The sequence below is a fragment of the Thamnophis elegans genome, chromosome 1 (assembly GCF_009769535.1).
Source record: "Thamnophis elegans isolate rThaEle1 chromosome 1, rThaEle1.pri, whole genome shotgun sequence".
NCBI lineage: Eukaryota > Metazoa > Chordata > Lepidosauria > Squamata > Colubridae > Thamnophis > Thamnophis elegans.
Window position 1 is genome coordinate 29,312,326 of NC_045541.1, and position 72,089 is coordinate 29,384,414.

Sequence of the window (72,089 nt, forward strand, 5' to 3'; positions counted from 1 at the left end):
CCAGCACAAGTCCGAAAGACCAGCCCAGATTGGATGCTGCAACAAGACCATATCCTTCCTGGTTTTTCAATGTCCACTGCAGTGAGGCTTCTCAGAATGTGTGTCATGATCTACTCAGTGGCCATAAGCAAATCAAAGGGTTACTGCTTTTGCAGACTTAAACATAAAGAGGAGAGTGTCACTACTAAAACTTGGGTTCACTCTGACTGGCCTGGGCCAACAATGTGGAAGTGTATCTGGTAGGATTCTGGCACAATTTTGTAGGGATCTTACCCTGGTGATCCATCTGAGACACACAGACGCACACAAAATTCCCACAACAACCTGAGGCTATATCACTGGTGAGGTGGGAGAAAGCCTGAAGCATGGTCTTGTAGGGCTCCCAACAGTCTTGCAGTGATCCAGCAGCAAGTGCATGACAAAAGCATGATGTTTGCTGGAACATTTCCAGCTTTTGATGGTGGTAGTGGCAGCAGGCCTGAATTGGGAGAATTAATTAGTACATTCTAGTACTCTTTATCTTTGAATCATAATCATCTGGTTTGGGTCCCATCATGGTATCTAGGTGCAATTTAACTTGCTAGGACAAAGTTTCCAGTTGTCATCCTTCTGATTTGCAAGCCTGATTCCATGAAATAATTTACAATGACGTGTAATTAGCTGAGTACAAAGAGAGTTTCCAGCAGCAATAATGTGTTCCAACTAGCCTCTGACAAACATCAAGTATCTTATGCAAATTCTTCAGAATTATTGTCAGTATCAAGGCAACTGAGAGAACTGCTGCAAAAATTAAAGCACAATGTGCCAAACTAATAATTTATTCCACCTTCCTCATTCTATATGGCCAAAGAGGAAGAATACAAAAGTAAGATTCAAATAAGAACGGATTTTATGGAATAGAAGTCAGCAAAAATAGTCCTTTTAGACATCCAGGTGACCAGGTGGCTGGTATGTTTAAAAATAATGAGAAAGGATACGATCAAGAAAGTAAAATACAGAAGGTATTTTAGCGCAAAGATCACCTACAGTTAGCACATGCTAGGAATATGGAATAAATCCTAATTTTTGTAGTAAGTGAGGAAATAGAAAAGTTAAGAACCACCAAGGATTAAAACCCCACCCACCCCATGAAAGTAATTTGAATGTAGCACATTTGCTACAAGGAAAATAAATAATCAGCTGGCACACTTGGCATTGGTGGTTGCTGCTACCAGGAACATTCCTAGAAGTGGGAAACTTCTAGAAATAAAGCTGCAGGTGCTTCTGCTGAGATCAGTGGTAAAGTCTGATTGAAGACTGCAGTGAGATAAAGAATATATTTTGATATGGTTGGGATCTTCTTGAGCTAAGCATGCAAAGGCACTTCCTTCACAGATATTTTTTTGAACAAAATTATCCAAAGAAGTACAGAGAATGCTGTACTTGAAACCACCATTTTCGGAGGACAAATCTACAGTTAAAACTTCATATTTTGCCACTTTAAAGAATGGACATGTACAAGAATAACTAGTTCATTCACTTTTGATTGAGTAACTTGAAGGTAGCCTTATGTGATCTAGGTTACATTCATAAATATTGTTCTTGAAATCTAGAAAAGTGGATATTTGTGGCCTGGCTGTGTACTGCCCAAGGTCCCATATAATGCTCAATTTTCAGGAGAAGAACATATCGCTTCTAAATCCCTCGGTTGACTGCTGGACTCAATAGGTTCAGCCAAGGCTTCGTGGTAATGGTGTGTGCGCCCTCTTAGGGCTGACTCTCTCCTTTTGCAAAGTAGGGCTGTTGCCACAACCAGAGATTGTTGGGAGCCGAGAATGGCGGTGAATATTGGATAGCAGAACTGTATGCAATGTAACTATAAATTATTTATCATTTGGATCTATTTAGGACAACCAGTTCAGAGAATATCTAACAAAATGAAATTCAGTGTAGAGAAAAGTAAAGTCCTACACTTAGGCAAGAAAAACCAACAGTACACATATAGATTGGGTGAAACCAGGAGTAATAGCAATAACTGTGGGAGGGATCTTGGAGTCTTAGCGGAAAACCAATTAAATATGAGCTAACAGTGTGCCACGGCGGCAGCCAAAAAAAACCAATGCAATCCTAATTTGCATTAACAGAGGGGTACAATCAAGATCAAGTGAGGTACTAATGCTACTCTGTAAAACCTTAGTAAGACCACACCTAGAATCCTGCATCCAATTTTGGTCACCATACTATAGAAAAGATGTGGAGACTCTAGAAAAAGTGCAGAGAAGAGCAACCAGGATGATTAGGGGACTGGAAGCTAAAACATATGAAGAATGGTTGCAGAAACTGGGCATGGCTAGCCTAGAGAAGGACCAGGGGGACACATGATAGCAGTGTTCCAATATTTGAGGGGCTGCCACAGAGAGGAGGGGGTCAACCTATTTTCCAAAGCACCCAAAGGCCAGACAAGGAATAATGGATGGAAACTGAACAAGGAGTGATTCAACCTGGAAATAAGAAGGAACTTTCTGACAGTGAGAGCAATCAACCAAAGGAACAGCTTGCCTTCAGGAGTTGTGGGAGCTTCATCCCTGGAAGCTTTCAAGAAGAGACAGGACTGCCATATGTCAGAAATGGTGTAAGGTCTCCTACTTGGGCAGGGGGTTGGATTAGATGACTACAAGGTCCCTTCCAACTCTGTTAATTTGGAAAGCCTAATGAGGTAGGGTGGTGGGAACACTTGAGCTCTAATAGCTCCACAGAATTGCCACGCCTACAATTTTCCCTAATTCATTACAATGAAGAAACACATGAATTTCATACACTAGTGACAGAAAAGCTCTGGAAGGATACACACGCAAATCTCAATGCTTTTGCTAAAACAAGAACGAACAATGGCTGAAATATGCCTAGTGATTCCAGTCAACCATAAATCCTTTCCTATTTCAAGATTACTGTGAGTCATATCACACTCAAATGAGAAACTCCATCCCTCCAGATTCTGAGTATCTTCTCTTTTTTTTTTCAGAGTTCACAGAATTTCTCCACAAACCACACAATGCCATTATTTTCCTAATTATTTCATTTGGCTAAAGAAAATCCAGAGTAAAGTTCTTTCTGAGAACTGCTGAAAATTCTTACATGGTTTATCCATGGATTATTTTTTTTAAAAAAAGAAATAGATGCAACGTTTAAGAACCAACAGTCTGTGGTGTCTTTAAGATTACTCACAGCTGCTACACCAAAGTGTGTTAGTTTAAGGACAAAAAGATACTTCCACAAAAGCTGCCAGAGGCTTTGAGCACAAAGCACACAGCCCATTAAAAGTTAATTGCAAGGAAGTGCCACCAAAAGCAGTGGAATGTGACATTCCGCTGAAGGAATTCCCTTTTGATATCTCTGGATCGTTTCCATTAGCACTGTGCTTCCATGTTCCCATGTGACTCTTCACACACTATTATTGTAGGCAGGGGAGAGGAAATGGTTAAAGGGCTGCCACTGAGATCTAGAGCTTGAAGGAGATGAGAAGACACCCCACGGAAAGCCCATATCGAATCCCATACCCTGTTTCCCTGAAAATAAGACTTCCCCGGATAATAAACCCAATCGGGCTGTTGAGTGCTTCAGCAATGCTCCTATTTAATAGAGGGCCCAAGCCACCAAGGAAAGTTCTTCACAAATGTGAGGGGTTTTCAATTAAGGAAAAGTATGTTGGTTGAAGGAAAAATGGCCAGTGATTTGTGTGTGTGTGTGTGGGGGGGGATGACGGCAAGATCTGAAGAAGTCTGGGTGGATATTGTCCCTATTTAATATTCTGCTTTTGTCCAGCATAGTTTATGGATTGAAAAGAATGGAGAAAGACAATTGAATGACAAAACACAACCCAATTTCCTTATAACGCTGCTTCTCTTCAACCCCTGAAAATCTAAGGATTGTCCTACGTTACATATGTTTAGAAATAGAGCTGCCATTGGCTGCGATTTAGAAAAATCTTATATATTGTCCTCTTCTTGAAATGGGGACAGGGGAGCAATTGCAACACAAACTCTGCACCAATGTCACCAAAATGACTACGTGGCATGTCCTCCCTGCATTCCTACATTACAAATACGAATAGTCCCCTAGTGCAGATCAGAGAACAGGGTTCGGGATCAAATGTACTACTCTCAGAAAGGCAATTTGCCTTAATGAAATCTCATTGTGCTGTTCTGCTCCAAAGAGCAAACGGTTCATTTTTTTATCAAGTTATGAGTACTAAGCTACAATAAATAAACAAATACATTACTGAGTAATTCAGGTTTTTTTTTTTTTTTGTTTGCAGTCACATTTATATTTAAAAAGTCATCACCCTCAAATAGGAGCGATATTTTAATACCCTAAATATAAAGAACCCCAAATAATGTTTTTATTATCTTGCACAAGCCCGACAATAAAATAAGAAGTTGTTAAGTTAGAGAGCCCAACATAAATCAACACGTGGGCCGTTTTTGAACTGTATGCTTGTGGATGTGGATATATATATATATCCATATCTAGGGTTGGATGCCAGATATATATATCTGTGTGGATTATATATATGTCTGTGTGGATTATTTTAAAATCTGGATATTTTCTATCAAAGGACCATTCTATTTTTTTTTTTATAAAAGTTTACTTTTTTTACACAAACTGTTTTTGTGCAATGGCCACAGCCAAGAGAGCTTTACCGATAAACAACGATGAAAAATAAAATCAAAACATTAACCAAGGTCTTCCCCCTTACCTCCACTGCTGAGAGAGAAAAAAATAAGAACGCTTCCAGGGAAATCCAATTAAAATAGAATGCATTTTGAAATCTAGAGTGATTCGGTCATAAAATAAATTTAAACCGGTACTGTTTCCATGACGGGAGATTTGATACACTCTTCGTGTAGTCTGCTCTTTTCTGAAAGGCCGAGTGAATTCTCGGTGGGATGTTCTGGGAGGCGAGCGCCACCATTCAAAGCAGATACAAATCCATCTTGCGAAGGACTTTTCAAGTATGCAGGAAAATCCACTTGGGAATGTCTTGGCCGATGTTCAGCATATAAACTGCTACAGGGAACAACGTTATCGCTTTCGGACGAAGAGCAGCAAACGATGACAGACGGGTTTGAAGATGGATACAGGGAGCTGCCATAATTTTCCTCGGAGGGCCGCGCGTAGTCCTCAAACGGTTCCGAAGTTGGGTTATAAGGCACCAGAGAAAGATTCCCGTTCTTAGCAGTCTCTCTTTCAGAGTACGTCTCCCGAATCTGGTTAGGAGTGCCAGGGCTGTGATTCTCTATTTGGTAATACAAGGATGTGGAACTCGGGTAATAGGAAAGTGCCTTTGGCTGGTTTTCATGCATGGCAGTGCTGTCTGAATAGCAGAGGACAGAAGGGAGGGCTTGGCCTGCATCAGCATGAACACCCAACCCTTCAAGACATTCATCTAGTTTTTCTTCCTCCTCCTCCTCCTCCTCATCTTCCTCCTCCTCATCGTCCTCCTCCTCATCGTCCTCTTCCTCCTCATCTTCATCTGTTTCACTGGGCGCTAAACTCTGTGTGCTGGAATCTGTAACTCCACTACAAAAGCTGCTTGCGTCTTCCTCCTCTTCCTCCTCCTCCTCCTCCTCTTCTTCCTCCCCAGCACAATCCAAGTCATCTGCCGACTGCAAATGCATCACTGCAGCCCTGGGTTCAGTCTCTAACTCAAAGTTCTCCGGGACTGAAAATTCCAGGGGGTGAGAGGTGGGACCCATTGCACTGCTGTGAGCATTGAGCTCAGCGTGGCAGCCGTTCAGCGCAGGAACTTGTTGCTCTCTGTTTTTCTCCAATTCAAGTTTCATTATAGTGTGCAAAAAGTGAGTCCGAACCCTGATGGGATTAAATTCAATTCTGCCGGCTGTATTGCTGCATCCTTCTTTAGTGCAACCACATGGGAAAGACATACGGTCCACCTTAGGGGGAAAAAATGATGGATTAGCTATTTGGTTGGGCACTATCAACCCTGACATGCAAGAAACTCTTAGCCACACAAAGAACTTCACCAAATTGCCCTGGAAAGCCTCACGGGGGATTGATATGTGAGATAAATTAATTACCTGCTTTTGCAGAATTTCTTTCTGGCAGGAAAAAAATAATCCAGATAAGAGATGTTGGAAATGGAAACCTGTCTGGCTTTGCAAACTACCCTAAGCCCTGGTTTGTTTGTTTTTAAATGGAGCTATATTTCATACTTCATTAGGAATTATGATTTATAAATGAGAATGGCTTGCACACATCACACCGAGCCAAAAACACACAAACCACATTATGGCTCCCTGCAGATGGTGAATCCAGTTACTGAAGACAAGGTGGCTGTGAGACAAATGACAGCTTGCTCTGGTTAAGCAATGACAAATGTGCCATGGGACTCCCTGTCCTTTTGTTTTGCTCTAGCATCACCGCCCCTTCCTTATTCTGCTGGTCTAATGACTTCTAACGGTTATGCCAACATTTAGGATTAATCCAGGTGACTGCTAAATTGCAGAAATTGGTTCTTTTTCCAAATATTCAGGCTGGTGGGGCATTTCAGTTAACTGTAAAAAAAAAATTACACATTCATGGGTAGGATGAAGTTATGCCCCAGAAGTTAGGGAAGTGGGATCTCCAATTTTCTTCCATTTGATTAGTGGGGATGGAATTTGGATATTTCACTCCAAATAGACCTTGAAGGTATAAACAATAGCCTCATATGAAATCTCATTATGAGTTCTCTTTTTTTAGCCCTCATGCAAAGGCAGGGAGGAAGCAGATTTTATTTCCATTGTGATGTTTATGAGATGGACAATCAAAAGTCTCTTTAACCTTTTTTGAACCTGGAAACAGAATGGAACTCTTCTCCAGAAAGCCTCTGTTCCATCCTGGATTGCCCATGGGATCACAGCACTGTCCAGCCATGCTGGTAATCCAGGAAGCCACACTGCTGAAATGTATGTCAGAAGAACCCTAAGCCTAAAGCCTAACAGAAAAGGAGCCCTAAATCATTAAGTCGAGAGTGTCAAACTCAAGGCCCATGGACTGGATCCAGCCCACAGAGTGCTTAGCTCTGGCCCACACAGTGAAACAGTGGAAACAGTGAAGGAGTGGCCTGTAGTGCCTCTGACAGCCAAAACAGAGCTCGGGGGGGGGCGGCGTGTTGCCCAAGCTCTGCTTTTGGCCACTACAGCCTCCTGCAGCACTTTGGATTTGGATTGGATTTATTCAATTTGTATGCCGCCCTATTCCCGAGAGACTCAGTGAAAATTTGCCAGTGAAAATGGAGCTCAGGCTATGTGTGTGGCCCCCCGAGCTCCATTTTTGCTGGCAGAGGGCTGCAGGAGGCCATTGCGACACGGGTGATGTTGAGTTGGCCACGTCTACCCTGGCAATGCCCACCCAGCCCGAGGTCAAATATAACCCTGATGGGACCCTCAGTGAAACCAAGTTTGACGTCCCTACTTTAAGTTAACCTTCTCCAACCTGCTGCCCCTCAGTTGTGATGGAACATTACTATGCTTATGGAAATACTGAGAGTTTTAGACCCAATATATCAGAAGGCCACGCGGTTGAAGAAAACAGCTCTCTGGGAGGCTGATCGAAAACCAAAATGTGGGCTATCTGTTTTATATCTTCTTTATTGTATTTTGCCATGTATAGCGGCACACAGAATCCCATGTTTCTCCGGATTATGCTGAATTACTCTTTGGATCCCTCAATGGTGGCTATGCTTTCCATTGTTGGGATCTGTGTTTCAGCTACACCAGTGGTGGGATTCAAATTTTTTTACTACCAGTTCCCTGGGTGTCGCTTGGTGGGTGTGGCAGGGGAAGGATACTGTAAAATCCCCATTCTCTCCCTACTCCAGGGGAAGGTTACTGCAAAATCCCCATTTCCTCCCAATCAGCTGAAACTGGGGAGTCAGAGAATAGATGGGGGCAGGGCCAGTCAGAGGTGGTATTTACCGGTTCTCTGAATTACTCAAAATTTCCGCTACCAGTTCTCCAGAACTAGTCAGAACCTGCTGAATACCACTTCTGAGCTATACCTGGAGGGACAAATGACTCACTTGTCTCCTTAGGTTTCAACTACAGCTGAAACTTCCTGTAGAATATAGGGAAGTGCCTCTCTTTAAAACATCTAAATGAATGTGAATGGGGAAGATATCCTTCCTTTTTTAAAAAAAAACTTGGAACCACCCTTTGGTGAAGAATACCTTAAGTGAAGCCCTCTCACCTGGCATTTTATGCCTGCAAGGCAGCAAGTGCAAGTTTCCGGGTCACAAAAGATTCGACAATCGCAACCACAGTCCTCTCTTGAAAGACGGATGGCTCGCAGCTCATGTTTTTCTTCCACATCAATCTTCTTGACTCCGGAGGCTCGCAGGAGCGCCCTTCGTTTCTTTGTTGGCAGAGGTTGCAGAAAGAAGTACTCGTCCACTTCGGTGTTGTCCAGATCTATATCATCATCAGAAATGTCCTCCAGCGTTAAAGTGTTCGCTTCCTCGGATTCCACCGTGCCATTATTAGTCATCTGTAGTAACATTAAAAGATGCGTCACAGCTCCATGGTGAACAGAATGTTCAAAGGAAACCATTTACGTAGCATAAGCTTTTATGTGGAATGTGGTGTGGAATTAGTTTGTTGAGGACTCAACTGTCTTTAAATATCTCTGCTTTGTTTTCATGGCTCTTATTATTGTGAATAACTGAAGATGCTTTGAAGCATTTATAGACATCTTATACCATAGACCAGGCTTGGATAACCAAAATAAATCTTTGGTGTAATAATTCTGTTTAGCAGATCCCAGATGCAATGAATAACACATCTCTGTGGACTGTATGCTCCTGTGCTTGTGCAAAATACTATTTGCCATATTGCACATACATACAATACATATATGTAACATCCATGTTACATATGCATAGAGTGTATAAAATTCTGGGTGCATGCATAAAATCCCATTTGGATTGAATGAGTACTCTGTTTCAAAGCATGCATTTTTATCCCAGTAGTCTTTCTGAATGAGAGGTTTAGGATAAAATTTCTCAAACTTGCCAACTTTTAAGGTATGTGGATTGCAACTCCCAGAATTCCCCAGCCCAATATGCTGGCTGTGAAATTCTGGGGATTGAAGTCTACGTATCTTAAAGTTACCATGTTTGAGAAGCACTGGTTTAGGATAACACATTCACCTTTATTTTTATGGTGCTCTTCATACGATTATGTTCTATCAACTATTCAGGGAATGTCACTATGTTTTCTCCTGCTTCTTTTGAAGGTACATGTATACATGGTTCGGGGCTTACACTGTGAAGCTCCACCTGCCATCCTGCTGATGTTGACCACCCCTTGCAGGTGCCACTGGAATACCCTCTAATATTAGGAAAATGTTCAGACAGATGCTCTGCAAACCCACTTAGCATAAGCAAAGCACGTCTTTTTGCAGTTGTCCTCTTTTGCAAAGTTTGCATAGCTGCTTTGAAACATGTCCCTCTGCCCAGCTGTTTCCCTTTGCTGATAGTCCAAGAGAAAATAGTTTTGTGCATCTCTTTCTGAGGACAGTTTGGAAGCAGCTGTATCAGCATCGTAAAAGAAACACTACTCTAATACTTCAAAGAGAAATACTTTGTGTCAATGAATTTTACGAAACAGCTATTGCAAATATTTTACACAGCCCTAGTTGCTATTTACATAGGACCATGATGGAGAACCTATGGCACACATGCCACAGGTGACACACGGAACCATTTCTGAGGGCACGTGAGGCGTTGCCCTGCCAGGTCCAGCCCGCATGCATGTGCTGGCCAGCTGATTTCGGCCTTGATTTTCAGCCCAAAACTGCCTCCCCCGCGCCCCCTGGAGGCCCTCTGCAGGCCGGAAACGGCCCATTTTCCAATTTCCAGTTTGAGCATTGGGCTGTTTTTCACTCTCCGGAGGCTTTAGGGAAGCCTCCTGAAGCCTCTGGAGGGTGAAAAACTGCCCAATGTGCAAACCAGTAGTTCTAGAATGGACTTCCGGTTTGCGCGTTGAGCTGTTTTTCGCCCTCCGGAGACTTTAGGGAAGCCTTCTGAAGCCTCCGGAGGGTGAAAAATGGCCCAATGGGCAACCCGGAACTCAGTTCCTGAACTTCCGGTTTGTGCGCTGGGCTGTTTTTCACCCTCCAGGGGCTTCAGGAGGCTTCCCTAAAGCCTCTGGAGAGTGAAAAACAGCCCAATGCTCAAACTGGAAATTGGAAAATGGGCCGTTTCCGGCCTGCAGAGGGCCTCCAGGGGGCGCGGGGGAGGCAGTTTTTGCCTTCCCCGGGTTCCTAGAAAACCAAAAGGTTATCCATCACTGGCATAGGATGTCCTTTAAAAAAAGGGAGGAGGGAATGTATCAAGTATCTTGCATACAGCAACACATATCCAGGTAAACAATATCAGACCTATCCATGGCAGGTGTGTTCACTATAGAGAATCACTTTCTAGAGAATCAAAATAAGCTCCTATACAAACCGAAAGATGTGGGTTTCAGTGTTTTGTGCAACTGGATATCCCACAGAGCAAGCACAGTTGGCTGTTGCAATTTTCCCAGCAGCCCGTCATATGATTCAAAGAGAAAACCTTCCTGAATATCAGTTCAAAAATCTCTTTTGTGCAGAACAATCCAACACCTTGCAGCTGGCTTAACTATATCTGCTTCCCGATCAAAGCTGGAACTTTGATGGGGTGGAACGAATTGTCATCGTAGCTGCATAGCAGGAAGAAAACGATCGTCTTAAAGAGCCCAGGTGGAAGCCTATTAAAAAATCTGATGAGTTAATACGAGAGACAGGGTCAATGCCAGCTTGTTGGAGGCGATTGAACTACAGCCATTTCAGAAGTGGAACTGCCACCTTGCCCAGGATATCAAGTGCCAAGCCCAGTGTTAATGTTTTGCGTCCATATGTTGGAATCGGTGGAAAAGGATCCCCCTTCCCCCCTCCTATTTTTTTTTTACCTTGAGTTTTAAGGAGTTCAGCTTTTCCTGCCTGAGATGTTCTCTTAACATCTCTTGATGAAGCCGTTCTTGCTCCATGGCAAACTCCCCCAGGGTATATTGGCGCACATTGTTGTGACGAGTGGACATGCCCAAAGTGCTGCCTCCTTGGCTGGGAACGCTTGTGAAGCCTTGCCTCCTGGTGAAGTAGTATACCGTAACACAATTAAAATGGACATTTTTGGTCCTCTTCCTTTTCTCGCTCTTCAGAATCGAGGATGCTGGAACAGAAACAAGGGACAAGTTTAAACCAAGCCCTGCTTATCCATCTCTTCAACCCTTAACGCTGCCATCCACTAGCTAGGCTAAAACGGTTGGGGTGGGAAGCATGCCAACAATGGGATTGATTCTGCAATGCAAACTCTTGCTGTCAGGCCTGCAGCCATATTTTCTTTTGGATCTTTGGCCTGCCACTCTTTCTAATATTCTACTATGCATTTTCCACTGTGAGAAAATGGGAGGGGGGATTGCAAGGAGTCAGATGCTATGTAGTCATAACAAAATTCTTTCTAGAAAGTCAAGGGTCATCCTTTGTCTCTGCACCTCTGCACCCGACTGGAACTGGATGGGGGGAACTGCAAGCATGGAAGTGGGAGATTGGACCATGTGATGGATTTGTGGGTGTGGGGGCAAGGTCTTGAACTTTCAACTGGGTGGGGAAAACCAGGAAGCTTTCAAATTTGTGTCTTCCTAGATGTGCCAACATGGCTCTCTTAATAAATTGGAACTTTGGGCAATACTTTGCCTTGGATTCTGATTTACTTTTGGATGCTATTTGGAACCCTGACACTTGCCCCTTTTGTACTCATGACACAAAGGTGCGTGTTACGCACCTGAGAGGCAGAACCCGTGTTGTAACATCACAACATAGAAACGGTGACTTGCTCCAGATGCCTCTGGAACCATGTCTAAATGATACAGGGAAAATGCCAGACAAAATGAAGCTCCCTGCTTGGTTGTCTTCTTTAACCACTTGTCCAGAGCTGCAGCTATTGTACTATGCCTCCTAAAAGCAGCATACAAGCTTAATTCGGCATGTCATGTTCATTTTTACGAGTCAAAGTATGTCAGCCTTCCTAGGTAGATCAGACAGGAAACATACCCAGATGTCTATTTTCTACCTTATTGTAAAGCTACATAAACAGAATCTAGCAAGCCTGAAAGTATATATCTCCCACCGTCTCCTTTACAGCTGAAGAAACAAGGGAAGCTCCCTTCAGAGCTTCCTGTCCTGCCTGCAGTCCAGCTGGGGGATATGCTCTGTGTTATCTGATCGTTCCTTAAAAGTTTCTTGGCCTGTTCTCCAAGATCTTTCCCACCTACCATTACTGATAAGTGTCAAATCAATTAACTAGTTAGGATAGCTGATTAAAACAGGGGTGAAGTAATTGCTCTATTCTTACATCAGACTTAACCAAGGGAATCAAGCAGTGGTGGGATGCAACCAGTTTAACAACCAGTTCAGTGAGTGTGTACTCACATGCATGCAGCATTAAAAAAAATCGCCCATTTTAAGCTTCAAAAATTACCTTCTATGTCAGCGCCAGCGAGTAAAACAGCTGACACGCGGCAATCCGTTGTGCCGCGTGAATCAGCTGAGCTAAAAAACAGGGAAATATAGGACAGGAAAGAGCAGGGGGAAACTGCTCACCAGAACTGCCAGTTCACCCAAACCGGTCTGAACCAGCTGAATCCTACCCCTGGAATCAAGGGAAATAGAGACATGGGCTGAGGGAGGGTTGTGAGGTGCATTTTTCCTAATGGTCCACAGCTCATTTTGTCCCCACTTCCCCTCAGAAAAGTGGCAGGCAGTTTTGAAGGACAGCCGAGGAGAACGAGTGTTTTCCAAGCGCTTTGCCAGCTTCCCACAAGCCTCATCAACAGAGAAGCTTGCAGGAAGTTGGAACTCGTCCCTGCTCTCAATGGATTCCTTGACTCAAGGAATTCCTTGACTGCTTGCAGTCATTCTGCTTCTCCATTTAGGTAAGCAAGTATCTCTGAAAGAATGGCCCAATGGGTCACAGTTTTGAAATCAAAGGAAAGATAGCTCTATTTTATTCCTTACATTTATTGAGTAGGCTGTCAAACTGGAAGATTTTCAGTTGCCTAGAGTCTTAATAAAAATTTTACATGCTCAATGTTTCATTTAAAGTTTCTATAATAGAGGGATGAATAAACAACTTTTTGTCTACTTTCAAATCCAGCTCATTTATGCTTATTGTTGAAATAATGAAGTTTCTGATTTGGCAACATTTTCAAGGTAGAGATGCATAAATCATTAATATTATCATCATCATTAGAAATCTTAGAACTTCTCTAACCTTGTAAGATTTTGCCAGTTTAATCTCTGGGTCTTTTTATATCTTTTTTTAGAATGAGTAAACCATCTTTTTAGATCTTCTACTACAGGAGTGTCAAACTCACATCATCACAGCAGTGCAACGTGACATATTGGGACTCCCCCCCCTTTGCACAAGGTGTGGGCGTGGCCAGCAGGTGACACATTCCGCCCATGGGCCACGAGTTTGACAGCCCTGTTCTACTGCATCAGATTTTGGCATTCTCATACAAATTCTCATTAGACTGCAAAGAGATTATTCAGTGCAATTATTGTATCAGAAATAAACGAAGTAATTAAGGCTACAATATTTCCAGACTTCTTTTACAAATGAATATTCCTTCCTTTCCTTATGAAGTTAACAAATAGTCTAAGTAATGTGCATACATTTTGAAACAGGGCCTCCTCCTTTTTAACAATCTCCACTTAAACTTTGTTTATACCACTGCTTAGTCGTGCCTCTTATAAATCCACATAGAAACATGAGCAGCATTTCGCCTGTAATGAAAAATATGAAGTACAGTTGCAAAAGCTGCTTGACTCTTCTGTCCTGACGCATCCGGGGGTGGCAAAACAACATTCCCACAAGATGATAAATTGTATTTATGTAATTCAGGTGTGACAGTTGCACAGGTATGATGGGAAAAATGTAATAGTGAGGAACTAAAAGGATCATAAAACACGCTAACAGCCTTTGTAATGTGGAGCTATATATTTTAACAACCACAGCCAGAAGCACGCAGCTAGTTAAAACAGCTTCAGGAAATTAAGTCCTTTGGCTTTGCGGTCTGTTCTTCCATCAATCAGAAATACTTACAGGACTTTTAAACTTGGGTTTCAGATGCTTATTAGTTCTTTATTGTCAAGGGAGGAAGAGTTTCATAACCAGAATGAAATCAATTTGTTTTAAAATGAGGGAGAACAATGCATCAATAGTGTTTTTCAAACTGTGCTCTGGTGAAGGTTTTATTCTCCAAAAAGCATCCATAATTTCTGCTATCCAGCTGACTAATCTATTTCTGAGCCCAGTGGTGTAGCTCTTAAGCCCCTTGCAAGCTAGAAATCAGGGGACTGTGAGTTCTAGTCCTGCCTTAAGCATAAAATACAGCTGGATGATCATCGTCCATTCATTCCTTCTCAAGCTTAGGAAGAAGGCGGAGGCAAACCACTTCTAAAAACTGTGCCAAGGAAACTACAGGGACTATGCCAGGCAACACTAGGGATCAAGATTGAGACAAAATCATCACACAAATCTATAACATTTTTTACAAATCAGAAATAATAAATAAAAAGCTAGTTTCTCTTCTTCAATCCATTTGACCACAGCTTCATGCTAATCAGGTTAAAATTAAGCTATTAAAACTCTTCGTTTAGATTTCAAGGTGAAGTAGTTTCAAGTGATTTGATCAGTAAAATCGATCAAAGAAAGATGCTGAAAGCATAAGGAAGAGTACTACTTCTCTAGAAAATTAATATCAAAAAGGAAAGCTTGTCCTATTACTTTTACCCTTTCAATGTAGCTCAAGCTCTGACATTTTATAAAGAAACCCAAAATACTTTTCTGAGACATCGCCCTAATGTAATATAATCTTTTCCTGCTACAGGAAAAGTAGTGAAGAAAACGCAGCTCTCGTATTACTTTTTAATCTTATTGAAGCTAAGAGCTCTGGTCTTTTTGTGAACTAAAATACTTTCCTAAGCCATACATTTCTTACAGTGCAATCTTTTCCTACTCCAGGAAATAGATTATTGTTTTCAATACATAGGTTTCATTTATATCTCCAAATAGCATATTCCATTAGCTCCGTAAATAATCCAATCCAATGCCACAGCCGTTCTATATTATTTTACAACTATCGTTGCAATGCTTCTGCTCTGAATTGTAACCTTGAACACCGTGTTGCGATTTCACCCCAACTCAGCAAGGTCAATCATGGGGAAAAGGTGGATATCTGTGGTATATACAATGTCAATCTGCATTGCTTTGAAACATGAGAGTATGAACCCCCCCCTTTTTTTTTTTGCAAACCCTGCCTATTCTCTTATAATATAAAAGCTTTGTATTATACCCCAACCTTTTGGGCACTAGGGATCGGTTCTATGGAGAAAGGTTTTTCTCTGACCAGAGGGGGCGTGGTTTCTTGTGCTGCCTGCATCCCACAGATGGGACTTTGTTTGTTTATGTGACCCGGTTTCTGGCATGCCACGGACCAGAGATTGGGGACCCCTGTACTAATACACGTTCAGCTTGAAAGTCTTGCAAATTCAGGTGGAAGGAGTGAGATTCACACACTCATGTAGTGACATATAGTATATGATCACAATAATGTCCCCAATCTTAGGTGTCTAGATGCAAAAGTGAATGGAATTCCTGAAGCATTAACATTTGTGCCTCAGCAGGAAATGTAACAGGTATTCCCTGTCATGGAAGCAACATCAGCTGTAACATCTTTCACACAGCTATCAAAATCCCAGAAGTTCTGTCTTGTTTTGCAACACTCTTTGCAAACTTGGTCATAAAAGCACAATATTGAAAAGAAGCATTCTCTATCTTGGCAAAGTTGGATAATGGAACTCAAATCCATCACTGAGTATACTTGTCAATATATAAGATAAAGGTTCTCCTCGTACATTGCTAGTCGTTCCCAACTCTAGGAGGTAATGCTTATCTCTGTTTCAAAGCCGAAGAGCCACCACTGTCTGAAGATGTCTCCGTGGTCATGTGGCCGGCATGACTAAACACTGAAGGTGCATGAAACACTGTTACCTTCCCACCAAAGGTGGCCCCTATTTTTCTACTTGCATTTTTTTACATGCTTTCGAACTGCTAGGTTGGCAGAAGCTACCAATATATACCCTCCCCCCCAAAAAAAAAAGGTGTGCCAGCTTTCAAGTTCCCTGAAATACTTCATTAAGTTAAGGAGCCAGAGGTGGCACATATATAATGTAGGAGTCAGTCTGAAAATGGGAGACTGGAAATGGAAGTCCATTCATGTTTATTGTACAAATATTGGGACAAAATAGAAATGAAGATCGTTATGAAATTTCCCTCCCAAGTCATTGCTTACTTTACATTTGTCACAGATGAGTCAACAACTTTGCTTTGCAGCAAGAACAAAATCTGGAATATTTTTTTTTTTTTTGGTAGGCTAGTGAAAAGTCCCCCTTGCAAGTATGAAACTACACGTCTATCCATTCATTGAAAATGAGGTGCCTCTGCATATCATCATCTCGGTAACAAGATGCTCACTGACTTTAAATGTTTTTAATCAAAAAGAAAAAAAAAAACTTTAATTAAGAACTCCCAAAATTACAAAATCTGCCAGATTTCTGAATATTTTCTGAGATTGACTAAATCAGGGTGTCAAACTCAAGGTCCATGCGCCGGATCTGGCCTGTGGGATGTTTAGACCTGGAAACAGTGAAGGATCGGCTCGCTGTGCCTCTGCCAGCAAAAACGAAGCTCGGGAGGGCCGCATGTGGCTGTCGCGAGCTCAGTTTTCACTGGCAGAAGGAGGCGTCGCAGCTGGAAACCGAACTCAGGAGCCCGTTTTTGCTGACAGAGCACTTGGGCCACCACAGTCGCCCCCGGCACGAGTGACAGTGAGCTGGCCACACCTACCCTGGCCATGCCCACCCCAGCCCTCCGAGGTCAAATATAAGCCTGATGCAACCTTGATGAAATCGAGTTTTACCCATGCACTAAATATTTAAATGTGATGAAAATTTTAATCTTTTCTTACAGATTCAGTTTTAGTACTTTTTATTTATGTATGTGGGAATGGCTATGACTGAGTGCAAAATGGAGTTTGCTGCCTAAAAAAATATGGCTGATTCATGCTCTCATGTTTTATATAAGACATGCTAATTTTGAGCTGAGACCTTCCATTGATCTCCCATTAAAACCTATCTTTGTGGATTCATATGTGATTAGTTTCAGCACATCCTGGTGTTTTTAGCACATCCACTGGATCCAACCGTGTTATTTATTTAGTTGTTAAAATTTATATGGCCACTCATTTCATACCAAGTGACTCTGGCCGGTATACAATAAAACCAGTGATCCAAACATTCCATAAAACCAATGAAGCAAAAGCAAGATCACAAGGGGGAAGATAGGTGGTCCTCGATTTACGACCACAATTGAACCCAAAACTTCTGTGGCTAAGTGAGACATTCGTTAAGTGAGTTTTGCTCCATTTTACGACCTTTCTTGCTTGGCTTGTTAAGGGGATCCCTGCAGTTGTTAAATTAGCGACACACTTGTTAAGCTTCCCGTTTGACTTTGCCTGTCAGAAGGTCGCAAAAGGGGAATGGCATAATCCGAGGACACTGCAACCCATAAATATGAACCAGTTGCCAACCTCCTGAATTTTGATCATGTGACCATGGGGATGCTGCAACAGTCATAAGTGTGAAAACGGTCATAAGTTACTTCTTTCAGTGTCACTGTAACTTTGTAAGACGGGGATTACTTGTATAATTCAGTCAGCTCTAGGCTTCCCATACCCAGGGGATCCCTAGGCTTGCTGGGGGGGAAACCCCTATTTTAAGCACTTTTCAGAAGGTCACAAAGGGTAGTTCAAGAATCAGCCAGACTTTCAGCATCTCTTAGATAAAGAAGTTCTTTGTGCATCTTTAGCAGAAATCTATCAAGAAATAGCTCAGGGAATTCCAGAGTTAGGAGAGGGTGCTGGAAAGTGGGTGGGGAGGAGGGAGAAGTGTGTGTGTGTGTGTGTGTGTGTGTGTGTGTGTGTGTGTGTGTAAGGCTATTTAAAAATAAACCTGCGGTAGGAAGGGAAAAGCCTGTATTGCCTCATTTGTGCAAATCTTAGCGTGAACGATTGTCAAACCTTTTGAACTTTTTCAAGCACCTTTTTTTTAAACTGTAAAAAGAAGTTACTCAGTTACTAAGCACAAATAAATTGAGGTTTGCCTGGCTGAGATCCAAAGTGTGAGCACTTCCCTTCCCAATTCCAGCTATTTTCTTGATGTCAAAAGCATGTTATAATAAATGTCAACCGTAGGGCTCCTTGACAACCTGAGGGTGATGTAACTCATTTACCGCCCTCACAAAAAACAATGTAAGAAATAATATAATCTTGAGGCTAAAAAGCCTAAAAACACAGAATACAGGGAATCCTTGCCATACAACTGCAATTAAGTCCCAAATGTATGTTGCTGAGTGAGACAGTTGTTAAGTGAGTTTCCCCCATTTACAATTTTTCTTGCCACGGCTTTTGACTGAATCACTAACTTCCATGAAGAAAGTGTTCTCAGGCCATTTAAGAAAAGTTCCTCTTTATTCTACTCATTAACTTGCCTGTCCTATAAGGCAAGCAAGGAGGAAATATATCCATTAAACATCTTAAGGGCCACACGGGCCGAATCGAAGGTTTTAAATTTGGTTGCAAATGATCCAGCAAGCAGCACAGCTGGCACAATAAAAATGTCACAGCTGCTTTAATGAGATGAAATTTTCCAGTGGTAATCTCACCTTTTCAAAAGGGCCTTCAAGATAACAATCCCAGGAACATTTACCTGGATAAAAGATTAAAGGTAAAGGTTTCCCTTGCACATATGTGCTAGTCGTTCCTGACTCCGTTTCAAAGCCGAAGAGCCAGTGCTGTTCAAAGACGTCTCTGTGGTCATGTGGCTGGCATGACTAAACACCAAAGGCGCATGGAACACTGTTACCTTCCTACCAAAGGTGGTTCCTATTTTTCTATTTGCATTTTTACATGCTTTCGAACTGCTAGGTTGGCAGAAGCTGGGACAAGTAATGGGAGCTCCCTCCATTACGCGGTGCTAGGGATTCGAACTGCCAAACTGCCGACCTTTCTGATCGACAAGCTCAGCATCTTAAGACATTGAACCACCCCGTCCTTATAAAAGTTTACTATCATCTTAAACATATATAGTTTAAAAAAAACAAATCCAACAATGGCACACTTCTATCAAATTCAGACATGGACTTAAATCTTACTCCAAATATGTTTTTTTCTCCTTTTTTATGTCAGAGATGCCTTAATACAGTTAGACAGCTATGATTGATGGGAAGTCTGTAAGAGCTCAGGAAAAGGAATCGGACCCCTCAAGACCACTAATTCAAAATCAGAAGGAGCTGAATGTGTGTTTTTATACCTGCATAACAAGGGCAATATTATTGAACTGAACTGTATGTGGACAACAGACCTTCTATGTTGATATCTGCAAACTAAAATCTGAACGTCCCAAAGGTTTTGCTTCTCATCCAGGAAGCTTCTTCAGCTCTCACAGAAACATGAAGAATGGAAGGATTTATCTTCCTTGCAGACAGCTGGTAATCTGCATCCTTTTAGAGGGTCATTAAAGCACGGAGAGGTTTATATGTGTCTTCAGGGTCACCTGAGTAGTGCTCCTGGTTCCTTCAGAGCTGAAGAAGCTTCTTGGATGAGAAGCGAAACATCTTCAAAAGTAAAAACAAAAAAGTCTAGTTGCCTCCTGAAAAAAAGCACCTTTAGGACAACCATGACCTGGGTGACTGAGAATCTCTACAGACACAAATCCAAATGGATTTTAAATACTCTTTTAACTACAGAATTATCTTTTTGCAAAGACATGTTTGTGTATTCTATGAATAAATAGCTCTTTTGACTCAATTTCATGAAAGGGATTCCCAGGATCCTGAGGATAATAGGTACGTGACACTATTCAGTCAAGCCTTCCTCAACTTGCTAGACTCCAGAGGAGCTGAACCATAAAGGGGCTTCCATCATTATTTTGTGTGTGCCAGTTCTGGAACAGGAAGCTTTCCTTTCCTTCACACATGCTCTTAGGGCCCTTGGATAGATACCGTAACTCTACATGAACCAGTCCTTGAACACTTTTTGGATGCTTCATCTGGCTTAGCATTTAATTATTGAGAGTGCCTATAATTGCCTATATAACACCACTAATGCAGATGCTGCATTGGCTACCAATTAGCTTCCAGTGCAATTCAAGATACTGGTTATGCTTTAAAGCCTTATGCAGGCAATATAGATTTACAATTACATCTTGGATCAAAGTTTCCAATACTAGGCAAAGCTGTTGTTAAATGAATTTTTATGACCTTTTTGCCACGGTTGTTAAGCAAACCACTGCAGTTGTTAAGTGAATCTTGTGGTCATTAAGTAGGTCCAGCTTCCTCCATTGACTTTGTTTCTCTGAATCCAGTGGGGAAGGTGTCAAATGGCGATTCCATGATCCTGGGATGCTGCAACTACCATAAACACATGCCGGTTGCCAAGCAACTGAAGTTTGATCACAAGATCATTATGATGGTCATAAGTGTGAGGACTGGTTGTAAGTCACTTTTTTCCAATGCTGTTGTAATTTCAAATGATCAGTAAACTGTACGTTGAAACTATCTGTATGCCTTAGGCAGTGGTGAATTCAATTTTTTTTACTACAGGTTTTGTGGGCATGGCTTAGTGGGCATAGGAGGGGAAGGATACTGCAAAATTTCCATTCCCACCTCATTCTGGGGCCAGCCGGATGTGGTACTTGTCGGTTCTCCGAACTACTCAAAATTTCTGCTACCGGTTCTCCAGAACCTGTCAGAACCTGCTGAATTTCACCCCTGGCCTTAGGGCTTAGATCTCTCTAAAGCTCCTTTCTCCAAGTTGAATATGCCCATCCAAGTGAGATCAGTAAGGAAGCCTTACCAAATCTGAATGAATGTCATGTACAGGGATCTTGTATCTCAATTATGACTCCCCCCCCACACACACTTCAGCAAACATCTAGAACAGTGTTTCTCAACTTTGGCAACTTGAAGATGTCTGGACTTCAAGTCCCAGAATTCTGGGATGCAATGCAAATGAAGCAGAAGCAGAGGAGGGAAGGCTGGTCAACTCTCTAAATGGCATCTAATATCACTGATTACAGGATTCTGCTGGTTTGTCTATCCAGACAAGGGATACATGACCATTTTTTACAATAGTGATATTCTTGCCTCATTGACAGATTCCAACTGATGGCGCAGGGGAATGTATTCAGACAGGAAGGCATTTGTCCCCTTATCTCATTTATATACCTGCATGGAATTATTAGCTGCCATTCAGAATGCCGAAATACAGTGGCATCAGAATTCTCATGACAGCTAGCTTTTTTCCCCTCTGCGACAGCAAATGGGTAGCCTTAAAAATCAAATAAATAAATAAATAAATCCCGAGCTGATGCTTGGAATCAACAATAAGCTTGAGGCGAATGAAGTGAAATTTCGTTCAGGGAAAGGAAATTTTAGTAGTTGGCAATTCAGCTTCTGGGGATACTTAGGGATGACTTGGTTTCCCTTGAACAAACATGATAGATTGTGCATGCCATTACGCTAAAATTTTAGATGCTCAAATGGTAAATATGGCAGCAAATCAGTCTAGGCTGGTAAAGAAGCGATTTTTAGACATAATTTGCTGTAGCAATTCATGCTCATATAAAATCCAGATTAAATTAGAGGACAGTAGTTTGTAACTTGTAGCAATGGGGTTACATTTTAATCTGATTGGTTTTAGGGTCACATGGGACGTAACTGGTGATGTTATGATATCAAAGAATGGACAGAGGGTTGTTTTTTTTTGAGGGACCAGATTTGGAAGAAAAAATTAAAATCAATAAAATTCAGAGGTTCATATAGTCATTTTGCCTCCTAATTATTGTGGCCCGCCAGCGGCCAGCAGATTAGCGGCAGACACAGACAGTGAGGAGGTTGGGGAGGAACATGGATCAGTCCTGGAGTCTGGGGAGGGCTCTGATGAAGTCTCTGCATCGGAGGCAGAGATGGGGCCAGGGCCATCTGACATTTATCAGCTGCTTTCAGAGTCGGAGTTAAGTGGGGCAGAAGAACATCTGGAGCCTGTTCCCGATGTGCCCATGTGCAGAGCTGTCAGGGGAAGGGAACAATTAAAGAACAGGGGTCAACTCAGAAGTAAAGGCACAAGTGGACACTGAATGGCCCCTCCCATAGGAAATAAATAGGAGCGAAAGGGGAGGAGTGTTTGCAGGAGACAATTAGTTCATTTGTTAGTGTGAAGATTTGCTTATCTGAGTTGGTGCTTCACAGAGACTCCTTGCCAAGTATTTCATTTTACAGTGTTGAGCCTGGAACCTATCAGCCTGGCAACTATCCAAGGACTGATAAGGTCGGCTATTGTAATTCATCCTTGAACGGCTTTTTGCCGGGATGTGAATGCTAGGAATTCACATTAGCCAAATAAAAAGGGGCTTTTGGGGGACAAGGAGTCTGTTTTGTGATTTTGTGAAGCCTGGGTCAGAACACTAATTCATTCCTTCCTTCCTTCCTTCCTTCCTTCCTTCCTTCCTTCCTTCCTTCCTTCCTTCCTTCCTTCCTTGGTACTCAGAGGTTTTTTAAGTAGTGAAATGAGATGTAAGAGAATCTCAGCAAGAGGGAATTTATGCAGGTACACAGAACACTACAGGTCTCTGCATAAGATGCAGTGATCCTAGATAGTTCCTTGAAATATCTAGATTGGAACCCAACCTAAACAAATTTTCTTGCTGTTTTTTTTTAACAGCATAATCATGACAAATGATTGCCTCCCCACTCAGAAGCAACCAAAGGAAATTGTGATGTCATCTAAATGCTGACATCTTTGCACAAATAACATGTTTATGACATCCGAAGTGAGCATGTAAGCTGCATCAAACATGTCACGACATTTTGACGCACAAATCATTGCTGGGCCTTCCTTGTCTCCTCTGAATCCCCATGTATGTATGCAGAGCTGTGTAAAAACAATGAGAACCAAGATACCACTGTAAATATCAGGAATATAATATTTACAGTGGTACCTCAGTACATTGTTTGATATTTACAAAGATTGAGAAAAGCAACTACAGTTAGCTACATACAGGTGAAACTTGAAAAATTAGAATATCGTGCAAAAGTTCATTTATTTCATTAATGCCACTTAAAAGGTGAAACTAATATATGAGATAGACTCATTACATGCAAAGCAAGATAGTTCAAGCCGTGATTTATCATAATTGTGATTATTATGGCTTACAGCTCATGAAAACCCCAAATCCACAATCTCAGAAAATTAGAATATTACATGCAATCAATAAAACAAGGATTGTACATAGAACAATATCAAACCTCCGAAAAGTATAAGCATGCATATGTACTTAGTACTTCGTTTGGGCCCCTTTTGCAGCAATTACTGCCTCAATGCGGCGTGACATGGAAGCTATCAGTCTATGGCACTGCTGAGGTGTTATGGAAGACCAGGATGCTTCAATAGCGGCCTTCAGCTCTTCTGCATTGTTCAGTCTCATGTCTCTCATCTTTCTCTTGTCAAGGCCCCATAGATTCTCTGTGGGGTTCAGGTCAGGAGGGTTTGTTGGCCAATCAAGCACAGTAATCCCATGGTCATTGAACCAGGTTTTGGTGCTTTTGGCAGTGTGGGCAGGTGCCATGTCTTGCTGGAAAATGAAGTCAGCATCCCCATAAAGCTTGTCTGCGGAAGGAAGCATGAAGTGCTCCAAAATCTTCTGGTAGACGGCTGCGTTGACCCTGGACTTAATGAAGCACAGTGGACCAACACCAGCAGACGACATGGCTCCCCAAATCAACACAGACTGTGGAAACCTAACATTGGACTTCAAGCATCTTGCAGTGTGTGCCTCTCCATTCTTCCTCCATACTCTGGGTCCTTGGTTTCCAAATGAAATGCAAAAGTTGCTCTCATCAGAAAAGAGGACTTTGGACCACTGAGCAACAGACCAGGCTTGTTTTTCTTTAGCCCAGGTAAGACACTTCTGACGTTGTTTGTTGTTCAGGAGCGACTTGACAAGAGGAATACGACATTTGAAGCCCATGTCCAGGATCTGTACTGTGTACTGGCTCTTGATGTACTGACTCCAGCCTCAGTCCACTCCTTGTGAAAGTCCCCAACACTTTTGAATGGCCTTTTCCTGACAATCCTCTCCAGGCTGCGGTCATCTCTGCTGCTTGTGCACCTTTTTCTTCCACACTTTTCCCTTCCACATAACTTTCTATTAATGTGCTTTGATACAGCACTTTGGGAACATCCAACTTCTTTTGCAATTACCTTTTGAGGCTTTCCCTCCTTATGGAGGGTGTCAATGATGGTTTTCTGCACCTGTCAGGTCAGCAGTCTTTCCCATGATTGTGATTCCTACTGAACCAGACTGAGAGACCATTTAAAGGCTCAGGAACCTTTTGCAGGTGTTATGACTTAATTAGCTGATTAGAGTGGGACACTTTGAGCCTAGAATATTGCACCTTTTCACAATATTCTAATTTTCTGAGATTGTGAATTTGGGGTTTTCATGAGCTGCAAGCCATAATCATCACAATTATGACAAATCACGGCTTGAACTATCTTGCTTTGCATGTAATGAGTCTAATTCATATATTAGTTTCACTTTTTAAGTTGCATTACTGAAATAAATGAACTTTAGCATGATATTCTAATTTTTTGAGTTTCACCTGTATAATAGCAAGCAAAAGTGTCTGTATTTGGCTTTCTTCTATTTTGATTTATCTTTTGGAACTGCAATTATATGCCCACATAACTGTCACACTCAATTAGGTTTACTTATGAAGAACTTTACTTCTGTAGGGCATCGGTGACCTTATTTATTTATTTACTTATTTATTTACTTGTTTGACAGACAAAAATAATAATAATAAAGAAAAAACATATAATGAGATGTTAACTATTATATGCATGGACTAGAAGGAACTTTACTGGTTAACTTCTGAAAATGATGCAGAGTCTGGAATAGAGGGGTGACTCCCACTTGGAAAATGCCTCTTTTTTCTGGTTAATTAACCTGATTAGTTAGGAAATAACTTAGTAACATTACCACAGTGGTCTCTTAATGAGATTCCTGTGACATGAGGAAGGGGGAAGAACATTGTATAATGTTTGCTTTTAAAATATGTCTGGGTGCTTTTGTTGTGTGAGAAAGAAACACAGAGAAATGCCCATTTATGTTCGAGTCAAAACGATTAAGTTCAATGCATGTAACTGTGAAATGTAAAACAGACTTTTCAGCCAATTAAATTAATGGCTTTAAAGTTGGCCTTCATGCTACTGGAATGCTACCTCATACAGCCATAATTTATCACCATTATAAAAACAGAACTATTCCTGTCCCCAAGGAGGTAAGTTGGCAAGATATCAAGCAACTGTCAATGTACACCAGGGATGGCACTATTTATAATATACCATAATTTCAATACAAATCTCAATGGAACCTTATGTGGCAATTTACCTGGCAAATAGTGTTATTTACTGTAGTTGCCAAGTTAAGATTCTTCTGCAACTCAACTCAACTCAACTAATCTCAACTCAACAACTTAACTCAATGCAGCCCCAATTCAAATAACATTGTTGTAATCTATAGCTAGACATAGCTAAATATGTTTATAAATTCTGTTTCTCCTTTTATAACTCATCACATTGTGTTCTTACTTCTTACCTCAAAGTAGTTTTGCCAGTACATTTCACTGTATAGCTTCTTACCAAAAATATCCCACTTAGAGCCAAGGTGGTGCAGTGGTTAAATGCAGCACTGCAGGCTACTGCTAGATCAGCAGGTCAGCGGTTCAAATCTCACCGGCTCAGGGTTGACTCAGCCTTCCATCCTTCCGAGGTGGGTAAAATGAGGACCCAGATTGTTGGGGGCAATATGCTGACTCTCTGTAAACCGCTTAGAGAGGCCTGAAAGGCCTATGAAGCGGTATATAAGTCTACTGCTATTGCTATTGCTATTACCCCTACCTTTACATGGATGGTTATCATGTTGCCACTCCTTTCTATCCCCAATCAAAAGAACAGAAGAAATAATCATATAACAAATGAGACCATTGGTTCCTCTTCTTCAATACTACTTAGGCAAGGAGCAATTACACTGTATCTCGAAATAACCACCTTACTGAACATAGTAGATGGCCTAGGACAACAGAATGTAAATTATAATGATATCTAGAAGGCCAAAGAGACTCTACCCAACTGGTAGTGTCTCTCTAGGATTTCAGACAGGGCTCTATTCCTTCCTTGCCAGAAAGTAAGAGGAGATTTCACACAAATAACTGCTCTAGCATTGTCTCCGTCTCCTTTTCACATTTATATTCACACAACTAGAATATTTTGTCGTTTTCTTTTCTTGCCAGGAAGCCATCAGAATTGACATTTGGTCCTCAATACTTTCATACTTAAGTGTATCTCCGGTGCGATCAATCTTTAATTATTAGATTAGTCTCATAAGCAGAAACCATAAATATGATTTACAGAGATGAGACCACATGAGTAGGAGTCAGATGACTGGGCTGAATTGGCTTTCTTAGATTTTGCAGAGCCAAGTTCATTTATGCAAACTTTGTGCTTAGCATTTGATTACTCACAATTTATAATGCAAAGGCTGCAGAAGCACAGACTCTAGCTCTCACTCAACCCATTAAACTATTATATAATAATATAGGTTTGGATTATTACAGTTATTATTTAAATTATAAACACTGATGAAAATAGGGAATAAGCAAATTAAACATTTTACCATAAGCTAATAACCGTAGTAATTATTGCTAGATTGCTGTACTTGGGTCCAAGGTCTTCCACTAACCCTATTTGATTATTTAAAGTTCCATGACTTCTACCCATTTTTCTAATCACAACACAGTATTCACATCAGCCAGTGAGACAGAAGAATCTGAAATACAAATGACTTAAACTAATAATATCCATGAGATTAAAGCATTCATAAGATTTTAAGAAGAGCATCCTATAACATTCTTTGCAGATCATGCTTTGTGCAGCTCAGACAACCGAATGATAAATGAAACAGCTGAACAATCATCTGAAAGGCAAGCTTTCACACAACTTGACAAAAGCCATCTTGGAGACTGTTTTATATTCTAGACCTTGTTTCACCAGTTTCGACATCTTTGGACATCAGTGTGCCTGCCATCATCGCCCTTAAAAAGTAAAGGTAAAGGTTCCGCTTGCACATATATGCTAGGCATTCTCGACTCTAGGGGGCAGTGCTTATCTCTGTTTCAAAGCCGAAGAGCCAGCACTGTCCGAAGACGTCTCCATGGTCATGTGGCTGGCATGACTAAATGCCGAAGGCGCACGGAACGCTGTTACCTTCCCACCAAAGGTGGATCCTATTTTTCGACTTGTATTTTTACATGGTTGGCAGAAGCCGGGTCAAGTAGGGATTCGCTAGGGATTCAAACCGCCAAACTGCCAACCTTTCTGATCAACAAACTCAGCATCTTAGCCACATCCCTTTTCATCTTCCTTAATGTCTGCTAAAATCCCTGATCAAGTTGTTTTATTTTTTTAAAAAAATGGAAATAAACATGTTGCAAATGAAAGCAACAGCCTCAGTATCTAAACTGTATATCCAACAGTGACTCCTAGTGCTACACAGATCTTAGTAGAATTGTTCATAAATAAAAATGGTAGCTGGATGGAAGTTAGTGTTTTATCTGAAGGTGCACCCACTTGCCCAGATAAAAGGCAAAGTCAACTGAAGTCTTGGGAACATGCTACGATGGATGCTAGATGTATTGTGTGGAACACCCTTACCAATTTGCCTTCTGGAAATGTGTGTTTCGAGACTGGCTATGTCCACCATGGCAAACATTTAAAGAGTGCCCATTACATCAATCTAAAAATCCCAATCTAAAACCCAGTTCATACAAACGATCTGCTCCATATGATGGAAAGCACCCAGAGGACACTTCCCAACTGCCCCTGTTGTGAGATGCCAGCTCTGGGACTCAATCTATTTCCAGTACAGTAGAAAACTGGATGAATACAGAGGAAGCCGTAGGCACTGACCTTCATAGTCTATAATGCAGAAAACCCCTTGCAATGTAACTGTACTACTTACGGGTAAAATGATTTGAAGTGGAAGGGTTGACACTATCACCACTCTCAGCACTTTCGCTGCTAGAGATGTCATCATCTGATTCCCGCACGGAAGAACAGGGTGAGGAGCCATCAACTTCTTCAAACTTCCTCTTTAAAATTCCACTCATAGCTGCACTACTGTCACATGTACCTGCAATGGGAACAGACGCAATGAAGCCAAGGAAATTTTTGACTGCAGACAAAGCAATTAAGATCTTGAGATTTATACTCAATGAATTAATGGTCAGTAGCATTAAGGTATGTGGACCAAGGACATTTACTGTGCTTCCCTCCTCCCTCCTTTTATTTTAATTTTTTTTAAACGTAAGCTTCAAGCACTAAAATTTGGACCAAGAAAACTTACTGTGATTTCCCTCCTTTTAATGTAAAAAAATGTAAACTCTGACTACTGAAATAATTGGTGTAAAGGCTGTATTTTAAACTTATATCTAAATTAAAATACCCAATGCCATTCACATGGTGGTTCACTAAGATTAGTTTCATGCAAAACTAATCCTTGAATCAACGTTGATGTTTGTGTGTATGTCCCAATAGTTTAAATTTGAAACGCTTTGGTTTGAGTTCAGATCTTTTTTTTTCATGTACAATACAGGCTTTGTTGATTATTTCAAAGAGTTCAAAGGTTCTGAAATGAAATACTTCTGAATTACCAAAACAGCCGATTGCAATGTAGAAAAGAAAGAGCTACATTCTTCTTGTTCTTCTTGTTAGTCCTCGACTTACAACAGTTCATTTAGTGACTGTTAAAAGTTAAAATGGCAATGAAAAAAACCATTTTGTCAGAAGGGTTGTAAAATAGCCCAGAGATCCTCAATATTGGAAAGAGCCAGTTTGGGGAAATGAACACAACTACCCGTATTTTTCGGAGTAGAAGAATTGCACCTTCATTTGGGGGAGAAATTAGGAAAAACCTTTCTGCCTCTTTCCCAGCAGCATCCATCAGTATTCATCTGGCTAATATCTTCGTTGCCTCGGTCGGAGCTTGATTCCCGAAGCTGCCTGGGGAATTGCAGTGGAAAGCCTTTTCAATGAAAGTGTTTTTGGGCTGTACGGTCCCCTTCCCGATTCCAAAAAGGACGCGTGCAGAGGCCAAACAGGTGCATCGTGTTTCAGGTGGCAGGCAGTTCCAGCATGCGCTGCCACCTGAAAATGCTTTCCTTCCCAGTTCCCCAGTGCACATTGCAGAGCCACGCGTCCTCTTCCTCCTCTACAGACTCGCCACCTGTTTTCTCCTGGCCAGTATCGTTGGCTGGGGGAGGCAGTCTTGAGTCTGGCAGCTCCACCACTTCTCTCTCTTGGCTAGTCTGTGCAGGGAAACATCTCGCTGCCGCTACTCGGCCTCTTAGAGGCACGTAGGCAGGAGGCAGCAGCGGCCACAATGTGGGTTTCCTTTACTGCCTGCGCACTGTGGGTGGCCAGCAGCCAAGCCGGCAAGCTGGCAATCGGTCGGCTGCCTCTAATCTGCCTGCCCTGTGTCTGTGCCGGGTTCCTGCACCTGCGCCCGACTGCGCTGCCCCCTCGCTTTTTTTCCCTGCCTCCCCCAGCTGACGGTGCTGGCCTGGAGAAAATAGGCGGTGAGTATGTAGAGGAGGAGGAGGACGCGTGGCTCTGCGATGTGCATTGGGGAACTGGGAAGGAAGCATTTTCAGGTGGCAGTGCGTGCTGGAACCGCCTGTCACCTGAAACACTATGCACTGTTTGGCCTCTGAACGCACCCTTTTTGGAATCGAGAGGGGACCCTACAGCCCAAAAACGCTTTCGTTGAAAGGATTTCATCACAGTTCCCCAGGCAGCTTTGGGAATCAGGCGCCATGTGAAAGTGAGGATCCTCGCCGCATGGAACCCCCCCGAAAATGCGATGTGCAGAGCGGGTGGGTAGAGCTACATTTGGAGTATAAGACGCACCCAGATTTCACCCTCTTTTGGGGGGTGGGGTGTAAAACGGTGCATCTTACACTCCGAAAAATACGGTAGGTAGTGAACACTCATGTCAGATTTCTCACTAAGTTCCAGCCCCTTTTTCAGACTTCAGGGGACCAAAATATCATCCTCCCCAGATTGATTCAGATTGTTGCAATTGTTTCCCTTGTGTAGTTAAAATATTGTGTGTGTGTGTGTATGTATAATATTTTATACACACACACACACACACACACACACACACACACCGGGAGTGGATTCCGGCAGTCACTACCAGTTTGCTCGTGGGCACACCATGAGCACTTGATGCACAGTGTGCGCATATGCGCAGTAGAATAAAAATTGTTCTGTGCATGAACGGAACTGTAAAACAAGATGGCCAAACCACTACCGATTCAGCCAAACCAGTCTGAACTGGTAGGAACCTACCACTGGGTTCCCACACGCACACCCAAAGCTTCAATATGGAAATTATTTTTTAAAATGCTTTAACTTAAAATCTTGAAAATGCTTTAAGAAACATTCCTAATATTTTCATTCAGAATATTTTAAATTCTTTAACATGGGGTGTCAAACTCGATTTCATTGAGGGCCGCATTAGGGTTGTGTTTGACCTCGAGGGTGTGTGTGGTCAGGGGGCATGGTCAACTTGATGTCACTTATGTCAGGGGTGCCTGTGGTGGCCTGAGCACTCTGCCAGCGAACATGGAGCTTGCGACAGCCATGTGCTGCCCTCCTGAACTCCACTGTTGCTGGTAGAGGCACAGCGGGCTGGTCCTTCACTGTTTCCGTGGCAGACTCATGGGCCAGATCCCCAAAGGGCGGATCTGGGTCCCGTGCCTTGAATTTGACACCCCTGCTCCAAGAGAAATTAAAGGCACTTATATAAGATATATTTTGATTTTGTTTTCCTTTGTGTTTCATTTTTGGAAGAGACTTGTACTATCAGAAAGAGCAGGCAATTTTAATTATTCTTCCTTGCCACTCCTTCTGCATTGTATCTATGGCCTCCTCTCCTGCCTCTCTCTGTCTGCAGAAATTTATAGCAGTAAATTTACTCTCCTGCTCTACATTTCCCAGCCCACATTTGTGTGTGTGTACACAGTACTGCGTGCATTGTGGAAAGCTGACCTTCTACTTGTGATTAATTCATCTACAATTCTTGTGGTCTGGAGGTTTTTGGGTGCTACCTCTGTGTTTAGAAGTAAAACGGTTATAAATATTCATGAAATTGGTTTTTTCTCTCTCTCTCAATCCAGTGAGAAACAATCAAATCAATCTGTTCATGCCGTAGGCATCAAACATATCTCGAAAGGCAACTGCAGGGGTTTTTCCCAAGGTCAAATCAAATCAAATCAATGACAGACAGGAATTTGAATTCAATAATTGCTGAGGGAGTAAGGAACTGTAAAAAAATGCTAAACAGGCTAGTGTGTATTATCTTTTTTGTTGCTGTTTGATGCAGATAATCAAATAGCCTCTTGGGGAAAGAAAACTGTAGAATACTACAGTACAAAGCCAAGCTATTTTCAGGAATAAAAAAAAATGTTCATGAATGAATATTTTCAGCAAGGGAATGCCTCTTATTCAGCCCTTAATGATTCCAAAAGAACCCCATTTTATAAAAGCCGCTTCTGCCTTATTGATTTATTTTCATTGCTATGAATCCCTTTTTATGCCTTCCAGCAGGCAGCTCTGGGAATCCCACGCTCCATTCCCTTACCTTGCTTGTCCCAATTATATAGCCTTACCCATGATGCTCCTGCATGTATGCTCAGTACTATACTGCACACAGGCAAAGTCTGTAGTCAAAAGTGAAAAATGAGCCCCATCAATGCAGGCAACATTATGATGTCACAAGAAGGTGACTCAGGTCATAATTGGGTGAACATATTTATTCTCAAGCAGGAGTTTTCCCATTCTGACATCTATTTCTATTAAACAACGTGAGGATGAAAGTAAAGCAATCATACTTTTTTTTTCCTGAGAGAAGAATCCTTGATTACTATCTCATCTCAACTTGGAAGCTAAGGTGCCTGTTTCCTGGGTTAAGTTTATTCAATGGCAATTTGACTTCACGGCTTAAAACGGCTTGAATGTTGCATAAGCATGCAGTGATGTGCCAAATGAAAATATATTGCCACACAGATTTTACTTTACTTGTCTCTATATAATTTGTCCTGCAAAAAAATCCTCTGCTATATGGTGAAGACTGCAATTTTGAACAAATAATAATGTCCAATAAAAGTAAGATCTTTCTTAATTTACTCAGGTAGAAAGTTGATGTCAGCCCACTCCCGAGAGCTAAGAAAGACACAAGGAGTTCCTTTTGAGTAGTTTCTTTTATTGTTCCTTACCTGTAGACAGAATCTTGCCAAACTAAAGCAACTATTTGCACTGGGAATTGTTAGAGAGGAGCCTCTTAATTCTCTTTTTTGCAATCAAACTATTCTAAACCTTGCTACTTCTTCTGGAATGCAGTCTCTCTCCTGCGAATAAAGACTACATTCCACCACAATTGATCGGTCCTCAGATCCTATATTCCATACATATTTGAACCACAGAAAAGACAGTAAAAAATAAAGCCCACTAGATCACATTTGTTATTAGGGCAGGATACTTTCTGCACATTGACCATTCATAATCAAAATATTCTGGGCAACGTGCAAACTAGAAATAAATTAGGGATGATGCCCAGGAAGCATACAAACAACATGCAGCCTAGGTAACATCTAAATCCTTTACTTGTTTGAGAATAAAATAAAAACAATAGTGCCTTAAAATGGGCAATGCATGGAGATGGTCATGTCTTCAAAATATGAGAACTGCAAATAGTAGCCCCTTCTCTGATTTTCAGAGTTGGATACAGGAATTGCTATATTTTTGTTACAGGTAGACAGGAGAGAAATGGGCTTAAAGAAAATTCTATGCTATGTCCAAGTGAGTTTTCCCTAGATCCTTCCCCCTTTATACTTTAGGAGAAAAGGGAAACTGTGAACTAGCTAGCCAGCTAGCTCTCAGGAATAGTCTATAGGCCAGCTGCTTGCTAGCAGTTTGATTTAATGATTCCCCCAGAGAGCCTGCGCTGTATGTAGAGGATCTTGAAGTTGTAAAAGGACTAGTGAGTTCCCAGCAGAACACTCTTAGAAGCCAGCCATCTGTGCCATCATCTTGTCAGGCAGCCTACTCTACAGATATCCTTCAATTTATATTCAGTGAGTCCATCTGCAAGCCCAGAAAAGAGGATTAAATTGGCCATGTTAGATTAATGATTATAAGCAAGCACAGTCTTTCCTTCCAAAACAGCCAAAACAACAACAATCAACTATAGAGAATGGATGAAATATCTTGAAAATTAAAAGATCCCAGCCCTAAAATCTCCATAAAGAAACAAACTTGATGAACGTAACCAGAGTTCCAAATTCTGGGGCTGCACATTATGCTCTTCTTCCTTTTTTTGCCTTCAAGTTCAAAATACTAGTGGATCAGGCCAAAGGCCTTACCCTGACCATATGTACTAGCAGGATAGGTGGCCTTTTATAGCTTTTAAAGGTAACCTCAAGGATTTTAAATTGTATCTGGAAATGAATGGAAAGAAAATACATTGTTGGCATTGCTTTGCATTCAAAGTTGATCCACATGTTCTGTGAAGATAATTTTACCCAGAATGCAACACAGTCATAGATCACAATGTCCTTAAATTGCATATTTGACCATGACTAGTTAGCTTCTTCAGAAAAAGATAAGGAAATTAGTATTCACTTCCATAGGGGTAAAACATAACCAGGTGGATTACTTCAAAGATAAAACTGTTTGGGCATGATATGATAAGAGCAGTGGTGGCGCAGTGGTTAGAATGCAGTACTGCAGGCTAATTCTGCTGACTGCCAGCAGTTCAATTCTCATCGGCTCAAGGTTGACTCAGCTTTCCATCCTTTCGAGATTGGTAAATTAAGGATTTTGTAAACCACTTAGAGCTGTAAAGCACTACGGGGCAGTATATAAGTCTAAGTGCTATTGCTATATCTGCAAATTCTTGTCTTTCTCTTATCAACCCAAGTATAATTGCATCCTATGATCTAATCAAATACACGGAAGAAGGCAAAATTCCATGCTATTGCCAAAAAAAACTGCATGGATATATGCCTTTGCCATCATATAAATATTATCTTTAACATATATGTCAATAAAAGTGGATATAATTGACATATTATAACATTGAATACAATCCAAGTTATTATTGTCTGGACCATGGTTGGAACGGCCATGTTTCCAGATAAATAAAAGTTATTGTACTTGATAAGGTATATCAAACTTCTAATATAAAAAAGCAATGCAATATGGCAAAATTGCAGCTCTTTTAATACATTGTATGCAAATCATGAGTGGCCAATTCATTATCAACATGAATGCACAATGGATAACAACATTTCACTGCATAACCACTAGGTGGCACTGAACTTTGTGATGACTGAGTAAAATAAGTCCCCCCCCCTCCTCTCAAGTTCATGACTGAATTTTAAGTCTTCTATATTTGAATTCCAACAATACTGGGTTTTGTCAGGTGTGGAAGACCAAGTCACACATGAAAATCCAATTAAACTGATTTATTGCTGCTCAGCCTATGCACAGGAATATTTTCAACTAACAGTTAGCACCTGTTGAGCGTTAGATATGGGTCAATGGAATTCAAGGAGGATGGATTTAGTTTGCTTGTGGCTACATAGAGATTCTAAGCTGATCCCTCTTTTAATTTTGTCCCCCCCCCTCCGGTTCTGCTACTCCTTCCCCTATAGTTGCCTCATAAATATACAATAACTATAACCAACCCAAATCTTACATAATGCATTTGCTTATAGGTAATATTTTCTTTTCATTTCTGATGATGAACATTCTGTAATAATGAATTTGGACTAATCTAATCCTTTCTAGTCAAATATTGAAAGGAAATCTTCACATAGTAAATTATAAACAGAAGGGTGAGAGACGAGAGGACATTTTAATGTCATTAGCTGCTTTATATCTGGATTTCAGAGAATTAAAAGAATTCTTCATTATCCTATTACAGCATATTTAGTATTACTATTAGCATTATTAGCTGCTAAAATTCTAAAGGTTATTTTGTTAGTTCATCTTTTGTTCTGGTATTTTGCAGAAGGTATAAAATATATTATAAGCTGAGGATGCTCTATGATAAACACTAGATGAGCACTGTCATTTAAAAATCCATTTCACATTTTAAAAGATAAGAGCTCAAAAATCTATTCATCCATGTAATTGTCAATACCATCCAGGAACATCAAAACCTGGTAGATCTGAATCAAAACATGGCATGGAAGTTTTAAAATATAGGATTCCCTGTCTAGGGCTAACATTATTTCTAAGAGGAAAAGCAATGTCTTTAACTGTATTTTTCTTCTGACATGATAGATTTATTTATTTATAAATTTTATTTGCCGCCTATCTTACCACAGGGTAATTCTGGGTGGCTTAGAATCTTAAAAAGATAAAAACTATACGAAACAAAAAACATAAATAAAATACTGTAAAGATATGGAGCCGAGGTGGCGCAGTGGTTAGAGTGCAGTACTGCAGGCTACTTCAGCTGACTGCTATCTGCAGTTCAGCGGTTCAAATCCCACCGGCTCAAGGTTGACTCAGTCTTCCATCCTTCCGAGGTGGGTGAAATGAGGACCCAGACTGTGGGGGCAATATGCTGACTCTGTAAACCGCTTAGAGAGGGCTGAAAGCCCTATGAAGCGGTATGTAAGTCTAACTGCTACTGCTATTGCTAAGCTCCAATTAAACAACTGGGATGGAAGGAGAAGGGTGGGGGTGGGGGAGATGGGATCTGTTAAACAATCAAATGAGGAGATGCCTATTGTAACATCAGGACACAAGCTCCATCCCATATGCACATGCAATATAAGCACAAAACATCACAGAATCGCATTGCAATGGGATTGCACATTTTACCACTGGCCTTCCTCACCCTCCCATCACCATCATCTACAGATCATTATGGCAAGCCAATGCTTCCCTTATAAAGATAAAGGATAAAGTTTTCCCCTGTCCAGATATTTCCCACTCTAGGGGGCTGTGTTCATCTTCGTTTCTTAGCCAAGGGAGTTCTTAGCCAGTCTTTCCAAAGACATTTTCCTTGGTGCATTATACAGCAAGGCGCATGGAACGCTGTTACCTTCCTACCAAAGTAGTACCTATTTATCTACTCGCATTTGCATGCTTTAGAACTGCTAGGTGGGCAGGAGCTGGGGCAAGTAACAGGAGCTCAACCCGTCACGCAGCACTCAGGTCTCAAACACACACCAAGTGATAAGCCCAGTGTCTTTAACCACTGAGCCATTGCGCACCTGTGATTCACAGCACAGCACACACACACAAAAGACAAAGAAGAGTTCACAAAGAAGACTATACCTGGATGAATTAAATTTCCAGACTTTGTTGGCTTTTCTAAGCTCAGACTTTTTAAAGAATTCTTTTCTCCTTTGTTTTTCCAAGGCCCTGCCAATCACTCAGTATTGCGATTAATATATCACCTACATTAACATTTATTAGTTTAAGGAAGCATGCCAGTATGAGTTTCCCCAGAGATGGTAAAATTATGTATGTAAAATTATTCAACCAAGGATGGCAGTGAGGGATGATGACAGGGTCAGAAATCCTCTGCTCAGACTACTGGAAGAAGACACAGGCTGCTCTTCAGGTTACACTCAGGAGGGAGGAGAGCTTAAATACAAGCTCTTTTCTATTTTGCCCACGTACTATTATGCAACTTCAGGTTGGTTCGCATTAAGCACTTATTATGGCAACCACTGGAGCTGAACACCATTCCAAATTTTTCAACTTCCTTATTTGCAAGGCTGCCTCTAAACACTTCACTGCTTGAAAGGTAGAGCAAAATGCAGCCTTTCCTCAGAACGTGCCGAGACTGCCAACTGATTCCACTTAACATTTAGTAGCGGCTTCCATCATTCCTGGAAACCAGCCATTCATTTAAGAGATACAAGACAGACACATGTCGCTCATCTTTTAAAGGAAAGGATGCTAGGATGAACAACTGGGCTTCTGGGCTTCATTCTTTGCTGTCTGGGGTGGCTACCTTAATTCAACTAACTACAGGACTGGTTCTACCCTGTTGAAAACTCTGGTGGACCAGCAACCTTCTGATATGCTTTCTAAGTACCAGAATGATGCTCATTTACAAAACAGACATTACAAGCACCTTCTATTCAACCACATATTTTAAGAAACATTGTTTGATTTCTAAGATTTACATATAGTTCATTTACAGTTCAACTATATCAATAATTTTAGCTTATTTGCAATCATATATGTTAAATATGTTGAAACAAAACCTCTCTGATAACTTAATGATGACTTATATTTAACAGCTTCTCAAATAAAGAGGTATTTAATAGGCATTATACCAGGGCAACTTATAGCCATTGTTGGAAGTTATTTGACCAATGGGGAAATTAAAACAGAGCCAGAAAAAAAGCAAAACCCTAAGATGTTTGTAAAGAGGAACAAACTGAATTAGGTGAGCTAAAGGACTGAGAAGTCCTCAGGACATGTTTCCACAAAGTTGAACTGAATAGTTTTCAGAATGTGTTATTTCAAAGTTGAGGATGGGAGGAGAATATGGGTAGGAACAAGAGAGAAAACCAAAAGAGTTTGGAGGAAGGAGGACAAGGGTAAAGTACAAATTAATATTGTCTCTGGCAAAAGTCTCTTAAAAGGTAAAAGCTCCCCTCACACATATGTGCTAGTCGTTCCTGACTCTAGGGAGTGATGTTCCTCTCTGTTTCAAAGCCGAAGAGCCAGCGCTGTCCGAAGACATCTCTGTGGTCATGTGGCTGGCATGACTAAATGCCAAAGGCGCACTGAATGCTGTTCCCACCAAGGTGGTCCCTATTTTTCTACTTGCATTTTTACATGCTTTCAAACTGCTAGGTTGGCAGAAATTTGGACAAGTAATGGGAGCCGACTCCACTACGCGGCACTAGGGATTCGAACTGCCAAACTGCCGACTATTCTGATCGACAAGCTCAGCGTCTTAGCCACTGAGCCACGTCTATTAGTGCTGGAGAATTTGGCCTTCACTGTCTGTTTTCCTTTCAGTTTATCTGACGTTTCTCATTATTTTCAACTCTGTCTTTCTCTAAAGCTTTACCCAATAGAAAATTTAATTGCAATGAGGAAAATGTTTTATATTATAACTATATATTGCATCTTCCTGGTAGCACACAAACATTTTATGTACAATTCCTCAAGCTCCCAACAACCTCTACTGGACACTTTATTACAACATGATATATCTGTAATAATGCTGGAAGCCAATTTGGCCTTGAGACTGAATTAACTGCAAACTCCAAAATCTTAAGGCAGGACCAAAGATGGCGGCAGGAGTCATCTTCAATGTGCCTTCATAAATGGAAATGCCTTTAAGGCTAAAGATATGTCAAATTCTCCAGAGGCGTACCTGAAACAGGATGTGTTTTTTTCAATGGCCAATTGACATAGCAATTCTACGGGATGTATTTATACCTGGATCCAATGAAGAACTATCATGGAATACAATTGGTTGGTTTCATCTCCTGCTCATGACTGACAACTAATTCTTCAATTTGATTACATTAGAGCTCCACTTTCTCTGAATCTCAGACCCCATGCTCATTTGAAAACTTGATCTCTTTTGATTCCCAGTGGTGCAGATCCTTATCCAGATCCATGGATTATTATAATTATACTGATAGCTCTGAAAACTTAGGGGCTTTTCCTATTATTAATTACTTGGTAAAGCAGGTGCCTCAGATGGCAGAAACTAAAGAGCACGTATAATAAATAGCCAATACCCTGCCCCTAAACTGGCTCTTTACTGGATAATAAAGCAGAGACTATTTCATAATATAACCTAAACCATCTAAATTAACTTGCCAATTCAGACAATTTTTGTTCAGGTAGGGGATAAGGCAGTAAATTGTATAGTGTTTAATTTTTTTCTTCTGTTGAATCATGTCTGATTTTCAGAAAGTACCCAGACAAGTGCATGTAGTTTTCTCAGCAGTGTTTTTCAAGAGTAGTTTGCCATTACTTCTTTCCCAGGGCTGAGAAAAAAGGATTGGCCCAAAGTCACCCAGCTGGCTCTGTGCCCTAGATGGGACTAGAACTCACAAACTCCCAATTTCCAGCCTGATACCTTAACTACTATACCAAACTGGCTCTCATGTCTGGCTGTACTGCGGTAGGAAAGAAGGGAAATCATTATGTTTTTTGTTCTCTTTTGCTTATTTGTAGAGCAAATCAACAAAACAAAAACAAAATGGTTAAGAATATAAAAATATTCTTTATGGAACATAATACATAAAAAGCCCAAAGTTTTTTTTAAAAATGATTTAAAAATTAATATAAAATTGTCAACGTAATTAATGCTCTGCAGTTATGTATATTCAGGGTCAGCAAAACGAATGTCAGAATATAATAATCAGGTTAAATTGCAAAGACAATATATGGGGGCTAACAAAAAAGGAAATTATTATTTGGTTGATAAATAATGGTTCTATAGCTTATAACCAATCAGGTTTCCCAGACATCTTTAAATAAACTAAGCCACCTGTATGGGAAATGTTAGCCTAAACAACCTTCATGAAATGTATGTATTTCCTCACCCTGCTTTAGTATCATTCTTATAATGTAATTTGCCTCTGCTCTATAATTGAGTTTGAGCAAAGACAAAGACTGACAGCCGACAAACAGCAAACAAATCTCTTTTTCCAGAGTCCTGTCTTGATCTCCAAAGAGATTACACCTGTCTCATGAACTACATGCAGCCATCTGCTCCTTCCTTGTGAGGAGGAGAAGCCTTCAAAAGAGCTGGCTCTTCTAAATATCTATTGAGAGCAGACTGTTGTTATTGTCAGCAAATAGATGCGTCCCTGAATCAGAATGAATCTTTTTTATTTTACCCGGATAGCCTATGAGGCGCCATTCATTTTGCAACTAGATGAACATAAAAAGGAAAGGCAGAATTAATATTGCAATCTGTTTTGCATTAGCCATTCTTCCCCATTTCACCAAATACCTTTCAACTTTTCACTTACAGATTCTACAAGGAATCTGTGGATAAATAAGCTGCATATCTAAGAGTCATTTTTCTACCGCAGCCTATATCATTCGCTCCCACAATCCCTATGCTTCTGAGTCTGCTTCTTAATATGATACACTGATAGCAACAACATCTAGTTCTTGTAGTGTAATGCTCCTCTTCTAACATTAGGACCCCTGAAGTATGCTTTTATTATGAGAATTGAACAAGCTAATATATATTTTAGGTTGGAATCTACAATCTTTCTTTTATTAAAAAAATGCTAATTAAATAAGTACTACCAGTAGCTATGCAGAGGCTTGCCTCTTGGGATTTTACTTCTGTGAAAGAGATTTTCTGAAGACAGCGCAATTAGTTCTAATTGTAAAATAATAAGGAACTTATTCTATTATTCTGTTTTGTTATTCTGTAGCTTTTATCCTCTTTAAAATTGCTTTCATATCATCTAGGCCAGAAGATTCAAAACTGGCGCCGTCATAATTTCATGAATCCAGGACCCTGTAAATATTTCACAAATCTCTTCCTCATTTTGTATGGATGTTTACTGAAAACACACAGCAACTATTTCTGGATACTAAAGTTGATTCTAACAATAGGTCATATAAACTTGTTTGAACTGCTAGGACAATGGCCGTTAAAGACTTTCAATCAAAATCTACTATGAAGTTAGAGATTAAATTATTGTCTTAGGCCTGGGAATACTCAAATTCAAATCCATTTTGAATTTCAAAAAGATAGGTGACTTGGGCCAACCTATCACAAAAGCATTATTAGGATAAAATGAAAAGGGACTTCATGATAACCACGCTGAGCATCTGAACAAAAGGGAGGATATAATTCTACTCAACAACAGTCAGGAAATTGAGGTAACACCCCCCCATTCTGCCCAGATCAAATATGAAACAAAGTTCGTAATTTCACTGGTTTACAAATTACTGCAAAAATCACAGCTACTCTTTCTAGGCTGCAAAACTCCATATACCCACTAGATGGCAGCAAACCTGGGCAACCTTTCATATTTGTATTATCCACTGGTACTCCAGAGTTCTCATTACAGATATAGGAGTACGTTTAACAAAATATAAAATGTAAATGAGAAATTACAATTCAAAAGCAAAATCCATACACTGAATAATTTAATATATATAGATATTTTTACTTGTTTTAAACGCAGCTGAATTAACCAATTATTTAGTCCTGTATTCCAAACATGTAAATGTTTGTGGAGTTCTTGGAAAATTACAGAATACAGTTTTAGAACCAGCTTCTGTACACGATACCAACAGCTCTTACGGATATCAGGTGTAACCGCTTTTAAAGGACCCAGTGCAGGTTAATGGAGATTGCACTATATGTGTGATCGCTGTCCAAGCCCAAATATCCTAGTAGCCAATTTCAGAGACAAAGAAAATTCCAGATTGGAAAGAGGAAGAGAAACCTGGCTGTTGGCTTAGAGAAAGCTTCTAGCATTAATGGCCCAATTGACTTCACTACCTCTTTCTCCATTCCAAAACCATCTTGCAAGTCAAACCTACATTTCACAGCTGGTTCGCCTGCATACAAAAATAGCAGCACTGATGCCTCTCAAGAGTTTCACTACAGAGATTAGAGCCAGTTAAACACAAGAAGGTGAAGTACAGAGAAAATGTTTCTGAAGAAAAAGACTGTATGAAATATGGGCTTCTACCAGCTCCCTAGACTCACATAAACTAAAGTTTCCCTAGTTGAAAATGTTAAGAAACGCAATCATCATCAGAATGGATATGGCTATCTTTCTTTTATCCCTCTAGGCATGCGTGCTTTCTGAATTATTCAGATAAAACAAGACTATATCTTTTATAGTAGTGTACTCAGAATTCAAACTGAGAAGCAATTTACCACACTAGATAAAAATATTTATTTGTAAGAAATTATAAGGAATAGAAAAGGTAACAAGAAAAATAAATTCCTTCATCTAACAAACAAATATCATATTTTTTTTTTGCCCCGTGGTTGTGCAAAGATGGAACTATCTGCTTTATTGATCCATTTGCTCAAGCGTTTTATTCAGATCATTCCAGTTTCCAAGATGGCTATGGTTCAAGATCAGCACCAATTTGGAGTTAAACCAAATTGGCATTAAAAAAACCAAAGGAGGAAAGATATATTGGAAACATCCTCCAATCCACCTTCCTTGTTTCCAAAAATTCAAACTCTGGAATTGAGTGAGCTGTTCAGGTGGTCCTCGACTTAAGACCAGAATTGAGCCCAAAATTTCCATTGCTAAGTGAGACATTTGTTAAGTGAGGTTTGCCCCATTTTACAACTTTTCTTGCCACAGTTGTTAAGTGAATCACTGTAGTTAATAAGTGAGTGGCCTGGTTGTGAAGTGAATCTGGCTTCCCCATTGACTGAAGGTCACAAAAGGTGACCACATGATCCTGGGACCCAGCAAAGGTCATAACTATGAGCCAGTTGCCTAGCATCTGAGTTCTGATCACATGATCAAGAGGAGGCTGCAAAGGTCATAACTGTGAAAACCGTCATAAGCCACAAGTTTCAGTGCCATTGTAACTTTGAACAGTCACTAACTGAACTGTTGTAAGTCGAGGACTACCTGTATCTATAGTCCCTCCCTCTTGATATAGTCAGATCATCTTACGAAAACAGGATTCAAAGCAGAAATCATGAAAAAGCCAATCAGAAAAACGTATTTTGAGATTACTGCTCCTAATTGCAATGAAGCTTTCTTGGGATTAAACATTAGTTAATCCTTTTGTTAGGAGAGGCAGGGATTGGGAATACTACTGAAATATGGTGGATCATCTGCAATTCAAAGTCATGGAGTCCCTTGCCAGGAAAAAAGGCATCAGTTATTGGCTGCTAATGGGTGCATGAAAATAGTATCTGCACAGGAATCCCTGTGAAAGAAGGAAGCTACCTTGCTTCCCTTAGTCTCAATGTCTATAAACTGTTGGCTGCCCATTCCTAATGACTCTACAAAATCAGTCATCTGTATGTCCCACTTCAGGCCTAAAAGGAAAGGATGGGCTCACTGATCATGGGCCCACATTATGATCAAGATCCCTGGATTCCCAACCGCCGTTAACAGTGACACACAACAATACAGAGCAGAATTGCTAGGGAAGGATAGTATGTAAATATGTTTGATGTCCGAATGTGTATATAGTGTATTCGCAAGGGAAACTATCTATGTATAACACATATGTCATCCTTGGCATGTAACCAAGCAACTATAGAGCCCTCGATGCCAAAAAAAAACTTGTCCAACCCCTGCTAAAATCTTTCTGAGACTGTAATTATTAGCTTAAACATTAACTAGACTAGATGAAAGTGTAGGAAGTCTGCCAGTTTTTGTCACTTAGATGGAAGGCAGAAAAGAATCCATTTAGTGAATGGAAAATTAGCTTTGTTGACTTTCGAAATGATTTCCCCCCCTTTTTTAAATGGAGGCACTAATGTACAGCTAACAAGTATAAATGGGATTCATCACATACTCTTTAGTAGCTTTTTATTATATCTGTGTGGAGATGAATGGCTTTTCCTGAACCTTCTATAATGAACCTATAATCTATAAAACAGAGTAGAGATCTGTACCCGAGGGCTAATAAACTTTAAAAATGGATTTGTATGTTCCTAAGTTATCTGACTTTGTCATACTAATTTCCTTTCCCCTAGACTGGATGTCTTTATTTATGGTCTCAAACCAGTAAACATAAGCACAAGGTTTAAAATAGTGAGAATCCAATGAAGAGACAATGATTAATAATGAAAAGGCATTCTCCTACAATATTCTAACAAGCTTACCCACCATTCCCCTGCTTTCCATTTTTCTTTTACATTCTCCAACAGCTCATCCGTGGTTATCAACATGGGTAATGGAATGTTATCCATTCTCTATACAGTACTTTGCAAAATCATTGTATAATTCTCACATTTCACTCAAAACATAAATTTTCTAGTGACATAGTCCTTGTTCACCCCTGACCCCCAGAGAAATTCCAATGGAAATAATGTGAATAAACTCCCTAAGTAACTGGTTTGGAATATTTCAGGCAAATGCCATCCAGATTTAAAAAGAAACATTTTTCTGAAGTTATAGTGATTGCATAAAAATAATAACTTCTACTGTATGGAAGGTTCAGGGTGCAAATGTAATCAACCAGTAAGGCTAGATAATCTGTAAATGAATGTTGTTTATTTACATCTCTGTTGTTTAAAACAATTTGTCACAAGGAATGTAATTAATGTATAATCTAATTTACAGCTCATCATGGTAACTCTACAGAAGTGGCGGGATAACTGCGCAGTATTCCAAAAACCCCAAATCTGTTCAAAACATTTGGTAGATGACTACTGACAGCCGATCAATTTTTAGTACAAATATTTGGCTCCTATTATAAATGGTTGCATAAACATATTATTACATTAATTATATTCTGGATTTCTAGTTCCGATTTCTGATCTCTGATTTTGAGGGATGAATAGAGGAGTTAACTCTGTGAATCTCAGCAAAGTAGCTTTTGTAGAAGAAAACACTCTTAATAGACAAATGACTTATGCACTTCTAAATTATTCTTGTGATCCCATCATGGCATATTTAAATATCTTCAGGTTCAATGGAAGATATTAATGTTGAAACACTCTCAGTAGGATTTAATTTTTACAAGAAGGTATTGACGATTTTGAATTTTCACACACTTTTATCATTATATTTACATCACATACTCAGACCGTTATTGAACATATTGAAGTAATATGAAAGGGTACATCAGTGCCAAAAGAACAACCTAAATGTCTAATTTCAATAAGCCATTTTAAACATTTATATATATATATATATTTTAAAAAACCTAATTAATCAGAGCAACATACAACACCACACAGAAGGGAAAAACACATTTTTGCTCCTAGTTTGCCTATTTCAATACTTGTAGCTGTGATGTCACAAACATTATTGAAAACGCGTTTGAGATTATTAGAAAGTGTCAATACCAAACAAAAATGTAACAATAGGTGACTGATTCACGGCCACTCTCAATTATTACTTAAGATTGTAACCATGTAAAAAGCTAGAACAAAGCTTACAAAGTAACCCGATTCGAACTGGACACTGCTGGGTTTTCATTTTAAAGGACAATGTGGATGATACAGGGTTACACTGCTAGCCTGCAAGAATAGAAATGAATCTGAACTGGTTAGTTCAAGAGTACATCCCTTTCCCTCTTACAATAGAGGCTGACAGGTAGATCTTGCTCCTGTAAAAACCTGCCCATGATTGGAGTTTACATACTAATATTCAAGCACGTTTTCAATGGAGTTTACACCCCAAGCCCAATGCTGTACAAGGAAGGCTTTTGTAAGCTGCAGGCGACCATCTGTACCAAAGTCAGCTCGACGCACTCCCAGCTTTATAGGTCTGTTGATCTTTAAAATAAAAATAAAAACCCACCGCTTCCCCAATAAGCCACCCATCCCGCCTCTCCAAACTGCAGCCCTTTCATCATTAGCCGTTTAAAACCCTCCTGTGACATTTTGCAAAATGAAAAAAAAAAAAAAGCCACCCACTAAGAGAAGAATTCAGCCTCCTCGTTTGCAAAGAACTAACAGCGCGGCTGCAATTTGCCAAAAAGGAACCGTGCATCGAGTGGAATAAGGACACACACACACACAAATATGCATAGACCACCCTGCATTTTCTGCAATGAAGCAAAGTCGGTCCCTGGCACCGTACCTATGATGAGAGTCCTGCTCCGGCTCGCTGCACGCTCTTCCCACAATAGGAAACAAAACCGCGGCGTACTCACTGCAGCAGCCTGGGTGTATTCTCCCCCTCCCACCTTCTCTTCAACCCCCCCCCCCCCAACTCTTACAGCCTCCCACTAGCTGGGTGACCTTTGAACTGGTTTCTCCTCTCCTCGCCGTCCCTCTGCAGGCAAAGCGGCTCTGCCCGTCTTTATTTGCATAAGGTTGGCGAAGGCCTGTCAGCCGCGCCGGGCGAGGCGGGGGGGTGGGGGGGGGAGAGAAGAAGAGCCGAGGCGCGCTGCGATTTCCCTCGGAATCCGCGGATCTCCCGCGAGGCGAAGGAGCCGCAAGGCCCGCAGGGGCGGGAAAGGCCCGCGGGCTCCCCGCCGTCCAGCGGGGTAGCAGCAACCTACTCCCCCCAACTCGGGTTTTCTCGTGGGTGGTTGCCAAGGTGACCATCCAAGTAGTCAAACCTTCTATTCACATCCAGGGAGGGCAGGGATTCGGGGGGGGGGGGCACCCGCCTCGACCCTCGGTCTGGGCTGGTGCAAATGCAAAGCAGCTAAGCTTTTCAAAGGAGTCTCGTTTCGTTTGGAAAAAAAACCACGCATTTGCGTTTTGTAGGATCCCCTCCTGGCATCAGCCAGTTGGGGTGAGGGAAGGGGTGGAAGAGGTCTAAACGAAAAGGAAAACGCGTGTCTCTTTATTTTCACATTCAGGGAAGACAGAAAACCGTAATAACATAGCAACAACCTCTGTGAACCTGCGTCGGATGCAACAGGATGCCCCGGAGAGGAAGAAGCACTAAATGTGTTTCTGATTAATTGTGTCAAATGTTGGCATCTGGAACTGGGTGCTTTATTTTGGGAGGTGGGTTAGTAAGGTTGTTGATTCCCTACCTTCTCTCATTTTGCTTCTGGCAAGAAATATCAGCTCTGTTCAAAGATTCTGCTCACCTACCATAGCAAAGATTAAAAATTAACCATTTTTTTACGTCCATCAAAATTGGAAGAGATATTCGGAAGAGACCAGGTGCCTAAATCTTTAATCTGCCGAACTTTTGTTTTGAGAAGGCTGATCTTTCAATGACAAATATAAATAAAATAAAGTAGATCATTTCACTGAAAATATGTGTGAGATTTCTTTTTCTTTTTTTCAAAATTAAGAGGAATTCAGTGAGTGATTAAGCGGAAGAAAAATTTGAAGGAGAAAATAGATGCACGGGTTCTTTTGAAAGGCCTCTGGGATGTGTTGAATACAGTTTCATTATCTCAGTGTATCTATCTTTCCATCACCACTTGTGAAATATTTCACAAAAGATGGGTATTTTAGAAAAATTCTGGATCACCTAATTAACATTCCAGGGTATTCCATTTCTCATGTAAAACAAAAAAAATAACATCTACTCATTCAAACCACATGGCACCCACTCAAATTAATGAGGCTGACAAGACACCAGCGTATTCGATTTTTGGGGGGGGGGAGTATTAAAATAATTGGGTATTTCAGATTGGCTACGGATCACTGTAAAAAATATTTATTATAATGAATAACTGTGGATCTGGCCGCAGTAGTGTTTTATGTTTTTAATACCCCCCCATTAAGTCATTACTACACTTACCACAATTTATTTGGCTAGCTGTTCAACTCCCAAAAGCCACACCTTGCTGAATTCAGAAAATGCTAACAGCTCACAATGCTACAAACCGAAATCCCGAACTACAGTCCAAACATTCATATCCCCAAATAATTGGAAAAAAGATGAGAGAGAGAGAGAGAGAGAGAGAGAGAGAGAGAGAGAGAGAGAGAGACTGACCTGTTCAAGTGGTTGCGTTTCCAATCCATGCACTTTTTGGCTAATAATTATGCACCCCAATGGGCTGTCATGTTGCAAGGGCGTGACGTGTTACCTGTTCTCCTGGTTCCAGCGGAATCTTCTTAAATTTCCCAGTCTGGCGTTTTATTGCTGGTACCATATGCTTTATTGTTCAGCGACAAGAGCTACCGCTTTGCACAAAGCCTCATTAGCTAGTGCTCGCCTCCCAGCTTCAGCCTCTCTGACGCTGCTGGTCTGATCACATGGGAGTTTTGCCTGATAAATCGGGGCATACAACTGAATCCCCTGCCTTCCCCCCCCCTCTAATCGGCTAAGGTCTTCTAAGGAGGAAAGAACAGCAAATGATACAGCTGCTGGAAGACATTTAAAGCCTCGCAAATGAGGGAAATTCTTTCCCAACCACTGTCCCTGCCCATTTCAAACCCCCTTCGCAACATCCCTTACAAAGCACAGATTCATTAGAGATTTGAGAATGTGATTAATGCTTGCTTTGTCAATGCTAATGACCGTATCACACAGTATACTACCTTTATGGCTCGAGGAAATCTCCAATTGTTTTTGCTATTCAGGAAGAGCAAATCAGGTGCCACACCAATGAACTTCTTAGGGTACACATTTAAGTTGCTGATATTGGAAAAAGATTCAGGATGCAGCTTTTTCTCAGAAGTAAGGGACTTAATACTGCAGACACATAATTAGAAAAAAACATTAGGGGAAACGTATTTCCTAACTCAAAATAATCAACAGTTTCCCCACTTTTTTTGTTATGGTAATACTTTGGGTGAACTAAATCCCAGTACTCAACTTTACAAAAACTATTAGAAGTAAATTATGATTTGCTTATCTAGCAGTCATACATCAAGAAGTATTTTTCTATTGTATATATGAATGATAAAAAGGAGGGTTCTATAAGATATTTAAGATTCAGAAATAAAGGAGCATCTTCTTTTACCTTATGACATATTTGTTAATTGTTTGGAAGATCATAATTGATAAACACTCTTCAGAAGGAAATGTGATGGAGCAACTTTGGAAATATGACATCATCTTGAGAATTTTTTTTTTAAATCATGTAATCACAGAAAATCCAAAAAACCCCAATTTTTTAGAATACTTAAGGGAATTATAAATATCAACATGCTGCCAACAAAATGTATTTTCCTATCTGCCAAACTGGATTGGTTTGTATTAAGTTATTAAGAATAACTGAAAATAATTGTATTTTAAAAGCAGATAAAGGACCTTGTTTATGTCATTTACTTATTAACATTCTGGAAAAAAAAACTTTTCCTATACCTTTCAATGGTTTACCTATTAGCATAAATAATTGACAGCTTATTGCTTATTGTGTATATAAGCAAGCTTTTGTAAGTGTACTTGACAGAACGGATGCTACTGACCTCAATTCATTCAAGATTGGACTTTAATAAAGGTGACCATTAAAAATGCAGTTTTGAAGTCCATCGTGGCACAACTCTATCTTAGTTAACTGAATTATATCAGCAGGCTGCCATGAGGTAAAAAACATACTAAACATTGTATTCGTGTTTAGATTATAAAGGAAAAGATTAAAAAGACTATCATTAAAAAAGATTCTCCCTTTTAGTAACTATATGTCACAAAACATCTTATTAAATCTGATCTGAGAAAATATCTGAGTTCCCTAAATCAGTCTGTTGACAAATTTGCTCTAGATTCCAATTCTAATTAGCATTTATTTTATACTTCTTTTATTTTAATTACTAATTGGTTTAATTTCTATCCTACTGATGAATCTATACCATGACTGAGCAGCTGGATCACAGTGAGTGCAGAGATTAATTAAGCTTTCGATATTAATGAGGAAAACTAAGATAAATTTTACTGGTTTATGAAGATCTTCTTTAGCTGCCATTAATATTTTTAAACATGGATGATGTCATTGGATCTTACATAGAGAAGTAGTTGCAAAACAAATGTGTAGCCAATATAGAAAGATGCATTGCTAAAAATGAGAATAGGAAGTGAACAGGGAGTAACTTTACATAATACTCCTTCCTACTCCTGTTTTCCTCACACCAACAACCAAAGCAGGACTAGAACTCCCAATCTCCTGGTTTCTAAGGCAACAGGTTAATCACTACACTAAAGTAGCTTTCTGATACAAGTAGTATTGATCTACATGACGTTGGTTTCCTAGGATACTCTACTTGGATAGGCTGACACAAACTCATCCAAGATAAACTAAACAATCATAAGTTATGTACCTTGAATCAGAAATTGGCTAAAAAGAAGTAAGAGAATATGAATGAAGTTACATTTTATGAGTGAAAGTAAGTGGAATTCCTCTAAGAGTCCATTTTGGGAGTAGGGTAGACAAATTACTAAGTGATCCACAGTCAAGGATAAGCAAACAAAAAAAAGGTACATTAAAACAACAACCTGCACGTACAAACAAGTAGAATATGAAGAGGAATGTGAAGATATTCTAAAATAATGTTTCTCAATGTTGACAACTTTAAGACGTATGGACTTCGACTCCCAGAATTCCCCAACCAGCTACACCAAGGTTGAGAAACACTGTTCTAAAGAATAACTACAAGTGGGCAAACAGGAAGCAAAAAGGTGAATGAAAGTCAGACAAGGGACTCTAGCATTTCCTTCTTCTAGCAGTAGCATCCCCTGAGTGCAGTTCTCCTCAGAAGGTTCCTGCCAATGGAAAGAGGGCACGGCGGAGACCATTTCTGTCCATTGACCCATCTCCTGAAACCCCCTGGGACCAGCTCTCCTAGATCGGAGGGTTCTTAGAGCTGGAAACAAAACAACTGAGGAGGGAATTAATAGATGTTTTCAGAATGATGGACTAGGTGGATAACACAGAGAGAAATTTTTATTTCTCTCTCATAAAGCTCAAGGTCAACAAGCCGCCTTCTAGACAGAAACATTTCATGTTACCAATCAAAAGTTCTTGTGCAGCTGTTCTGTATTTCCCTCATTGACATATAATATTTGGGAAAATGGAGGATGAGGAGGAAGATGGAGGAAGGGGTAAAAAAAAGAGTTACAAATAGAAAACAACAATACATTCTTCCTCATAGCCAACTTAATTACAATTACCAGTCCTTCATTTACTGTCCCTGCTGGCAATCTCTCCCCCTCCCATTCTCCCTCTCTCTGTCCCTCTCACCCCTCCCCCTGTCTGTCTTTGGTGGCAGCAGTGCCTCAGATACAAAGCCCATACAGAGAGTGGTAAGGACAGTCGAGAAGTTGCTTAGAGCTCAAAGCATTGTTAGAGAACCCACACACTCACTTTATGGTCTGTTTCTGTTGCTCCCCTCTGGGAGGAGATCTCGAGGTATTTCTACTAGGACTACCAGATTCTGTAACAGCTTTGTTCCTTATGCCATCCGTCTTATAAACTCTGAGGATGTACTGTATATGTATACATTCAAACTAGACTGCGATGTTTCTCTGTCTGTATGCATGTGGTTATATGCATAATGGTTATCCTTTGAAAGCTCAATGCAACAAAATTTCATTTTAATGTATGCTGATTAGTGTAAATTTAAAGTGACAATAAAGTTTTATTCTATTCTGTTTTATTACACACACACACACACAGACACGTATAATAATATGCATATGTATATATGTGCATGAATATGTTTTTGTGTGCGTGTGTATGTGAGTGATGGGTTTCACATTTTGTGACACCGGTTCACCCCACACGCGGCTGCTCTCTTTGTGCACCCTCTCGCTTCACGGGCACATACATCTCTTCCACGCATGAACCCAGCCTTCTGTGTGTGCACCCGGCCTCAAAAAAGTGCCTAAATAGGACAGCCTAGAGTTGGGGCGGGTGAGCAGGCCCACTCGCAATTTCTGCTATTGGTTCGGGCAAACCAGTCCAAACTCTGCCTGAATACCACCTCTTCTCTCTCCCCCCCTCTCTCCCTCTCCCTCTCCCTCCCCTCTCTCTCTCCCCCTCTCCCTCTCCCTCCCCCCTCTCCCTCTCCCTCTCCCCCTCCCTCCCTCTCTCTCTGTATAGTTTGATGCCTTTTATAATTTTAAAGATTTTAATAGTAATATTAATACTTGTCCATATATAATTGTTTTTATCTTTGTTGTACACTGTCCAGAGTAACTTGTCAGTGAGATGGGCAGCTATATAAATGTGACAAAATAAATAAGTGGTTTACTAGAGACATTAGAGAACATGTTGGTGAATTCCCCCAGCATAGTTTCTTTCACCTTCCATTCAATATCACTAAACACTGGAAGAACATCGTCCAATCATCCTTCCTTAACTTGGAAGGATGCTGGGATTGGAGGAAAGGGCAGGTTTTGAAAGATGGCTGTACTAGCAGATTTACTGTAAGGGTCCTACATTGGTGAATTCAAAGAGGTAACAGTAAACCCATGACTAAAAAGAGTCTGGGAATCAATTTTAGTTTGGCATACATGTTTTACCCACATATTCAATTGAAGTCTGACCACCTTCTATATCCAAAAAAATATCAATTCCAGATATACATTACAGAAGACGACTGAAATCACATTCAAAAGCTATATATTGGTGTTGGTGTCCGAGGTGGAAACTGGAGCTTGGAGGCCTAATGGATATGGGAGAGGAGCCAGTTTGGGGGGGGGGACTTTTCCAGTGTCCAAGGAGAGAAGGGTTCATGTGCATCCCAGCATAAAGTGATCAATAATTGCTAAGCTGATATCACTCCTTAAGAGTCACCTGACTATGATATCAATCAAATGGACTGTGAAACATATCAGATTGCATTCACAGAGAAAACTACCACACATTTTTGCTAGCTTAAAGTAGAACATTGTATTTGTACTTTAACAATGGAACAGCTAAGTATGATTTTAAGCAGATATGGATAGTGAACAAATTTTAGGAAATGCCGTGAATATGTGGCAGGAAATTGGTTGCCTGGGATGTTTGTGCCATGTTCAAATGCAAGAGAGAAAGAGCCCTTCATGTACAATTCTGTATACAATTCTGTGAATTAGGCACATAACAACTGCACAATAAAAGCATTATTTCAAGGTACTTGTCAAACCGGCCTCCCTCAGCAACCAAGAAAGAAGCCACTTAACTCCATTTTGCAGAATTAAGAGTACTTTTACTGGTTATGAAAAGATAGCAGATAAGTAAAGCAAGGTCTGAGGCAAAAGTGTGCGAAATCATACATATCAATATTTGTCCAACCTCCTCCCCCCAGTAACCCCCATCCCATTGTCCAATCTACAAATCCCTCAGGTGTCATGTGGGTTTCATCTCCAAGGAGCATCATCAGGTTGGTATGCAGGACGGTTGGCCTTGACCAACTCCAAACACCAGTCTTCAGCATGCGCAGTAGATGGTGAGAACAAAACTCCCTCTTAACAATTTCTCCTGTAACAAATCTTCCCCTCCCAAATACCAGCCCACCCCCCACCCGTTTCAATGGCAGCCGAAAACAAATAGCGAAGCAGAGGCTGACAGTACCCCAAGGAAGGTACGTAAAACAGTGATGATCAGCACTTTTTAAATGTATGAAATTTGCTGCTTCAAAGCTGGGAGTGGATGCAAGCTAAAGAGGTTGGGAGGCCTCAGCTGAAAGATTAAAGGAAAGAAAATGTGAATAAATTTTTAAGCAGATTTATTAAATACCCAATTCATTAGTTCGGTTCTTCCTTGTTTGGAATGTGTTTCATGAATGCATTTCTCCTCCCATAACGATTTACAGATATATCCAAAACATGTAAACCAATGTGCTGAAATATTTTTCTACTCCACTCTACATGCCCCTACTCCTCATCCGTCTGCAAAAGAAATTCAATATATGAGTGGTCATTGCTTAGATCTTCCTGGAATGAATGTCTTATGACCCTCTTCTGGCCTTCTTGTATCTATCAAAAAACAGCAGTGGATGGTCAGGTTTTCTGAAGTGTCAGGCTGGGAAGGGAGCCAGTTATTAAAAAGGTGTGAGTTAGTTGTCAGAAGGCCCCAATAAGCTCACCTTGATTGCCAATTCACTCAGCTTCCTCCATCCAGCTGCCCAACAAATCTTATTAATTGAGGAATAGCCTTCACAGCCTCCCATAGTTGTGATAGCCAATAATAGTTTCATTCCCTCCAACCAGAACAAGGGGAAAGGGGTGGACAAATTTGGAAGCCAAAGCATTATTCAATAATAGGCTGGCCATTAAACAAGGGCAAGGTTGTCCTGATTTCTTCAAAAGCAATTCACAAAGACCAATGCTAAAACAGAAATGGGGACCCTTGTAAATCTCCAAATAATCCTGAAGTAAAATGCCCAGAAGTTAGTACCATTTGCTCCAATTATCTTAACTGGGGCTGCTAGGAGTTGTCATTTAGTAGCTGGAGAATCGCAACTCAAGGGCCAAACAGGATCCTCATTGTAAAAAGTTAGCACCTACCCCTCCTAGAAGTTTGAAATATTTTGAGAAATATTAAAAAGACAAAATATTATATTTCCCTGGATGAGAAATTGAGAAACATGATCTTGGGGAAAAAAAGCAGTCCCCACCTTTCTTGATGGTTCTCAAAAGATGTCAGCACTTAAAGAGATAAAGAGCTTATCTAGATCTAGATAGCTCTATTCCTAAGCAAATTCCCTGCAGCAAGGTCTGAACAAAGGTAGGATTAGCCCTCCACCATAATAGGAATTGCCCAACAAGCCCCTTCATTGCATCAGCAGACCAAGCTTCAAACAAGCTTGGCTCAGACAACCTACAGAGCCAGCTATGACCCCTACAACAGCCAACAGAATACATGTTCTTGCACAGGAACAGGAAGCTCAAGTTCAAAGCCCAACAGAAAGTATAAATACTCCCCACTCTCACCTCCATGTGGTCAGCTACAGGGGTAGGTTGCTGCTGGTTTTACTACTGGTTCGCAGCCCACGCACAATGCATACACTGTTCTTCGTGCATGCACAGAAGAATTTACAGTGAACTGTGCATGCGCAGTCACTAAAAACCAAAATGGTGGTGGCCCAGCAGTAGTGAGGGAACCAGTTTGGGGGCATGGCAGGACTAGGTCACTGCTGGTTCTGCGACACAGGCCTGAATTCTACTATCTGTTCAGCTGAACTGGGAACAACCCACCTCTGGTCAGCTATCCAAAGCTCATGTGGGTCTGCTTCATCATTAAACCATCTTTCCAATCAGCCTCCATTTTTCCAGTGTCTTTCTCCAGGCTTGGAATTGAACCAGATGAATATTTCTTCCAACATCATCCTTTGCGAGAAGGAAAGCCCAGCTTCAATCCCTGGCAACTCTAGTAAGATTGGGGACACTCCAGTCTCACAATTGTTGTTGGGATAGTAGGATAAATGATCAGACTTAGTATACGACAGCTTCTTATGTCTGCATGGTCTTATAGTAAGTACTATGATGATATTCCTACAGACATCTGCCACTAGTAATCACAGTCAATGTGAATGCACTATTTGGGAGAAGTATCGCAATACAAAAATTGAACTACAAAGCATTGTCCTCAAATGCAGGTAAAACTCAATTAGATTGACATAAATACTCAGCTTCATGCATGGCACACATGAAAGTCCAATAAATTCAGTGTGATGAAATCTGGAAAGACTTCTCTATATTCCTCTCAAAGTCTTTCTAACTTGGACTTTCCTTATCATTTAATTTTAGATAGATAATAATTTTAGATAGCAAACAATGCGCAACAGCTGAAGACACTGACACTGCATAGTGGCAATAATAAATGTCGCCAGGTAGCAAGAATAGTTGCAGATACTGTTTATGAAGTCACAGCTGATTCATTGTTTTAGCTGTGTCACTACTGTGCAAAATAATTAGGGCATAATGCCCCCATCTGCTGTTTACCATCTCTCATCCTGGCAGGTTGGCACTTACATTCTTCTCTTGTATCAAATTGCTGCAAAGGCTATCACTTAAGGAATTGGCTTCTCCTTGCCACGATGCACAAGTGATAAGATAACTTCAAGAGGAGCTGTTTCCTTGATAAGAAGGCAATAGCAAAAGATTCTGACTCTCAGCATTCATCAATTTACAGGATTTAAGCAAAGAACATACCCATTTGTAACATTCAGTGACAGAACTGCATATTCCTTTACATATTTTACTTTTGTTTTATTCCTTCTCTTTCAGGCTATGTTTTCAAGAGGGGTTGTCCTAAGGGAATGCAGTTACATTGCTAAGGAAGAAATTAGCTTCTTACCATCTTTATGCTAGCCCTGCTTTATGTGCCTTGATTGAAAAAGAAGGCAGCGTGCCAGCCTCTCACCACTGGTACACAATGCAGAAAGCGGGATGCTATTCCCTTTATTCCATTAAGCAACTGGGTTTGGCAACAAAGCAGCTCTTTTGTTTGGATATGTCTTGCTTCTCAGGGGCCTCCTCAAGAGGACAGCTGAACGTTTCCACCTCCCGCAACACACCATTAAGGATTCCTTTTGAATACTAAAGCCATCCTTGCTTTGGCTATAATGTTCAAGCGCTGTTTATCGTGGAGCTGTGATGCTGTAATCTCAACCTTTTTTTAAAACTGTGTGCATGGTACTTTGATATTATCTTTAGAATCCTGGGACATGGTTCCGGTTCCCTTCTGCCTGCCCAGAGACTGAGCACAGAACCAATCTCCAGTCAGAAGAAGGGAGTTCCAGTCCTGATCTGAGATCAGTGTTTTTTGAGCCATGTGAAAGGGAGTATCTGGAGACTGGAGCCTATCTGGTCAGCCAAGAATATCCACTGCTATTTACACCAGGTCAATCTAAAAACATGGACTAGGCTACAGTGGGGTAAAATCCTGCAAACACTTCTACTGATAGAGGAAAGGAATCTACTCAGAGGTATCAGATTTCTCCTCTGAGATTTGAGTTTTCCAAGGGTTATAGGGATGCAGCTTGCATTTTTAATCAATTGCCCAATTGAATAAACTTATATATTTGTCCCAGGGAAGGAAGGGTGGGAGGGAGGGAGAGAGGAAGGGTGAGAGGGAGGAATGAGGGAGAAAGGGAGGGAAGAAGGGAGGGATGGAGGGAGGAAGGATGGAGAGAGGGAGGGAAGGAAAAAGGAAGGGAGGGAGGGAGGAGGGAGGGAGGGAAGAGGGAGGGAAGAGGGAGGGAGGAAGAAAGTAAGTAAATAGGTTTTCTTGGCTAACTACCTGAGGAGAAGAGGGAGGAATGAGGGAGAAAGGGAGGGAAGAAGGGAGGGAGGGAGGAAGGATGGAGAGAGGGAGGGAAGAAGAAAGGAAGGGAGGGAGGGAGGAGGGAGGGAGGGAGGAAGAAAATAAGTAAATAGGTTTTCTTGGCTAACTACCTGAGGAGAAGAGGGAGGAATGAGGGAGAAAGGGAGGGAAGAAGGGAGGGAGGGAGGAAGGAGGGAGAGAGGGAGGGAAAGAGAAAGGAAGGAAGGGAGGGAGGGAGGAGGGAGGGAGGAAGAAAGTAAGTAAGTAAATAGGTTTTCTTGGCTAACTACCTGAGGAGAAGAGAAAAACAGATTGGAAAAAAATGTGATTGAAAACCAAATAACTACAGTTCAGGACCTAAAAGGGCAGTTACTACATATATATATTTTGCTATAAAAATAAAAGATGTTACAAATAGCATTATAAAATCATTTAATGAAGCAGGTTAAACTCTAATCCGGGTAGACTACCTCATCAGGGCCTTTATGTCTTTTTCATGTCTTGATTCAAGATCTACATCGTATTTCCTGTCAATGTTTCAAATCCCATTTCTAATCATGGGCCCCCAGGCAATGGCACCAGAGAAATAACACCTTCATAAGCTTTGTCCAGGTTTATAGGTTTATCTCCCCCGCCCCACACTATGAAACTGCTTCCCCCTCAATATTAGATTTGACATTAGATTTTCTTAATGTAATTGTAAGTCTCTCTCCTTCAATGAAGCCACCAAGGAATTGCAGCAGATGTTTCAAAATCATGAGCAACATTCTTCAGGCGATTCCTGGATCTTTCCAACAATTGCTTAAATGTATTTTCAGAAATGTTAACAGGCTTATGGGAGTTTGTTTTGCTTCCGAGAAGTATACATACAGCGTGAATGAAGAAATAATTCATTTTTGATTACATCCTGAATGTCATCATTTAAACAAGAATATAAAAAAGCTGCCTATTAATATATCTGACATTGACCTCCCCAAAACATAAACAGATTCTTTAAAATTGTGTTTTATTTATGTCTTCTTCTAGATAAGCTGTCAGATTCATTTTACCCCAGTCTGCTAAAGAGTCCTTCACAGATTAGTATAAGACAGATGAAATGCTGAAATGATTTCAGAAGTACTCATGGACAGTTTGTTGTAAGTCCTCAACTTACAACAGTTCTTTTAGTGACTGTTCGAAGTTACAATAGCATTGAAAAAAGTGACTTATGACTGATTTTCACACTTACAACTGTTGCAGCATCCCCATGGTCATGTGGCAAAAATTGGCAATTGACTCATATTTCTGACGGTTGCAGTGTTCCTGGATCATGCAATCCCCTTTTGCAACGTCCTGACAAGCAAAGTCGATGGGAAAGCCAGATCCACTTAACAACCAGGTTACTAACTTAACAGTCCAGTGATTAAACTGTGGCAAGAAAGGTTGTAAAATGGGGCAAAAGTCACATAACAATTTAGTAGCAATAGAAACAGACCGTGAAGTCGGTGTGTGAGGTCTCTAACAATGCTTTGAGTATAGTATCCTGAATAACAGGAAGCGAGCTTCCTATAATCGTCTCTGCTGTCCTTACCACTCTCTGTATGGACTTTCTATCTTTCTATCTGAGGCACTGCTGTCACCAAACCAAACCAGTGATGCAGTTTGTTAAAACACTCTCAATCGTGCTTCTGTAAAAAGTGGCCAGGATAGAAGGAGAAAGATTGTGCTCTCTGACCCAGGAAATGCAAATGCTGGTTTGCATAGATAGATAGATAGATAGATAGATAGATAGATAGATAGATAGATAGATAGATAGATAGATAGAGATAGATAGATAGATAGATAGATAGATAGATAGATAGATACAGCTAAATAGCTAGTTAGCTTGATAGAGATAGCCAGATAGAGAGAAAGAAAGACAGACAGACAGATTCTCTGTAAGGGTTTCACTATCATCCACATTCCAGAGGAAAAATAAGGTATTCCCCCTGCCATCTACCTTTCTTTGAATAAAGCAAAATTAAAGCTAATTTTTTAAATCTTTCATTATGAAGAAATGCCATCCAGTTGAAAGGGAATTCTTTATGTGCAAGGTTTTTTTTTTCCTGTCAGTCTTATACTCCAAAACCTCTTGAGAATTTCAACATAATCTTGCTTGAATTGTATTATTTAGAATGGATTCCTAAGTTTCTGGTGTCAAAGTAATGAGGAAGGACAGTTGCATCTGATATTTTAGTGTTCATGGCATAGCAAAGTTTGTGGATGCTTGACTTCTTGATGTTCCGAGTCACTGCATTTTTAAACGTTGTGGAAATAATATAACTTTTTAGCATGCATTGCCATGTCTTGCGTATTAATTGCATTAATCTTTCTAATTTTGAAAGGCTAATATGAGAAATTATTGCCAGAATTGTTCATTGCCTAATTTGTATTTATTTATTTCATTCCCTATAGCTGTCCATTTCAAGCCTGTGACTTGGAGCAATTCTAGAGTCAATTAAAAACAGTACAAAAATAAATGTATACAGCATCATGAAAATCCTAATAATTGTCAGTATAGCCAATAAACAGGGTCCTTAACACATTCAGGGCCCCAGGCAGGGCACATACCCCATGTTTTAAAATCTTTACAAAAGTTTAAAAAAAAAACAGGGTCAAAGCCATCCTAATCTCTGAAAGAAGGCTGTTCCAAAGTGCTGGGGCTACAGCACAGAAGGCACATTTTCTGATCCTTGCCAGCTGACATTCCTTGGTTGATGGACTTACAGCACGCTCAATCTACCAGACCAAATAAATTAGTTTTAATCCTCCTTAACTGTCATCTGTATGGAAGTATGGAAGGTTTTCAAACAAATCCAGAATTGTAGATATCCTGCTTCACTTGTGGTTTGAGTCTGTGTGTCTGTCTGATACATTATTCAGGCTATTTTCAGCAGGAGTTGATCACAGATAACATAGAATAGAATAGAATAGAACAGAACAGAACAGAACAGAACAAGAGCTGAAGAAGCTTCTTGGATGAGAAGCAAAACATCTTTAAAGAAAATCCAGTTCCCTTTTGAAAAAACATATTTGGGATGATCCACTAGACGTTCCACCACAATACTTGAATTGTGGGTAGCTAAATAGCGATAGCACTTACACTTGTGTACCACTTCACAGTGCTTTACATCTCTCTCTAAGCAATTTACAGAATCAGCAGATTGTCCCAACAATCTGGGTCCTCATTTTACTAACCTCGGAAGGATGGAAGGCTCAGTCAACCTTGAGCCAATGACACTCGAACTGCTGGCTGTTGGCAGAATTAGCCTGCAATACTGCCTTCTAACCATTGCGCCACCAAGAATCACTGAGTTTCACAATAAAATCAATAAAAATCAGGCAAGGACTGATTTTAAGTACAAGCCAGAATGACATCACAATTCTTCCTGTATTCATTCATTTGATGAAAGAGAATGTTGCTTTCAACATTTCTTACAAAAGCCAAAAGGATACCGGCTGATACCGAAAAGGGGTGGGCCTTTTGTTGTGAAGGTACAACTCTATTGGCATCACTGTACTCCAGGGGTGGATTTCAAAAATTTTTACTACTGGTTTGGTGGGCGTGGCTAGATGGGGGCATGTGACTGAGTGAGTGTAGACAACTTGACGTCACTCACGCACACTCAGTCACACAACCCTGTCACTAAGCTATGCCCATCAAAATGATGGTGAAAAGATTTGACAGGCGGGGGTCCAGCCTCTTCGGAGCTAAGGGAGTGCCTGTAAACTACCCAGTAAGAAAAAAAAAGTTTTTGTCCTCCCCAACCCCCAGGAACACTCTGCAGGCTTCAGCATGGCTGTGGGAAGGCAAAAATGCCTCATTTTATTTTGCAAAAATTGGGGCATTTTTCCTTTCCCCCAGCCCTGCTGAACTCTGCAAAGTGCTTCTAGAGGCTGGAGGAAGGCAAAAATGCCTCCATTTTTGCAAAAAACAGCCCATCTCTGGGACTGGCATGCGCACATCATTAAAAAGGGGGGGAATTTACATTTTTTCAATGAAGATTCTTCTGCGCATGTGCAGAATAGAAAATAAAGATGGTGGCGCCCAGGATAGAACCTGTTCAGCTGAACTGGGTTGAACCGGTAGGAAGCCACCTCTGCTCTATTCCCTGGACCCTCCAACATACATCCTCTTGTAAATCCAAGCTCTTTCAATCTTGGCTAAGTGTGAAGTAAACCCAGTACTTCAAAACAGGGTAACATATTTTGTTTGTGACTCATCATGTTTTTGATTCTATACAAAGAAAGAGACTAAAGAGGTAAAACAAGGAGCCATGTTGCTGGCCAACCCCACTTATCTGCAAGACGACTGTTGGGTGATTTGAAGAGTTTTATGCTGTTGGTTCCTTTTGTTTCTGCCAACTGTTCTGTCTCTAAGATCCTGAAGCAAAATGGCAAGTCATTTCAGCCTCTCTGGGAAGCATAAAGGTCTAGTGAAGCCCATCCCTGCTTATTATTTGAGTTGTGGGTCTGTCCCAGCACCCTTTCACATTGTCAAGGTAGAGTAGTGTTAGCCTTGCCAGCTGCAAGGTCAAGGAACTTAAGAAAGTTCCCATTCAGCCTTCTACACCAGCGAAGCAGGATTAAATGACACGGTGGTAGAAAACAGCTGAGGCTCATCTTGAGTCCACTATGGAAGAAGACCTGGGTTGGCTATGTGCACTCCAGCTGCTTGAAAAAAAATCAGACGGAGAGCATGGACTTTCGTCCCCTCTGCCCTTCTAGCTCTCAAGCTTCTACCTTTATTTTGAAATCCATTTTTTTGAAAGCTTGCCAAGCCCGAAGAAGAAAGGCTTCTTTTACTCCATGACTGGGGAAGGGGAAGGAGGGGGGAGAACTGTATGAGGAGAAGGAGAATTTTAATCACCTTGTAATTACTTCCTTTTATGTGGAGCAGAAGCAGCACCTGTATAATTATCTGTGCTGCATATCTTTCAACCACCCCTAGCTTTGCTGCCAATCCCAGAATGTGATGCTGGAGGAAGTAAAAATAAAAAGGAGGAGGAAATCAAGGCGCACAGGTTTCAGTTTGAGGGACTGAGTGTGTGTGCATCAAAAGTAATCTCGTACATTGGAGAATAGCTCTGATTGCCCTTAACTCTCTGATTAACATACCATTAAATCAGTGATTGGTGTTGACAGTTCTGCAGAAGGCCAATCCACCAGGGAGATGAAAACAGAATCTATTGCACACTATTATTATCTGGGACAAGAGTTTGCCATGACATATGGTGAACAGGGTGCGGATATCTGACAAGGAAAAGGTAACACCTAACACTAGCCCTGATGCTGTTACCTAGCTTGGTTAATGAAACGTCTGCAGGAAAACAACTAAGCTCAGAGAGCATCAAGGATCCCTAATTTCAGCCCAAATTTCAGCTGCAAACACAGGTAGTCCTTGACTTAGAATAGTTCATTGAGTGACTGTTCAAACTCATAAGGGCACTGAAACAAGTGACATAACCATTTTTCTCACTTACAGCCATTGCAGCATCCCCATAGGCACATGATTTACACTGGGATCAGGGGTGGAATTCACTTACCTTCCCTACAGGTTCACAAATGGGAGCTTGTGTGCACTCACTTTGCTTGCACATGCCCCGTCTGCGCATGTGCTCAGTCTTCCACGCATGCGCTTTGGCTAAAAAAAAAGTGCCTAAATGGGATGGCATAGAGCCAGGGTGGGTGGGTGGGGCCACCCGTGATTTCCACTACTGGTTCGGGCGAACCTGTCTGAACCTGCAGAATACCACTCTGATTCGGATGCTTGACAACTGGTTCATATTTATGACGGTTGCAGTGTTCCAGGGTCACGTGGTCACCTTTTGCAACCTTACAAGCCAACGGGGAAGCCAGATTCACTTAACAACCTTCCTAATTTAACAACTTCACTTAACAATTGTAGCAAGGAAATTCGTAAAGTGGGGCAGAACTCACTTGACAAATTTCTCACTCAGCAGCATAAATTCTGGGCTCCATTGTGGTCATAAGTCGAGGACTATCCGTATTCTCCTTCATTGATAACCCTTTGCACTATTTGTCTACTAGACCTTCAGAGGTTGTTTCTTTTTCTCCCTTCAGCATGTCCTTTTGAACAAACATTTCCTGGTGTTTCAATTCCCTCCAGCCATTTTCCTTTATCTGATGGAAAAGAAATTATTGCTTTTATTTATTTTTTAAGAGGAAGAAGGAAAGTTCAAGGGTAAGATGTGAGATTTTTTGTATCTCAGCTCTAAGATGATATCAGCATCCTGACTTTCACTGGGGTTTTTTTCTACAGTAATCCAAAGTGAGCTTCCCACTTTTCGATGTTTCTTCCATAAGAAGAAACAGTGAGGGAGCTCCTCCTAAAAGTTGTTTTGGTTTGGTTTCTGTTTGAATCGGGAAGTATGGGAAGTTGAACAGATGCGCTTTGATCGCGCATGCAGCTTAGACTCATGCATGCGGCTTGAAAATATGCCTAAATAAGACAGCATAGAGCCGGGGCGGGTGGGCAGGCCCACCCTCGATTTCCGCTACCAGTTGGGGTGAACCGGTCCGAACCGGCTGAATACCACATCTGGGAAAACAGTAGTGTCTATCATAGAAACCAACAGACAAAAGTTGACATGGAATTTAGACAAACTATTTCGGCTGAGAGAATCTGGGAGCCCACTAGATAAATTACATACAAATTCTATACAAATATAACTAAATTCAGAAAATGTAATTGGCTGAATTTTGGCAGTGCAGATATTCCTACACAATTTTCACTGGATTACTAGGGGATTGATTTATATACATCTTTTGCAAGCAAAAAAGAGAGCCAACCTAGAACTAAAGAGAAATTTCCAGCTTGTTTAGGGGCTCCATCACGGCAGGCTTTTAAGAAGCGATCGGACAGCCATTTGTCCAGAATCATATAAGATCTCCTGCTTGAACAGAGGGTTGGACTAGAAGACCTCCAAGGTCCTGTCCAACTCTGTTATTTCTTTGTTCCCTTCCCAGCATTATCCTCAAAGAAATCTTGTAAATTAGGTTAGATGGGGGGAAGAGAGCCCCCTCCCCATTCCCTCATGTTAACGATTTTAACCCTCCCACCTTATTCCAATATTCCGCAAAGCCACACTAGTAGTTTATGAGAAGGGTACTACTCATCAGGTTTCCTGAGCAGAGTAAAACCACTTCTGAGAAGATCTGGAGGGGCCGTCATAGGCTGAGTCATATTTCTCAAAGCTGCACTGCTGAACTACTCAACTTTTAGCAGGATAGCGGGAGGATATGGTCAGGATACCATGGTTACGAACAGCACATGACTGAGTCTTCATTTCTTTCTGAGAATGCAGGCAGCCTAATATGAGGGGAGTTGTGCTCTTTTTCAATATTAAGCAAGCCATTCAAATAACAAGAAAGAAAGATGGCTGTAAAATTCAGAATAACAGATCTGGGCTGCACACGCAGCCGCGCACACCAAACACAAACACACACACACACACACGTGTCACAATGATGGCACAGTTGATAACTAAGCAAGAGCAAAATCAAGTTGCAAAAGTGGTATTCTGCCAGTTCGTCCCAATTTTGGAACTTATGGTTTTTCCCTCTTTGGAGGCTTCAGGGAAGACTCTGGAGGGCGAAAAATAGCCGAAGTCAGCTGACAGGGCAACACCTTGCATGGCCTGACAAATGGCTCCACATGTGGCACGCATGCCACAGGTTTGCCATCACGGACCTAGATTGCGAAACTCTCCAGCGGAGGAATCTTACATAGCAGAGGACTTATTTTGCAATCAATTGCAATTTGTCCCAAGTCACAGTTTCTGATTTATTCAGGCAGTCCTTGACTTATGACTACAACTGAAAACCAAAATGTCTGTTGCTATGCAACACAGTTGTTCAGTGAGTTTCGCCTCTTTTTACCACTTTTCTTGCCACCGTTGTTAAATGTTTTTAAGTTAGTAACATGGCTAAGTGAATCTGACGTCCCTGTTGATTTTGCTAGTCAGAGGGTCACAAAAGCGGATCACTGCAACTATCATAAATATGACCCAGTTGCCAAGGGTCTGAACTTTGATCATGTGACCATGGGGCTCAGGTGTGAAATCTTTGTATTTTTGCTACTGGTTTGGAACCGGGAGCACGCATGTGTGGCGCTTCTGTGCAGAACCTTCCGTGCATGTGCAAAGCGTCCGTGATGACATCTGGAGGGGGCAGAGCCTCCCGCCACTGCTGCCACTACCGGTTCGCTCGAACCGGTGTGAACCGGCAGAATACCACCTCTGATGGGGATGCTGCAATGGTCATCAGTGTGAAAAAACGGTCATAAATAACGTATTTTTCAGTGCCGTTGTAACTTCGAAAGGTCACTAAATGAACTGTTGTAAGTCAAGGACTCCCTGTCATTAATGGCAAGCTAAGATATAAGCTCGTGATGATAAACCTATGGCCCATGTGCCATGGGTGGCAGGCAGAGCCTTTTCTGTGAGCACGCCAGCTCAGCTCCACTGCGCATGCGTGCACACCTCCCACTGGCCAGCTGGTCTCTGCCACCCATGCTTGGGTGGTGGGGTGCATACGGGGGACAGGCAGGTGGGGCAGGGGCACATGAGCGGAGGGTACTCGCATTGCATTTTGGGGAGGCATGCATGCGCTTTGGGCATTCAGCCCCAAAAAGCTTCGCCATCATTGATATAAGCAATGCAAATCTTGCTTATTACTCCTCCCAGCTGAATGGGAGGAAAAGAAAAGTCGTGAAAGAGACAAGACTTTATTAGGGATTATGAGCTACATATGCAAATCACTTCAACCATGGTTTAATATTACATGCGAACATCAGGAATATGTAAATTGTTTACAAACATAATTACACCATAGCATATTGGTTGCAAGAAGAAAAGAATACGTGAGCTGCCAAATACAGGATCCTTGTTTGAGTATGGCAGCTAGAGACATTCTTTTAGATATATTAATTCTCCCAGGCTTTACAATTCCTGAAGCAAAGCTTTTTGTTCTCAGTTTAGCATGTGAAAAGAATGAGCAGTTCTAGCATTCAAAAGCAAATATAGACTCCACTCACTTGAAAACCTCTTGGGTTTTCTGCCTGTTTGGAAATTCTAGAAAACTGCTTATCAATCTATTTTAATTTGCCAGTATTAATCTAGGTTAAACAAAACTCAAATCCCGCCCACCCAACACACACACAATTTCTGCAAATTGGAAGTCTTATGCTAATTTATTTGCTTAGGTACAACATGGATGTCAATGCAATTCATTTAATACTGAATAATAAATTATGTGAATATCATAAACTGTATACAAAGTCCTTTAATTTAATATGGATAAATCAGTGTGGAATAGAACAGGGGTCTCCAACCCATTAGTGGGCAGCGGCCCATTCAGAACTGCAGAAATGGGGAGGGTGAGCGCACAAGCGCAGCTCCAGTTGTGCGAGCAGTGGGTATGCACGCGTGTCACTTGCACAAATATACATATACATACACATACACATGTATAAAAGTGCTTTCCAAAGAAAACTGGATTTCTTAGGTTCTTTTCTTGAAAACATTGTGTTTCTCGTCCACAGAACGTCATTAGAACCGAAGAAGCTTCTTGGATGAGAAGGGAAACATTTTCAAGGAAAAAAAAACATTTTCAAGAAAGTCCAGTTGCCTTTTGGAAAAGAGCAGCTTTGGGACAACCATGACCTGAATGATTGAGAATCTCCATAGGCATTTAGGGTATATATACAATTGCTTAAAGTGCTACTGATGGTATAGGAATATATATATTACAAGATAGAAACAAATCAGTGGTGGGTTTCAAAAAATTTCGGAACCTACTCTGTGGGTGTGGCCTCCTTTGTGGGAGTGGCTTCCCAGCCATGTGACCTGGTGGGAGTGGCTTGCCAGCCATGTGTTTTCTTTCTTTCTTTCTTTCTTTCTTTCTTTCTTTCTTTCTTTCTTTCTTTCTCTCTCTCTCTCTCTCTCTTTCTTTCCTTCCTTTGGTCTCTCTGTCCCTTTTTTCTTTTTTTCTTTCATCTCTCTCTCACTCTTTTTCTTTCTTTTTTCTTTTTTCTTTATTTATTTCTTCCTTTCTTTCTCTTTCTCTCTCTCTCTCTCTGTGTCAGTCTGTGTGTGTGTGTGTGTGTGTGTGCGCACGTGTGTCAGTGGTGGGTTTCAAAAAATTTTGGAACCTCTTCTGTAGGTGTGACCTGCTTTCCGGGTCCACTGGTGGAACCTCTTCTAATCGGTTCGGTAGATTTGACGAACTGGTTCTACCGAATAGGTGCGAACTGGTAGGAACCCACCTCTGAAACAAATATAGGAAATAAAAATGGTTAGCAAACTTAAGTTTAGGGCAATCACAGACTAGCAATATGATTCTGATCATGTTTATGCAAATGTAGACATTTCACCTCGATTCCATGGGACTTAACTCCTTGCAAAGGAGACCAGAGGTGGTATTCAGGCGAAGCAATAGTGGCGGTGGTGCAAGGCTCCGCCCACCCACCCAGATGTCATCATGGACCTTCTGCACATGCATGTGCGCTCCTGCTACCGAAGCGGTAGTGAAGATAATAGGATACCATTAGTAAAGTAGACCCAGTACAGATTAATATACATGAAAGAGTAAATTTAATTTCTGCCAATCCAATGATTTCTTCATTGTGAACACAATCTTCAAACAACCCCAACATGGATATCACCAGATGGAGTACACCAGATGGAATACATGGTGTTTGTGAAACAGATCACAAACTGCTCATGAGCAAGTTCCAAGTGAAGTAGAATTGGAAGAAATAAGTCAACCAGTTTCCTCAACATGAACCTGGCCAGATACTGACCATTTGCAAGGCAGACATCATTATTTTGAAGTCCTGAATCTCATTAGTAGGGAACCAGAGGAACTACGGAATGCAATGAAATTGCTTGTTATGGATGAAAAAGACTGCTAAAGAAGCAGAAGAAAGCAATTGATATGAACAAATGGTAGAAATTGCCAAAAAGAGAAGAAAAGCCACAGCTAAGAAAGACAAAGATCTCAGGAAAAACAACAACAAAGAATTTCAGAGAGTTGTTAGACAAGAATCAGCAATACAATAATATCTGTTCCATCTTTCTGAAAGATTTTCATTCAGCTTGTAATGGGTCCAACCCCACTTAGCTTGGCTTTGAGATCAACTCATCTAGACATTGACAGTGGTGTAGATATTTGGCTTTGATATTAGTTATTTGACTGTTCATTCAGATGACTTTACATTGCTAATTAATGAACAGATAATTGGGTCTGATATTGGAATGCACTTATTGCACCTTCACAGTGCTGAAGGGGCAGCTCAGTGGTGGGTTTCAAATTTTTTTAGAACCTATTCTGTAGGTGTGGCCTGTTTTGTGGGAGTGGCTCGGCGGTCATGTGACTGGGTGGGCATGGCCAACTTGGAAAATGTGGTGAAACTCACTTAACGATGGTCTTGCTTAGCAACCAAAATTTTGGCCTCAATTGTGGTCATAAGTTCTCTTTCTTTCTTTCTTTCTTTCTTTCTTTCTTTCTTTCTTTCTTTCTTTCTCTTTCCTTCTTTCTCTTTCTCTTTCTCTCTCTTTCTCTTTCTATCTTTGTCTCTTTCTTTTTTCTCTCCCTCTCCCTCCATTCCTTCCTTCCTTTCTGTGAGTATCTCTCTCACTGTCTTTCTTTCTCTCTTTCCTCCTTCCCTCCTTCTTTATTTTTTTCTCTCTCTTTCTTTCTCTGTCTCTTTCTTTCTCTCTTTCTCTCTCTCTTTCTAAATCACTCTAAGGTTTGATGAAAGTAGTCACAAGTTTAGGGTGAAATAAGTCTTTCTCCAAAACGTAAACCAGGATTTCAACAAAAACCTCTAGTCAGCATCAAGCTCATGTTTTGACTTTTATCCAGAGCCCACCAGCTTCAAAAGTTCGGGACAGACTAGGTCTCTCCGACTTAGATTTTCCAAATAGCCCTGGCAATCCGGAAACCATGCATGTGTGCCACCTCTGAACCCTCAGCCACCCTTGATACTATAAGAGGACGTATTGATGCTGAACTATCATGGGCTTTGGGAGAGTGGCCACCACAAAGAATGGAAGGCAAGCAAGGCTAGGAGACATCAGAAATAAAGGCTAGAATAAGGGATGTCTATTGGGATTCTCGGTCATCCAGGATGTCCCAAAGATGCTTTATTTTCCCCTAGAGGCAGCTGGACTTTCTGCTTTTTCTTCAAAGACCTTTCACTTCTCCTCCAAGAAACTTCTTCAGCTCCTCTAGAAGCTTCCTCAGAGCTGAAGAAGCTTCCTGGAGGAGAAGCAAAACATCTTCAAAAAACCCAGAAAGTCCAGTTGCCTCTTGGAGGAAAAAAAAGCACCTGTGAAAGAAACGGATGAGGGCACCTTATCCTAGCCTGTGCCCCTTGTGTCTGGGCATCCATCCCAAGGAAGGACTCAACCTGGCTTGAAAAAGGGCCTATGCCCCACAGCCAGCCAATCTGCAAAAGCACGGAGGTGGGCGGGGGGAAAACGCATGTATCCTGCGTTCAAGACCAATCATGCCCAAGTTCCCCCAATGTAGTGCGTGGACACGGGGGGGTAGGTGGGTGGGGGAAGGATAAAAGTTGTGGGTATGGTGTCCCCCCTCCCCCACAAAAAACATCCCCACCTTTGCATCAGGCAGTTTTTTCAATCCTCAGCAGCACTGCGCTTTTGCAAAACAAGCCTGCCCTCAACTGAAAGCGGGTGGGTGGGCAGACACCGTTGCTTCCCACGTTGTTGCCAAGCTCCTGAAGAGCCATGCTCATGCTGGCAATCCGGAGGGCAGGGGGAAGAAGAATCTCCCCCCAGATTGCCAAACACCCCAAAGAGGTCTGTGCAGGGCTCCAGCAGCTGCAAAGCGTGACACGAGGAGCAGAAGTCCCCGAACCCAGTGGGGCAATGCAGCTCCAGCAGCCCACACTAGAGCTTACCCCTTCCTCCACCCAGCTCTCTGCTTCCTCCTTTGCTTAGGCTCCCCACTGGCTCTGAGACTGCAGGCCCCCAGGGATTGGGGGAGCGAATGCTGCCCTTCTGACCCCCCCCTCCCAAAGCAACCTCGCAAGTTTTCAAGATCCTCTGGAGAGGTGGTTTTTTAAAAAGAAAACCCCGAAAAAGCTGCAAGATCTGGAGAGATGGTCCTTTTGCTTAGGCTCCCCGCTGGGTTCGGGAGCTTCTGCCCCTCATGCCACACTTTGCAAGAATGGTAAGGCAAGGAAAGAGAGAGATCAAGCGGCACTGGGAGGGTGGGGGGAGTGAGCGGGAGGTGGGGGGCAGGCCAGGGGAGGGAGTGTTCCAGTATTGTGCCAACGGACGAACGGGTCCTGAAAGGCACACTAAATTTGATGAACGGGTACGCGCGTACTGGCAGAAACTCAACCCTAGTGCAGCTTCTTCTGCTGCAGCATCAAGTGCACCTGAGTTAGATCATAGGTCCTTTCCCACTTTACATCCAGATGCCTGCAGATCCACATTTTTGGCATGGATTACATGAGGGGTATCAAACTCAAGGCCCATGGGCTGGATCCGACCCATGAGGTGCTTAGATCTGTCCTATGGGGCTGCCCTAGAAACAATGAAGGACTGGTCCACAGTGCCTCTGCCAATGAAAACAGAGCTTGAGAGGGCTGCACATGGCCATGATGTAAAAAATGTAAAAAGAAAAAGGAAAGAGCTGCTGAGGTCAGGCTGGTTTAGCTTCTGCCAGAGCCTCCAGTGGATGACTCTGCTTAACTGTTTAAAAAAAGCCTCTAAAAAAAGTGTCCTCTACATGCGAGAGAACCACATGCCTCATCTACATAAGGAATTTTTCACCTTTTAACCCTTGCTTAACTCTGCTCAAGTGATCATAAAGATAGTCTAAAGGAGGCACGTGGTTCTCTCGCCTCCTCCTACAATTAACCACTAAGCAGAGTCATCCACTGTGACTCTGGCAGCAACTACCTCAGCCTTTTTCCTTTTAAATTTCTTTTTCTTTTTCTTGATGACAGTGGTGAAACCCTGCCTCTCCTGCCTCCCCTGACTGCATGTCCCTGCCTCTGTTTATGTAGCCTAGAACTGTGTTGGCTCTTTTGGCAGCTGCTGCACACTGCTGGTTCATATTTAGATGGTTGTCCACTAGGATGCCAAGATCCCTCTCACAGTTACTACTATTGAGCAAGATATCACCTATACTGTACCTGGGCATTTCGTTTTTCTTGCCTAAATGTAGAACCTTACTTTTCACCATTGAATTTCATTTTATTAGATAGTGCCCAATGTTCAAGTTTGTCAAGATCCTTCTGTATCTTAAGCCTGCCTTCTGGAGTGTTTGCTATTCCTGCCAGCTTGGTGTCATCTGCAAATTTGATGAGTTCCCCCATTTATTCCCTCATCCAAATCATTGATGAAGATGTTGAAGAGTACTGGGCCTAAAACAGAGCCTTGGGGTTCTCTACTGCATACCTCTCTCCATGTAGATGCAGTTCTATTGAGGACTACACGTTGAGTGCGGTTGGTCAGCCAGTTTTGAATCCATCTGGTGGTAATGCTGTCTAACCCACATTTTTCTACTTTGTCTAGTAGTAGGTTATGGTCTACCTTATCAAATGCCTTGCTGAAGTCCAAGTAAATTATATCAATGGCATTCCTCAAGTCCACTAATTTTGTCACTTTGTTGAAGAATGTGATAAGATTAGTCTGACATGATCTGTTTTTGACAAACACATGTTGGCTTTTGACTATTACTTTGTTTACTTCTAAGTGTTTGCTAATTTGTTGCTTGATTATCTTTTCCAGAGTCTTCCATGGTATTGAGGTCAGGCTGATAGGTCTATAGTTTCCTGGATCTATTTTTTTCCCCTTTTTTAAAGATGGGAACCACATCAGCTCTTTTCCAGTCCTTTGGCAGTTCCCTGGTGCTCCAGGATCTCTGAAAGATATAGTTCAGTGGTTCTGAGATCTCATC

General features: G+C 41.1%; 1 protein-coding gene across 1 annotated transcript; it reads right to left on the bottom strand.

The window, feature by feature from the left end:
• Positions 1-2,625: 2,625 nt before the first annotated feature.
• On the bottom strand, positions 2,626-46,159 carry CSRNP3 (cysteine and serine rich nuclear protein 3). Its single transcript, XM_032210512.1, has 5 exons — positions 46,085-46,159; positions 28,264-28,434; positions 10,974-11,233; positions 8,230-8,526; positions 2,626-5,933 (listed from the first exon to the last, which is right to left on the bottom strand). Exons 2-5 carry the CDS (start codon positions 28,409-28,411, stop codon positions 4,836-4,838), a joined length of 1,803 nt encoding a protein of 600 aa, XP_032066403.1. The 5' UTR covers positions 28,412-28,434; positions 46,085-46,159; the 3' UTR covers positions 2,626-4,835.
• Positions 46,160-72,089: the final 25,930 nt, after the last annotated feature.

Bases quoted from the DNA above. Each gene is read 5' to 3' on its own strand.
- CSRNP3 (XM_032210512.1), bottom strand. From the start codon at position 28,411: ATGAGTGGAATTTTAAAGAGGAAGTTTGAAGAAGTTGATGGCTCCTCA. The intron at 11,234-28,263 runs GTAAGTAGTACA...TTTCTGTTCCAG, and splicing joins CACTTCAAATCATTTTACCC to CATCCTCGATTCTGAAGAGC. The intron at 5,934-8,229 runs GTGAGAGGGCTT...TTTCCCCCTAAG, and splicing joins TTGCAGGCATAAAATGCCAG to GTGGACCGTATGTCTTTCCC.